The sequence below is a fragment of the Dasypus novemcinctus genome, chromosome 27 (genome assembly GCF_030445035.2).
Source record: "Dasypus novemcinctus isolate mDasNov1 chromosome 27, mDasNov1.1.hap2, whole genome shotgun sequence".
NCBI lineage: Eukaryota > Metazoa > Chordata > Mammalia > Cingulata > Dasypodidae > Dasypus > Dasypus novemcinctus.
This window is the reverse complement of record NC_080699.1, coordinates 28312867-28377877: the sequence shown is the minus strand read 5'-3', so window position 1 is coordinate 28377877 and position 65011 is coordinate 28312867. Positions and strand designations below refer to the sequence as shown.

The following is a 65011-nucleotide window of genomic DNA, read 5'->3' as shown; positions in this document are numbered from 1 at the left end:
TTGGGACACAGGAAAATATTGGCATATAGACTGTAAGTTTTATATCACTGTTAAATTTCTTTTTTTTTTTTTCCTGTACCCCTCCCCACCCTGCTGTTTTTGCTGTATCCATTCACTGTGTGATCTTCTGTATCTATTTCTTCTATTTCTCTTTTTTTTATCTTCTCATCTTTCTCCTCTAGGATTCACCAGGATTCGATCCTGGGGACCTCTCATGTGGAGAGAGGTTTCCTGTCAATTGTGCCACCTCATTTCCTGGTCTGCTGAGCTTCACCTTGACTCTCCTTTGCCTCTCTTTTGCTGCATCATCATCTTGCTATGAGACTCCCTTGGGCAGGCACTGGCTCTCCGTGCAGGCACTGGCTCATCACGCAGGCACTCACACAGGCACTCGGCTCTGCACACAGTCACTGGTTCACCACACAGGCACGCTTTCTCTTCTCTTTCACCAAGAGGCCCCAGGGATGGAACCTGGGTCCTCCCAAATGGTAGGGGGAGACCCTATCACCTGAGCCACATCCACTTCCCTGTTAAATTTCTTGAACTTGATAACTGCATTTAAGGCAATAACTTAAGTGAATATTGTTGTTCTTAGGAAATGTACAGTATTAAGTGTTCAAGGAGCATGATATATACAGTCTACACTCATATATTCAGAAAATGGATTGATAAATAGGCAATTGGATAGATGGATAGAATGGTACGGCAAATGTGGCAAGATTTAAAAATTGGCGGAGCTGGCTAACTGCGGAGGGGTAGGGATATGTTGGAGTTCTCTGTATGGGGTTTGTATGTCTTGTGCAATGTCTTGTAATTTTGAAAGTATTTCAAAATAAAAATTTAAAAAACATTCTATAGAGAGGGTACAGACAATGGAAACAAAAATAATTAACATATTTCCAGATGGGATTTAGGTAGTGAATAAAGTGAAACAGTCATAGAATAGAAAATGGCCAGTATGGTAAGGGTTAGGGACAGAGGAGAGTAGCCTACTTAGGTCGGGCGTTCAGGGCAGGCTAGGTTTGGGAGGCTCTGTGGGCTTTTCCTGTCTCGCTTCTTCTCACCAGCACGGTGGTGTCATGCCAGATTTTTCTCCCTGATGTTGCTGTTTTCTCTTTGCTCCAGTGATAACTCTCTCCTTTGGATTTTCTTCCAACTTTCTGATGATTCAACCTATTCCCTTCCATGAACTTTTCTTCATTCACCCCAAATCCTAAATATCATGGTTCCCCACAGTCCATTTTTCTTTCTCCTTTCACTTTTCCTCTAATAGTTTCAGCCACAGCCCAGGGTGCTGATTCCCAAATTTTATCTATTGTGGACCTCTTCCCTGAATTCTTGGTCTTGATGTCCAACTATTTACTGTACATTTCTTCTTAGATTTTCCACAGGTACCCTAAATTCAAAACATCCAAAGCCTAGCTTATAATCTTTTCTCCCTCCAAAGTGATCTCCATCTTAAATTTCTTAGGTCAGGGGATGGCATCATCCACATCCATTTAGTTAGCAGCATTTGTTCCCTCCTTCCTAACTTCTGTCCCCTTGTCTTCATTTTCATGGCTGACCAATCTTCAGGACATCATCAGAAGTCCTTACCCAAACTACTACAACAGGCTCTAAACAAGTTCCTGGCTCTGTTCTCCTCGAATCCATCATCTACATGGTAGCCCAAATAATAGCTCTAAAGTTCAAATTTGCTTATGTTACTACTATGCTTAAAATTATTCACAGACTCCCACTAACATTAAATAAGGTTCAAAGTCCTTAACATCACATTCAGGATGTTGCGAGATCTTGCTCTTGCTTCCCTCTCCAGCCTCATCTGCAGCAGCTTTTCTCTCATGCTGCCCCTTACCATACTTTGAGGCTTGGCTTATTCCTGAACTTTCTGTAAGATTCAATGCAAACATCAGCACTTTTAGTAAGGATTTCTTGGTTATTTGAAACAGGAGGCGATTTTCCCCTTTTCCCCAGCCCTCCCCTTTCTCTGTCTAGTATCATCTAGTTATCTATGTATCTATAGTACGTAGTCATTGCTCTTTGACTTTGCTCATTGTGTTTGTACTTTGCCTTTTCTGTCACTAATTTCTGAGCTCCTTAAAAGCAGGTGATGGGTTATTTAGGTCTGTAGCAGTACCCAATCCATGTATACATGCAGTCAACCTTTATTGAGTGAATTAATAGTGCGGCTTACTCCTTGCATATATCTGGGATAGCATATGACCCAGCCCTGAATATTTTCCCTAACTCACAATATGAAAAATTCTATTTGACAAAGAGATGCAAATTGTTTATAAAGATCATCCACCCCTATTCCTTAAGTCACCTAGACCTTTGCCTGTTTCCTGTGAAAGAGTGCTTCAAGAACAAAATTGCCTTTGCATTAACCAACTCATGCCCTGCTTTTGCTGTACTTTATCATAGAGGGAACTGTCATTCAGTCTTTGAATTCCTGTTACTTTGGTTTCATTTAAGTGCATATAATCTTTTTTTTTTTTTAAAAGATGTATTTATTTCTCTTCCCCCCCCCACGCCCCAGTTGTCTGTTCTCTGTGTCTATTTGTTGCGTCTTCTTTGTCTGCTTCTGTTGTTGTCAGCGGTATGGAAATCTGTGTTTCTTTTTGTTGTGTCATCTTGTTGTGTCACTTCTCTGTGTGGGTGGTGCCATTCCTGGGCAGGCTGCACTTTCTTTCGCACTAGGCGGCTCTCCTAACGGGGTGTACTCCTTGCGCGTGGGGCTCCCCTATGTAGGGGACACCCCTGCATGGCACGGCACTTCTTGCACGCATCTGCACTGCACACGGGCCAGCTCCACACGGGTCAAGGAGGCCCGGGGTTTGAACCGCCGACCTCCCATGTGGTAGACGGACATCCTAACCGCTCGGCCAAGTCCGCCGCCCTCATATAATTTTAGGTAGCAGTTGTAGAGGATGAGCTATTCAGTAATCCTTAGCTATATTGTTTTAGAAATATGCTTTCATTATGCCTATCTCTGATCCTCAAACCAATCTTAGGGAGCAACTCATGGAAAAAAAAAAACAGATTTGAAAACGAAGGAAGGAGATTTGAGAAATTTCCATTAATTTATTTTAGATCCATGATGGTGCAGTCTCTCACATATTGTTCACTGTAATACAAAGCACTGGTCTTTCTCTGCAGATCAGAAGAAGCCTTTTATGGCAATGATGATTATATTTATCCTTTATTGAGCACTTATTATGTTCAAAGTACAAAAATAAGCACTTTGCATCTTTATCTTTTTTAATCCATACAATGACCCTATGAAAGATTAGGATGTTGAAATATTCTGGAGCACGAGAAGGCATGGAAAATTTAGGAAACTGGTAGTAGTCTATCTTTCTTCAGTATTGAGATTGCAGAAGTGGGAGATGAGAATGGGAAGAGATGGGTGAATTTGTATAGCTATGCAGAGGGTACATCTTTATGGGCCTTGCACAGCATGTCCAGGAGTCTTGCCTTTATCCCAAGAGTAATGGATTTTCACTGGAGGGTGACCTTGTTGTAAGTGTGGTTATAAAAAGATAACTCTGGCTGTGGAATGGAGAATGGATTGAAGAAAAATAAAACCAGAGGGAGAAAGACCAGATAGTATAGTTCTATAAAATCTAGGCAAATTTACTGGTGACCTGAATAAGGGTAGTGGGACCATAGAGTCAAGAGGGATGCAGCATCCTGTAGTAAGTCAAACAGACCTCAGTAAGATTCTCTCTCCACCACACTTTAAACTAAGGTTTAAAGTGTAACCTTAGGGAACTCAGAATATCTAAGTCTGTTTTCTTATCTACAAAATGGAGATAACCCTAGCCATCTCAGAGTTCTTGAGAAAGTGCATGTTGTAGCAGGCAGAACAATGGTGCCCAGATGTCCACATCTTAGTCCCAGAACCTGTGACTATATTACCTTACATGGCAAAAGGGACTTTGCAGGTATGATTAAGGTAAAGGATCCTGAGATGCAGAGACTATCCTGGATTACCCAAGTGGACCAAATCTAATCATTTGGGGCCTTGAAATTAGACACCTTTTCCTGGCTGTGGTCAGAGGGAGAAATGACAATGGAAGACAGGCCATAGATGTTACATTGTTAGCTTAAAGGTAGAGAAAGGGGATCTTGAGTCAATGAATGTGGGAACCCTCTAGAAACAGAAAATGAAAGGACGTGGATTCTCCTGTAGAGCCTTCAAAAAGAAACACTGCCCTGCTAACATCTATATTTTACTCCAGTGAGACTTAGTGGACTTGTATCTTACAGATCTGTAAGGGAGTTAATTTGTGTTATTTTAAACCTACAATTTTGTGCTAATTTTTTACTGTAGGAATAGAAAATGAATATTCCCGTCGAGGGCTCAACCCAGTGCTAAATAGAGCAGGCATTCAATATGGTGAAGTAGCCATTATCATCTAGATTGGATTGTATGTAGTAACTGATTGGAGGGAAAAGAAAGGTGAAGAATCTAGAAGAATGTTCAGGATCCTGAATAAATGACTGGGTAGATGCTGTTGCTGTATTTTAGTTTGGGCAAAGTTGAGTCTTAGGCATCCAAGAGACATTTAAGTGGACATGTTTGGTAGGTGGATGGAGGTACGGTCTGGATCTTAGAGGAGATCTGGGTTTTAGAGTCACACTTGAGAGTTACCATCATAAAGTGGATGGGATTGCTTTATAACCCCCAAGAGATATTCAGGAGAAAAATGATCCCTTCCACTGGTACCTGGTTCCCCAAAATGACTCCTAAGGCCTTAGACTCTGGGTTGCCTAAATCCATATACTTTTACATCTGCCAGCCATTTATGGTTGAAATCGATGTCTTCATGTCTTCAATGTGGCCATTTGAGCCAGGAGGATTCTGAAATTGGAGGCCACTCCCCTTTCTTGAGACAACAAAATCCAACTGAGTAGAATACCGTTTCACATCTGTGGTATGGATTCTGACACTGCTAATGGAAGGTGTCTGATACTAAGTGGTTGTTCTGACAGGTTTTTAAGGTACTGAACCTCTCTCTACTACCTGCAACCCCAGCCAAGAGATGGTGTCATTCTCTTTCTGAAGTTTTGCTTCTCTCTATACCACTATAATCTTGGGAGCTAGATCTGCTGTACTATTGTTTTATCCCGGATGTCAAAATACTTGTTTGACCCCATCTCTAATTCTGTGTCCTTGGAATTTTAGGGCTTCCTATCCCTATCTCTAGCAATAACTGACATATGAACAAAGTCACAGCTCTATACTAATGTTATTTCACACTCAGAAAGTCCCCTATTACTGCCAGGTCAGAGTGTAAGTACTCATCCATACTTCACTACCACAGAATCATGGGCGGAAGCACTCCAGTTGTGCCAATACCTTCCTGCCTCCTGCAGCTGAACTGCTTGTTGGATAAAATTATCCATTAGGGCTTTGGGATATGTGGTGGATCAAAGTAAGTCCTTCACAAGAAGGTACACTGTATTATAATCATAATAGCTACCATTCATTGGAAGTCTACTCTTTGCTGCACTGTGTGCTAGGGAATGCTACATGCATAATTTCTTACTCTCGCCACAATTAAGTAAGAAGGGTATTATTATTATTATTATTATTATTGTATTTTGGTTGAGGAAACTGAGCCTTAGATAATTTGAGTAAATTGCCCAAGCAAATGAGATTGCCAGGATTCAAAATCATTTTCATTTGTTTCTAAAAATAACATTCTTGCTAATAAACATGTAAGCAGTGCCTGTAAAAAGATGAAGGACAGACTCGAGCAGATATAGGACCTTCTGATGCTAACTCCTAACCCATAGGTAACTGTGGGAACTTCATCTCATCTCATTTCTCTCATTCTATGTGTGGTGGTTTGGAACTATGTATCCCCCAAAAACATGTCCTTAAGCTTAATTCATTCCTGTGTGTGTGAATTCTTGTATCATAAATAGGACTTTTTGAGGAGGTTACTTTAGGTATGGTATGTCCCAGCTCAATCAGGATGGGTCTTAATCCTATTCTGAACCCCTTATAAGAAGGTCACAGACAGAAAAAAAAGCTAGAGGGAGGAGCCCAAACCTGAGAGTCAACAGAACCTGGAAAACAAGAGAGAAGCCGGGAGAGGCTGACATGTGAATTGCCATGTGACAGAAAAGCCAAGGATCAAGGATCTTTCACAGCCAACCCCAGAATGCCACATTCTTCTGGGAGAAAGCATTGCCTGCTGATGCCTTGATTTTGGACTTTCTTTTAGCTAAAAACTGTGAGCCAATTAATTATCATTATTTAAGCCTAGCTTTTGCATGGGATTTGCTTTGGCAGCCAGGAAATTAAAACACCAGTGTCAGGGAAGTGGATTTGACTCAATGGATAGAGTGTCTGCCTACCACATGGGAGGGTCAGGGTTCAAACCCAGGGCCTCCTGACCCATGTGATGAGCTGGCCCATATGCAGTGCTGATGTGCCCAAGGAGTGCCGTGCCACGCAGGGGTGTCCCCCGTGTAGGGGAACCCCACGTGCAAGGAGTGAGTCCCTTAAGCAGAGCCACCCAGCACGAAAAAAAAAAGTGCAGCCTGCCCAGGAGTAGCACTGCACACACAGAGAGGTGATGCAGCAAGATGATACAACAAAGTGACACAGATTCCTGGTGCCGCTGACAAGAATATGGGAGGACACAGAAGAACACACAGTAAATGGATGCAGAGAGCAGACAACTGGGGGTGGGGTGGGTGGTGGGTGGGCAGGGATAAACAAACACCAGTGTTGTTTATTCTTTACTTCAGCCAATGTTTATTGAGTATTGAGTATTGACTGTTCTAGTCACTGTGATAGTTGAGGAAGATGGTCTACTGCCCTCAAGGAGCTTATTTTCTAATGGGACAAATAGATGCAGTCTTCTGTGTCATAAGAGATAGAGGTCGTTTGCTATGGGGACCTGCGTGAAGACCTGTAGCATCCTCTTCATCATGTTGGATGCCTTCCCCAAGAGAAGCTGTGGTCCTTCATCTGTGTGCAAGAGGTCTCTGGGATGTATACAAAGTCATAGATGCACATCTGGTTGATACTGTCTCCCATGTTAGCCACCAGTTAGTTCCCGGTCCTGTATGTCAACGTATGGCTATCTTGGCCCGCTCATGATAAAATGACCATGAGGGAAATGTGCCAGACTTTGCAAGAGGACATCCAGCCTATATTTATTACCCAGAGGCCAAGGTGCAGGCCTACAACTCTATTCATCTCCAGGACGCCCAGGACACATACTGGAAACAAGAGCGGAGCCCATTGGACCCCCAGGGGCAGCCCCCACCCCCAGTCCTGAAACCAAGATTCTTAGGGCAATTTCATCAGACCCTCCACCTTGTCTTCAGCTACCCCCGCCCGCCCTGAGTTTTAAAAGCAACCGCCATCCAGCAGGATGCTGCTCTCTAGCATCGTGTCTGCTTCCATCTGGGTTTCTCTTTTGCTCTGTCTCTTTGACACTTGTAATGATTCCCAGCCCCCCTTCCCCTGACTGCCCTTCTTATGTCTTGGAACCTTCCATCTTGACCTTTACCTGACCTGTCTGTCAACCTGCTCGCTGGCTTTGCCTGAGCCTGTAAGCCTAACCTTGGCTGATACCCACAGTGTCTGTGAGTCCCACTACCAGCAGAAACTTGACTTAGGTTTCTGGTTACTTGTCCTAGGTGCTATGGATATTTTACATGTCAGTTTATTTTCCCTAAATATTGTTTCATTCAGGAACATTCTATGAATTCTTGTTCCCATAACAAACATTTTGAACACTTGATCGCATTTTCCAATCCAAGGCTACCTTCTAGCCCTATATCCCTCTACTGTACAATGCAAACTCCAGGCGCAGTCAATATGGACTGCTCGTTGACCCCCAAATATTCCAGCTTCTGTGTAAGCTACTTCATGTTCCAGCCCATCCTGTCCTTTTAAAATTCTCCCATCTGCCTGGTTGACTTCTGTTCATCTTTCAAAACCCAAAGCCTCTCCTGATTGGAGCAGGGTCTCTGATTGCCCTGCTCATAGGCTGGAGTAGTGACCCCATTCTTAAGCCCGTCATGTAACTTGCACATAGCCGCTTACCATACTCTAAGGCCATTGTTTTCCTGTATGTTCCCCACCAGTCTGCAAGTGTTCCGAGGCCAGAATTTCTACCTCTTTCATCTGCTTATCCCCCAAATCCAGAGCAATGATTGGCATTATAGTCAGCATGCTATTATTGTTTCTTGACTAAGTAAGCTAATCAGAACATGCTCTACTTGCTGTATGAATGAATGTTTTGAAAGCATAATTAATTCTGCATTTGTTAGGAGAGAGAACACTGAGGGCTTTGCCAAGAAGGCAATTTTTTATATGAAATCCTTGAGAAGGAAAAAGCTTTTTCCAGGCAGAGGAGGGAAGAAGAAACAGCACAAGCCACTCAGGGACTGGGAGGAAGTCTGGTGTGTTTCAAGGCACAAGGATGTAGCAGGAAATGACAGATGGCCATGTTCAGATCATGGAGAAATCCTGGTGCTGTACGAAGGAAATCGGACCTGGTCCTGGGGGCAATGGAGGGGCCGTTATTGGCCACTTACGGCTTGGAACCAGAGAAGTGACATGGTTAAATTGACCAGGCCATAAATCTGGGGTTGCTTCTTTGCCTTACCCTTTAAAAAATTGCTGCGTGTGGAATTTCTGTAAAGTGGTTCCAAAAAGAAGTTGTCATCCTGTATGCTAGCCTCCAAGGCGGATGGGGTTGCCCCAAGAGAGAGGCTGCGGGTGGCTTTTTCCTCCTAGTGCGACCCGAGGCATGCCTGCCGCTGGAGGTCACTGTTGCACTGTCAATGTTTCTGCAAAGCCCCGGGGGGGCCCTGCCCAAGTCCACTTCTGCGGAGGGTGAATCCAGCGACCCCTGAGCAGGTTGGAAGTTCCCTTGCACAGACATCTTTCTGACCCCTCAAGGACTGGCCTGGTGACCTGAAAAATGTGGCTGAGAAAGAGCTGCTTCTGAGCACCAGGGAGAGATGAGGCGGGCGAGAGGCTGGAAGACCTGGTGCATGAGGGCTGAGGTAGGCGTGTAATCAAAGACAGGGAATGTTGTGTGGTCTGGATCTCATTATCTCGTGTCTGGTCTGGGAGAGGCTGGATGCCTTTGCGGGTCAAGGAGACTTTTCTCCTGCTGCTTTCTGGTTTGAATCTGGTTTTGAGGTTAGGGAAGGTTTTTCTTGTCCTGTGCCAATGGTAGGGTCCAAGGGATACAGGATGAGTTGGGCATCTCAGACTCTATCCTAGGGGGAGGCCTGGGGAGTGGAGGGGGCTCCCCTCTTCCTGCTGGGTCCTGACGACAGAGCTGCCACATAGTAAGGGAAGTGGAAACCGAGGCGTGTTCCTTAAACTGGGTGGCCAGTGCCTAGGGCCAGGCTTCACGTGAGGCATCCAAGAGATGCACAGAGAAGGGACGGGAAGGGACAGTTCAGGGCTATGTATTTGTCTTCTCACTCAGTTCTCACGACAAACACATGCTGTACAAACTTTTTTGCCCATTTATTATTTGAAATTGAGGTTTGGAGCTGACGTTGGAACCCTGTTTTCTTGAAATACAAACCACTATTGTGGGCACCTTCTGGAAACTTCTTTGGGATTAAAATCTTGACTTGAGTCATATGGAGAAACAGAGTCTCTGACTATGGAGCTTTGATAAAAACTTGCTTCAAAGGAGTTGAGAGAGTAACTTCTTGTAAGAGCTGAGTAACTTTCTAATAAGGCATAATTTGTAGGTAACTTTCCATAGACCCAAAGCACTTATATATACATTAATTTGATCCTTATGACAAACATATGAAACAAGTATGCTATTATCCCTTTTATGGATGAAGAAGCTGAGGGTTTGAGAATTTGATTAATTAATGGCAGGGGTGGGATTCAAGTTTAGGTCTTCTCCCTCCGAGCGCAACACTCTTTCCATGATTTGGGTAAGTCTTGGCTGATGGAAAGATATTGTACCATGGTCTAGTTAACAATGGAAGGCACTTCTCAGGTCATGAGGCACCACATTTTATTTGTTTTTATAGGTGTTTTTTAAAAAATTTCTCTCCCTTTCCCCCTCATCCCCCCGCCCCCTGTTGTCTGCTCTCTGTGTCCACTTGTATTCTTGTCAGTAGCATGGGCAATCTGTCTCTTTTTGTTGCATCATCTTGTTGCATCAGCTCTTCATGTGTGCGGCGCCACTCCTGGGCAGGCTTTGCTTTTTTCGTGCTGAGCGGCTCTCCTTACAGGGCGCACTCCTTGCACGTGGGGTTCCTCTACGCGAGGGACACCCCTGCGTGGCACGGCACTTCTTGCGCACATCAGCACTGGGCGTGGACCAGCTCATCACATGGTTCAGGAGGCCCTGGGTTTGAACCTTGGACTTCCCATGTGGTAGGCAGACGCTCTATCCGTTGAGTCAAATCCGCTTCCTCACATTTTATTTTTAGAGTTAAGGAAATCTCAACCCAGAAAGATTAAGTTCCTTGCCCAAATTCATACATCTCTGGGTGAATAATATTGACCTCCTAAGATAGGTTCTGGATTTAGCAAATAAAAACACAGAACTCCCAGTATTGCATGGGACAAATTTATACTAAAATGTTCTTGATTGTTTATCTGAAATTCAGATTAATTGAGTGTCCCATATTTTATGTGGCAAATCTATTTTAAGTCGAAAGAGAGATAGCTAAGCTTACTGCTCTTTTGGACATCTTCAATTTTTAGAAACACCACCCTGAACACCCTGAAAGAATTGAAAGAACTTTCCACATTTTTGTCCTGTGGTGAGTTCACCCCACCACATCATCTACAGGATTCATTTTTCAAGATGTCCTAAGAGAAAACAATTGCAGAAACATTTGAAAATACAAAGTGTTTCAAGACAATTATGAAATTTAACTAGCCCAGTTAATCATATCAACTACTCATGGGAAACCAAATCATGGAAGGAAATCCCCAAGAGCGCTGGGTCACATACCCTTCCAATGCACACCTTTAATCAAGATTCAAAAGGAAGACCGTCAGTTAACTCCCTTTGGAAACTATTATGTAATGAAATCAACCCTGCTATGTGCTCCCAGGCTAATTACTGGATTTATTCTTTTTACTCAATTTATTCCTAGATATATGGGCATTTCTCTCTCATATTCTTTATTATTTTACAAAAACAAGCCACAACCAATGATAATAATGAGAATTCCACCTCACTAGTGATGGTTTTAGAACTAGCATTAAGGATTTAAACATATAGGGAGTTTAATGCTTATGGATCTATTCTATGTATGAGTGTAGGTCCAGGGCTTGTAATGATAATAAAGTCTGCATCTATTTGGAGGCCCACAATCTACCTTGAAAAAAAAAATCTTTGGTTCTGAAAGTCACATGCACAGTAGAAGGGACAATGATGATTGTATGTTTCTCCTAACACTGCAAAAACAATGGCAATTTGAATCTTTTTGTTTCCATGTTGGAGTGGTATTTTCCACCTTTTATAGCCTTGCCCATTCACTGACCATTTGTGTTCCCCTCTCCTTCAATCTCATCACTCATTATTTCAAAATAATTACTTGAACACCGATTGTGACACGAGTACTGTGCTGGAGATGAGGAAACAGAGAAGAAAAGCTCTAGCCCTGCCCTCAACGTGCTCATGGGCCCGTGGTGGAACAAGGACCATTAAATAAGATAAATGACTTATAAGAAGTTGAGCAGAGTAAATGTGAGATTGTAGAGGAAAAGGCAATTACTTCTTCCCGGGGGAGACAGGAAAGGAAGGGAAACATCAGTTCAAGCATATGTACAATATTTATAAGACAGGGCTTGTTGTAGGACCTAATGTATTTGGTGAATGACAAGAAGTTTACGATGGAGATGGAGGAAAATGAGACTGGATAGGTAGTTGGAGTTCAGCTCAATAAGGTCTTTGAACACCAGTGAAGGGATTTGGATTTAATGGGAAGTTGTTGGAAATCTCAAGCAGGAGACTGACATGAGTCAGTTGATTTTAGAGGAAATGAACTGTGAGAAAGCAGTCTAGTATAATAAGATGTGGGAAAAACTGGAGGCAGAAGTACTAGTTAGGATGCTGCAGTAATATATCAGGAAAGCGGTGATTTGGAACTGGTAAAAGCTTAGGCCAGGGGGATGGAAACAAGAAGAACAAGTTCCCTTTGATTATGTTCCATTTTTATTCTTTTAGTCCTCCTCATCCACAAGACCAGCAAAACTCAAAGTAGTAGTTGAGCAGAATGAGGTAAGTTTGCTCAAATTTGGGGAGGCATTATCAGGACTGAGAATGGTCCATAGAGAGCTCACAAGGAGTGGAACTAGGGTGATATTTCCAGAGTTGTTATTCCAGATCCAGCTTTTTTACTATTTTTATTAATGACTCCAAATGATATCCAAAAAATTCAGAGATTAGCTAAACCTAGTAAGATGAAATTTAATAGTAATTAAAGTGAAGTTCTATAATTGGATCCTGAAAGTTAATGCATAATTACAGAATGGGAGAAATAATAGTTTGTACATATGAAGGGTTTTACTTGAAAGTCTATATATATATATTTTTTTTCCAACATTTTTTAAGTAGGTGAATGATATGAGGGTAATACTGGCTTCTGTAAAATATAGACCCCACAAACTCAGTGGCTTAATATAATTGAAATGTAATTCTCATTCATTTAACTGTCCAAGTCTGATGTTCCTTATCTTTTGCATACTGTTTTCCTCCATATGGGGCTTCTAGGTTCCTTCCATCTGGTGGCTCAGTGATCCCCTAAGCTACTTTTTTTTGCCTCTCTGTCATTTGTCTATGGTTTGAAGAAGAGGAAAGAGAGAGTGGAGAAAGGACCTGTGCTTCATAAAACCCTTAGATCAGAAGTGTTACATTTCCCTCACATTTCCTTACCTGGGTGGGTAGCTGCTTTTTAGTAGCAAATCTGTATTATGGAAGCAGAAGAACATGTGGGAAATGCTACCATCTCTGTTCCTTATGGTATCCAGAATGGAGATGATAGTTTTATTTCCAGCTCCGGCCAGGCTCCAGCTCATGTATTAGTATCAGTTGAGAGCACCCCATTTTTGGAGGGAAGTTGGCAAAGTGAAAGATATTTGGAAGTCATTGAGTAGAAGATACAATAGAAAGTTCTGTGAATGTTGAGTCCAGAAAAGAAGACCCAGGAGGAATGCAATGGCTGGCTTCAGCTACTGGAAATAACCTTAAATGTTGTTATTCCCCAGGGTTTTTAAAAAATTTTTTATATATTTTAAAAAGATATTTAAATTACATAAATGTTACATAAGAAATATAGGGGATTCCCATATGCCCCACTCTCCACACTACCCACATTTACCCATATTAACAACATCCTTCATTAGTGTGGCACATTCATTGCAATTGATGAACACATTTTGGAGAATGCCACTAAGCATCAATTAGTTTACAGTGTATTTTATACTCTCTTCCGCATAATTCTGTAGGTTATGGCAAGATATATAATGGCTTGTATCTGTCATTGCAATGTTATTCAAGACAATTCCCAAGTCCCAAAAATACCCCCCCATGTGTACATCTCTTTTCCCTTTCTCTGATCTCAGAACTCCAGTGGCCATTGCCTCCACATCAATTATATAAGTTCTTCCATTGCTAGAATCACAATAAATCTCTAGTAAAATACCAGTAAGTCCACTCTAGTCCATAGTTCATTCCCCAATTCTGAGAATTCTGGGATGGTGATGCCTACTCTACTCTAATTGAGAGGGAGCTTCAGTCCCATAAAGCTGATGGATGGAACTCTTTTGCTTGCCATTGTAGACTCTCTCAGTTCCTTGGTATAGTGGTTGTCCATCATCACCTCCTTGCTAGTTGTCCTGGGTGAATTCAATGAACTGGAGAGTAGGTTTTGCAATTCCATTGAGGCTAAGGGACCAGCTGGCACATGGGTAACTCAAAGATTCAAGGCTCTTGGACACCCATCTACCAACTCCAGCACCAATTATAGGTTCAAATAGAAAGGACGGAAGAGCCATGTGTAGGGAAACCACAATTGAGTCCACTTCTGTCACTGGGGCGGGGTTTGGTTTTTAAGCTTTTCTTGTTTTAGGATGTGTTCTATGCTTGGATGATCTTATGTACTTTTAAACCCATAATTATTCACTTAGATGTTGGGCTTGTTTCTCTAATCCCAATCTTCCTCTGAGCTCTGGACTCATATCCATCTAGTAACCATCCATCTTAACTGTTTTTTTTTTAAGTTACACCAAACTCAACAAAGCTTGCCTTAACCCATACCAACAGCCTCAACTTGGCAGTGCTATTGGCTGCCCGATTGTTCATACTGAAAGCCAGGGAATCATCTTTGAGCTGCCATCTCTCCTTTGTCCTCTTGTTTAGTCACCCAGTCCTGCCTACATCGTAAGTAAATGCAGCCCCAACTTCAATTTAAATGTTTTGAGTTGTACAGATTTAATTCAAATCTTTATCAGCTTTTCACCTAGATTTCTGGTCTGTCTTGCTTCTTCTACCCTTGTTCCTCTACTCTGCCACTGGAAAGATCTAACAAAAAAGGTAAATCTGGTCTTTATTTTATCTTGTTTAAACCACTTTAGAGGTTTTAAATATGATGCACAAGGTTCTTTGATTCTTGCCTAAGACTCTAACCCCATGGCCTCCCTCTTCCTCTTCTTATCATTCCCTTTGTAGTTCTTTAAATATACCATGCTCTTTCTCATATCTGTAAGTTCACTTAAAGCTTTCTCTTTAGGCAATTACAGCTTTGGCTAACTTCTGTTTGTCCTTAAGAGCCTACTTAAGACTTCTGCTAACTCCCCAAATTTGGGTTAAATATCCTTTTTCTTTGCATCCAAACATATTGAGTATACTAGTACACATCTGTCTCCCCATTACCTGTGACTCTAAAGCAGGAGCCGTGTCTAATTAATTAATATTGAATTAATTAATTCAATAACCAGTACCCAGCATCAGGCCTGGCACACATTCAGTAAATGTCTGTGGACTTGAGTTGACATGCTATCTCAAAATGCAAAACCATGAAGCTGCAGGAAAGTAGATTTTGGCTTTCATTAGGTTGTAACGCTTAGAAATGAATAGCAAACATTAGAAAGTAGTAGGCTGCCTCCCAATGGTGGTATCCTAGTGGAGGTCAGAGTACTCACTTGATAGATTACCATCAGAGAGATTTAAGCAGTCAATGGAGGGCTGGACATGACATTGTAAATCATCCTGTTAAACTCCAACATTCCATAATTCTACGATTTGTATTTGATGTGCTTATAAAAGAAGCATATCTTAATCATCCAAAGTGTGTTATGAGGCATAATCAATAGTCCTGGGAGGCCTTTAAAGAGGAAATGGACATAAAGATCTGTAGATAGAATACTTGGTCCGAGTAAAATAATACATATTCTAATGAAATTTGGAAAAATATAAATCTTTTCAAGTCAAACTCCTCTACCTCATATGTCCATGCATACTATAATTGCTGGGCCAAATATAGGGATTAAAATCCATGGTTAAGAATGTTTAATGAACAATTGTCATTCTGTCCTGTTGTCTTCTGCAGCTCAGATATCTATGTATTGTGTTTCCCAGAGAGGACTTAACAGACGAGAAAATTACTAATTGTTTGAGATTCCACAAATATGATCCTTTGAGGGCTCTCAACTACTGTGTTGATTCTTGCAGCTGTTTAAAATAATTGAACTATTAATATTGTAACCTTAAATTGCACATCTTTTGGTTTAGCTTTTCTGGTGGCAAGATTCAGAAAGGAAATCGAACATTAGGCACATAAAGTGGAAGCTTTATCTCCATAGAAGAGAGATCTCTTTGCTTTATCTTGCAAGGCAGCCATGGCCTTGAGGAGCTAGGGCTCAAGGAGAAACATGGATTTTCATTTTTTGACCTTTACCCTGCCAGAAAACTTTATTCTCTTAGTAGAAGGAAGCTTGCTTTTTTATCAGTCTTTAAGAAAGATTATGCCATTCTTCTCACAATGGGATGAGTACGAGCTTTTTTATGTCCTTTGCAAGACAAACAATGTTTGGGGTTTTCCATGTGTAAGTTCTTTGAGGAATGGCATAATGTCTATTATTTAAGAAGAGTGTGGTATCATGACAAGAACATTGGATTTGGAATTAGGTACCAGCATTTTAACTCCAAGCTTTACCTATTGTTGTTAAGGGCTCTGACCATGTCCACAAGATGAGGTCATTGAACCCAAGACCCTCTAAGCTCCCTACTATTCTAATGTTCTCTGTGTTCTGAGATTCCAGATGTTATCTCCTAATGCTCAATACCAGTGCTTGTGCATTGGATTTGACCAACTTAAATAAAGAAAATTGCCTAGAGCTGGTGTTTTAAGTTCAAATCCAGGATCTTCAGCCAAATTTTGCACAGGGCCACCCCTCAGGAATAATAATGCTGTTTGCCCTGGTTTCCCTTTCATATACACAACCCCCACCCCAATACAAGGTCTGCTTGTTAATAATTGTTAAATGTAAGCAAAGGATTCTGTTCTCCTCTTCTGCCATTACCTTCCTACTCCAGTTTGTCCTACAAATGAGTACCAATTTAAACTTCCTACTGATTTCCTTTCATTCACCTGTTCAAAAACCCATATGAGCTCTACATTGTTCATGGAATGAAATCCACATTCCTGTGTGTGCCATTCAAGGCTCTATACTATGGCACCTATCTGCCTTTCCAAATTTGTCATTGAACATACCTTCTGCATGAAAGCTCTGTTTCAAGAAGGCTAATGGCTTTGCTGTGGCTCTGGGGAGGGAGATGGGGTACTTTCCTACCTGTGTGCCTTTGTTCATGCTGGTCTTCTGCTCATATACCCCCTTTCTCATTTTTTTCTGCAATAGGAATTGTTCCCATGTTTTACAGTAAGTTCAAACCCATTCATTCTTCTGCCCTTCCCTGATGTCTATAGCCTGCCACAATAGCTCTCAATTACTATATACTCCCTGTAACTAATTGCCATCAACATTTTTGTTCTGGCTGTGTTTTGGCTAATTATACATTGCACTTAGCACGAACTGCCTACGAGTGTTAGGGTGTGTGTTTCTTGTTTCCCCACCTAGATGAAACCCTCCTTGAAAGCAAAGACAGTCTTATATTTAGATCCTCATTGCTCTCAGATCTGCATTTCCATATCAACTTCTTCAAACCACCAGTAAGGTATTGATTGCATACTTTAATAGTTATTCATGTTTCTGTCTTCACAGGTAAGCTATGAGTTTCTTGACTAAAAACAAAAAACTGTCACTGTTTCCCTTGGCCAGCTCCAGTGCCTGGCACATGGTAGAGCCGCAATAAATGTTGTTGAGAGAATGAATGCAGGCAGATTCAGCTTTGCCAGAAACAGCTGACTTTGTAAGAAGTGGATAAATTGAACCGCTTTATGATCAGTTTAAAACACGGAAGCTGATTGCCTCTGAAAATGGGATGCATCTTTCCTTTGTTTCTTGGCATTTTTCCTGTTAGAAATGGGACTTGAGCAGATTAAATAGGACTCAATCTTGAATACATAAATGACACCAAGCCTGAAATGATGCTGAGGTTGGAAACGATTTAGTTCACTTGAATTTTATTTGGGAGATAATGTTTTCCTTCTGGGAAGAGAAATGCTAATGAAAAAATCGTCTCCCAACTACAAGTCAGAAGTAATAGGAATCTGGCCAGAAATATGATCTTATGGAAACTCTCCAAGCAAAGCATCTTATACCCATGTCCACGCCTTTGGATTGACATTCTGAGGTTTGCCTTTCTCTGGTTTCCAGAGATCAGGGTGGAGAGAGGCGCCAGGGTAACAAGCCAAATAGGTCTATTATGGGATGTCATGCTCACTGGGCATGAGTGCTGTCTCTTAGGACATTTATAGCTTTTATTACTCAGCCCAACTTTAATAACACATGGACAAGCCTGCGGCAATTTGTAAAGGATCTGAGAGTTTTTTGTTATGAATATCTGTAGTATAAAATTAGTGAGGTTCAGGATTGGATTCGATTGGAACGATGATCTCATCAAAGGGGCCCTGCTCTCTGCTGAAGAACGGCTGCTTTCAATATCTCTGACATTCCAAATGGTCATGTTTATTGGGGACCATTTGTTAAGGGTAAGTTGGCATATAGTGACTGTTAAATTGTAAGTTAGGATATGGTCATGAACGGCAAATTCTGGTTCTACCTTCTCCCTTGGAGTTATTGAGAGGTGGGACAGGAAAAGAGTGATCAGTCATCTTAAACCATGAAGAGGGGAATGTAATGGTGGCCAGTGGTGTAACTTAATCAAGGAAGATTCCAATGTCTTCTACATCAGTGCTTCTCAAACTTGAATGTTCACCAGATCACTTGGAGATCTTGACAAGATGCAAATTGTGATTCAGAAGTCTATGGGAGTCCAGATAATGGATTTCTAACAAGCTTCCAGGTAATGTCGATGGTGCCCATCCATGCACCACACTTTGAGTAGCAAGTTTCTAGAGTATGCCATATTGATCGGTCTGTTGGGAATTGAGTCCCATGTTAACCACCCCAAATAGAGAATAAACAGACTCTTAGCTGATAATGATGAAAAGATTACCGAGTGATAGGTGATCAGAAGTGACAAAGGTTTTTAAAGATTATCCAATTAATTGGTCTCCAAATTCTTTGTTTTTATTGTTTTTTTCCAATTCCCCCTTTTCACTAAAATTATATGGAGCACCTTAATACATAAAACAGACAAAAGCTTTACTGCCTTGATTAAATCTGAAACAGGGAATTTGGAGCCCACTCACCTTCCCACTACTCCCCTCAAAGACTCAAAGATTCTTAAGCCCCCTCTTTAGAACTAGCCTTATTCAATGCCTAAGCCAAGAATAAGATGAAACTCAAATCCAAGCATCTTGATTGGATTTGACTACTAGCCTGGTGTTCTTTCCAGTATGCCAAGTTGTTATAATTTACTTATTATTGTCATGTATGTCACAATACCCAGTCCTTGCCATGCCCCTTGCACCCACAGTTAGCTATGTGGAGTTGGAAAAGTCACTTAACCTTGGGCGTCAATAAATATTTGTTGTATAAATGAAGAATGATAATAATATAGGCAGAAAACCATTTTCAAACTTTTAGTTGTTATTAAAATTTAAAGGAATCTGAAGATTATCATCCTGATCAAATAAGCTCTAAATTATTTGTGGTGCTCTGTTGGGTTCGATGAAAGAGAGCCTTGCTGTTTCTGTCTTTGGCATTTGGTTATTTACACCAACTATGGGAATGTATAGGATTTACCAAAGGCTGCACAAAAAGCTAATCCTTTATAATGGGATTAGAAAGGAAGATTTTTACATAGTGCATGACTATGGGAAGCGTATTTTAGATTAAGGAACAAGAGTACATATATTCTGAGTAGAAAATGAAGAAAAAATTTAATTTTCAAACTAGGCAAGGCAAAGAGATTTTGTTAGCTTCCTTCTGAGGAAATGGTGAAGGCATTATGAAAGAAAAGAATTCTGATAATTTGGCTGTTCCTAAGTCATTTGGTAACAGGTTAATGAATCTATCAGTGTGGAAGTCAAACTAGCATCTAACTCGCTTGTGGTCAAAGGCCAAGAATGGAAAACGACTGTATTTTATGTAAAGAAACACACAGCAGACAAGTGCAAACTCTGGTCTATTTCATTTTAGTGGAGAGAAAGACATCTGGGGCATAATGTTTAGCTGAATTGGCTCGGGATGGACTATGAAACAAGATGATGCAGCGAACAATTACGTTTTAAACAACTGCGCTGAGATTACTTTATCTTCCTTTCTTATTTGCAGAGCCTTGAGTGAGAATGTCTGCTGGATCTGTGGGAGAAAAGAGACTTCCTCTGGCATGATATAATTTTTGCAAAGGGGAAACACACGGTGAGTCCTGCATATAAGACAATATTGAGGTGCTAATAGCCAGAGCTGTCAGTCACATGGCAGGTAGACTCAGGGAACGTTGAGGCAGTGCTACCCAGGAGCCTTTGGAGCATGGAGCATGGGAAGGCAAGAAAAAGTTTCCGAAGCTTTTTAACTATAGCGACCTCATTAAGTTTATGATAGCCCAGAAGGAGTGCTTTTCTGCTTTTAGTTATAACCATCTTTCTCCTCAGAATACAACATATCACACATGCACTCCTTTTTTACCCCAGAGACTGAAGGTACTTCTGGTATTTGTGTAAAGAAAAAAAGTCCCTGAAAATCCACATTTTAAAATTCAGCAAACTAAGCAACAGTTTTCTTCAGTAGTATCATTCTTGAGAATTTCTAATAACATTTTGTAGCTATCACAGGGTATGGATTATACATTGATATAAGGGCTTGAAGGAGAGTCTAGGGTTTACCTTCCCTGAACACTTAAAAAAAATTAGATATTGATCCCTGCGTGTCAGGGAATGGGAAATCAGGGTTTGACTAGGAAGAAGGAGATTGGCTAAGGTAATTAATCTATCTATCTATCACATATCTTACCTATCTATCAAATCTATCATCTATCATTTATGTATAGCATAACTAGACACAATGGTAAGTACAAAGGGGAAAATAATCTCTTCTTTAAATAACTACCATTCTAGTAGGTGAGATGACAAAAATACAATTTTTGTAAAAGCATAATACTTCGTTATGCAAGTGTGGGGTCCTCTCTGAGCAGCATTACAGCACCTGGGAACTTGTAAAATGTGCCTCTCAGGCCCCACTCTAGGCGATTCATAGGCACATTAAGAAACACTGGTATAAGTAATATATTATGGGAACATAAAAGAGAGAAAAATACCTTTTGGAATTATGACCGTGGAAGATTTCAAAAGAAGATGATACTGAGATGGACCTTGGAAAACAGGTACCTAGGGATATGTGTAAAGACTTGGAGGTGAGAAAACACTTGGTGGGTTGGAAAGCAAGGAGTAATTCACTAGACCAATGCAGTATGGGGTAAAGTAGATTAAGTAGAAAGATACTTTAGGGCTAGATTACCATACTAGGAATTTGGGTAATTGCAGTATTATAGTGTAGCTATAAAGATGTGATTGCGTCATGTTTAAATACAAACAATACTCTTATAGTGTAATATACTTTATGTTCAGAGCTTTTTACTAGACCTATTGTTTGGTTAAGTCCTTACAGGAACTGTGTGTGTTAGGGGGCATTGCTGTATCTGTTGGGAGGCAGAATAGGGACAAGGTTAAGAAAGGCTTTTATTGTAACACTTTGAAGGTATAGTTCCATTGCCGTCTGACTTGGATTATTTCTGGCAAGAATTTTGTGGAATTAGTTTTTTTTCCCTTTTAGGTAATGTATGTGTCCTTTTTTCTCCACTTATAAAATTTTCTTTTTGTCACTCACTGATTTGTAGCAATTTGATTGTGATATGGCTTGATGTTTGGGAAAATTTCAACCCTATTCTGAAATTTAGGCAATCATGCATAAAATACAGGATTCCCACATACCACCCTATTATTAACACCTTGTATTGGTGTGAAAAATGTTACAATTGATGATAGCACATTTTTATAATTGAACTATTAACTATCGTCCATGGTTTAACTTAGGGTTCACTGTTTGTTTAGTGTGCATCCATGAATTTTTAAAAATTCAGCTATAAGAAGAAAAGAAATTGGTATGCATATAACAACATGGATAAACCTTGAGGACGTTACATTGAGTGAAATAAGCCAGATACCAAGAGACAAATAGTGTATGTTCTCACAAATATGAACTAAATATGATGAATAAACTGATGGAGGTAAACCTCTAGAGTATAGGTTACTAGGAGATAGAATGTGGGATGAGAATGGGAGCTGATGCTTAATGTATGTTGAATTTTCAATAAAGTTTATTGTAAAAGTGTGGGAATGAATAGAATTGATGGTAACACATTAGAGTAAGTATAACTAACACTGGTGATTTATAAATGTGATTGTGGCTGAAAGGATAGTCTGGGGGTGTGAGAGTCAATTGAAAGGAAGCTAGAGAATAATTGTAGGGACTGCATAACAATGATTTTGGTGGTGGGTGAAGATTATGGTTAATAGTATAAATATAAGAATGTTCTTTTACAAAATGTTAAGAATATGGTGATATACAGAAAATTATAACTAATGTAACTTATAAATGATGGCTAACAGTAATATTGTAATATTTTTGCAGCAATAGCAAAGAAGATATTTGATCAATTCTAAGGGACAACAAAAGGGCGATATCAGGCAATATGGGATTTTTCCTTTTGGAATAATGAAAACATTCTAAAATTGACTGAGGTGATGACAGCAAAACTCTATGACGAAAATGAGAGCTACTGAGCATAAACTTGGAATGGATTGTACAAAACATGGGGCTGTATAACATAGTGAATCCTGTGGTGGAAGATGAACTATGGAACATATATGAGGATATTTTCCCATGAACTATAATAAGTGTGTAATACTAATGCAGGGTGTTAATAATCGGGTAGGTTGGGGAAAAATACACCAAAAGTAAGGTATTGGCTATAGTTAGTAGTAATATTTTGACAACGCTCTTTCATAGTTGGTAACAAATGTTTTACAACAATACAAGGTGTTGGTGGAGTGATGTATGGGAGCCCTGTATGATGGTATGCATGTTTGTTTAATAACATCACAACTTTTACTATACCCTTATTTATGGATGTTCATGTATGAACAATATACTTCAATAAATTTTTACCATATATACAATAAGACATTTACCATATATACAATAGAACATTTCCCTCTTTAATCACATTCAGATATATATTTCAATGCTGTTAATTACATTCACAATGCTGTGCTACTTTCATGCCCATCAATTACCAAAACACTCCATCATATAGAATATGAACCCTGTGCTTTTGTTTATTTATTTATTTATCTCTCTCCCCTTCCCCCCCCCGCCGCCCCAGTTGTCTGTTCTCTGTGTCTATTTGCTGCGTGTTCTTCTTTGTCCGCTTCTGTTGTTGTCAGTGGCACGCAAATCTGTTTGTTGCGTCATCTTGTGTCAGCTCTCCATGTGTGCGGCGCCATTCCTTGGCAGGTTGAACTTTCTTTCCCGCTAGGCAGCTCTCCTTACAGGGCGCACTCCCTGTTCGTGGGGCTCCCCCAAGCGGGGACATCCCTGCATGGCACGGAACTTCTTGCGCGCATCAGCGCTGCGCGTGGGCCAGCTCCACACTGGTCAAGGAGGCCCAGGGTTTGAACCGCGGACCTCCCATGTGGTAGATGGACGCCCTAACCACTGGGCCGAGCCCGCTTCCTAGAACCCTGTACTTTTAAACCTTAACTTCCCATTCCCTATCTCCTATCCCCACCCCATCCCTAAAAACCTTTATCCTAGATTCTGACTCTATGAGTTTGCTTATTCTATTATTTCAGATTGGTGAGATTATATAATATTTGTCCTTTTGTGTCTGGCTTATTTCATTCAACATGACATCTTCAAGATTCATCCTTGTTCACACATCTATCAGGACTTTATGCTCTTTTAAGGTAGAATAAATTTCATTTATGGATATACCACATTTTATTTATCCATTGATCAGTTGATGAACACTTGGGCTACTCCCATATTTTGGCAATTATGATAATGCATGAAATCAGTGTGCAAATATCTGTTCAAGTCCCTGCCTTCAATTCTTTTGGGTATATTCTTAGAAGTGGGATTGCTGGATCATTTGATAATTATATACTTTATTTTCTGAGGAGTCATCAAACTGTCTTCCACAGTGGTTACACCATTTTACATTTCCACCAACAATATAATGAGTGTTCTTGTTTCTCCACATCCTCTCCAACACTTTCAATTTTCTGTTTTTAAAATATTAGCCATTCTAGCAAGTGTGAAATGGTATCCCATTGTGGTTTTGATTTACCTTTTCCTAATAGCTAATGACGTCAAGCATCTTTTAATGTGCTTTCTGGCCATTTGTATATCTTCTTTGGATAAATATATATTCAAGCCTTTGCCCATTTTTTTAATTGAGTTGTTTACCTTTTTGTTGTTAAATTGAAGGATTTCTTTATATATTCTGATATTAAATATCAGATATGTGGTTTCCAAATATTTTCTCCCATTGTGTATGTTGTTGTTTTACTTTCATGAAAAAGTCCTTTGAGACAGATACATTTAAAATTTTTTAAAAATTAAAAAATTTACCCATTTTCTCTTTTTTTTTAATGGAACTTTTTTTGGTCTTTATTTATTTTTTTAATATTACATTAAAAAATATGAGGTTCCCATATACCCCCCACCCCTCTCACCCCACTCCTCCCCCCATAGCAACAATCTCCTTCATCATCATGAGACATTCATTGCATTTGGTGAATACACCTCTGAGCACCACTGCACATCATGGTCAACAGTCCATATCATAGCTCACACTCTCCCACGTTCCACCAGTGGGCCATGGGAGGACATACAATGTCTGGTAGCTGTCCCTGCAGCATCACCCAGGACAACTCCAAGTCCCGAAAACGCCTCCACATCTCATCTCTTCCTCCCATTCCCCACACCCAGCAGCCACCATGGCCACTTTCTCCACACCATTGCCACATTTTCTTCGATTACTAATCATAATAGCTCATGAATAGAATATCAGTGAGTCTACTCTAATCCATATTCGATTCCTCCATCCTGTGGAGACCTTGCAATGGTTGTGCCACTCCACATTTATATCAAGAGGGGGCTTAGATTCCACATGGATGCTGGATGCAATCCTCCTGCTTTCAGTTGTAGGCACTCTTGGCTCCATGGTGTGGTGGTTGACCCTCTTCAACTCCATGTCAGCTGAGTGGGGTAAGTCCAATAAACCAGAGTGTAGGAGCTGAAGTCTGTTGAGGCTCAGGGCCTGGCTATCATATGGTCAGTCCAGAGATTCAGGTCCTCTGGGTATATATTAAACCCCACCACCAAATACAGTTCTGGTAAAAGTTACAGGAGAGGCTTGTGAAAAAAGATCACACCTGAGTCCAGCCCCATACACAGAAACACAAACTCCAAAGAAGGGCCAACTGACATGGCACTGAACTTCATCTGCCATGTCCATAGAACCTGTGGGTCTCTGTAGCTCTCAGAAGAACCAATACCCAGGGTTGTATCTACTTTATCTGTCTCTGGGACTCTGCTGAGGTGTGCATAAGGGCAACCCCTCTGATAACTTCCTGGGTCTTTTTGGAGACTCATAGCCATATAAACTCATTTGTCCTTTCCATTTCCCCCTTGATCCAGGTCAAAAAGCATTTTTAACTCCTGGTATTATATGTAGACTGAGATATTCTGCTGGTCAGAGTTGACCCTTTTATTCAAGGTCATTTTCTAGTTACATCATCAGTTGGTACTTGGTAGTAATCCCTCGGTGCCAGGGAGGCTCATCCCCAGGAATCATGTCCCACGCTGGGGGGAAGGCAATGCATTTACATGCCATTTTCTCTTTTGTTGCTTATGCTTTGAATGTAAAATCTAAGAAACCATTGTCTATCACAAGGTTGTCTTCTTGAAGATTGATAGTTCTTGTTCTTTTATTTAGATCTTTGATTCATTTTGAATTGATTTTTGTGTAAGGTTTTGGGTAGGGGTTCTCTCTTTTTTTTTTTTTTTCTTCCAAATGGAGATTCAGTTTTTCCAGCACCATTTGTTGCAGAGGCTATTCTTTCCCAATTGAGTGGTCTTTGCCCCCTTGTCTGCAATAAGTTGGTCATAAATGTTGATTTCTGAGCTCTCAGTTCAACTCATTGGTCTGAGTCATCCTTGTGCCAGTACCATGCTGTTTTGATTACTGTGGTTTTGTAATAAGTTTTAGATGAGGAAGTGTGATTCCTCCAACTTTATTCTTCTTTTTCAGATTAACTTTAGTTATTTTGGGCCCTTCAATCTTCCATATACATTTTTTAAAAAAATTCCCCTACTGCCTAAGATGGCTCCCTTGTTTGTCTGCTCCCTGTGTCTGCTCGTTGCAGCATTTGCTGGTTGTGGCATCTGCTTGTCTTCTTAGGGGGCACCAGGAACTGAACTCAGATCCTCCCATGTGGGAGTAGGGTGCCCAACTGCTTGAGCCACATCTGCTCCCTTTTCATGTACATTTAATAATTGGCTTTTCTATTTCTGCAAAGAAGGTTGTTGGAATTTTTATTGGGATTGCATTGAATCTGTAAATTGCTTTAGGTAGGATTGACATCTTAATGATATTTAATATTCCAATCCATGAGCATGGACTATCTATCCATTTATTTAGGTCTTCTTTGATTTCTTTTAGCAGTGTTTTGTAGTTTTCTGTGTACAAGTCTACTATGTCCTTGGTTATATTTATTCCTAGGTGTTTGATTCTTTTAGTTGCTATTGTGAATGGATTTTTTTTCCCTGGATTTCTTCATCTGATTACTCATTACACATGTATATAAACACTACTAGTTTTTGGGTGTTGCTCTTGTACTTCTCTACTTTGTGAAATTCATGTATTAGTTCTAGGAGCCTTTTTGTGTATTTTTCAGTTTTTTCTTTGTATAGGACTTGCCATTTGCAAATAAGGGAAAGTTTTAATTCTTCTTTTCTAATTTGGATGACTTTTATTTCTTTTTCTTGCCTAATTGCTCTGGCAAGACTGCCAGTATTATGCTGAATAACAATGGTGACAGTGGGCATCCTTGTCTTGTTCATGATCTTTTCCTGAAAGGGAAAACTTCTAGTCTTTTAACATTAAATAGTATGTTAGCCTCGGATTTATCATATATATGCTTTATCATGTTGAGGAAGTTTCCTTCTCTACCTAGTATTCTAAGTGTTTTTTATCAAGAAGGGGTGCTGAATTTTGCCTAATGCCTTTTCAGCATCAATTTAGATGACTGTGCCATTTTTTTCCTTCATTGTGCTAACATAGTGTATTACGCTAATTGAGTTTCTTATATTGAACCAACCTTACATATCAGGGATAAAGTCTGCTGGATCATGGTGTTTAATTCTTTTAACAAGCAGTTGGATTTGGTTCGGTAGTATTTTGTTGAGGATTTGTGCATCTATATTCATAAGATATATTGGTCTATAGTTTTCTTTCCTTGTGGTATCTCTTTCTAAGCTTTGGTATGAGAGTGAGGTTGGCCTAGTAGAATGAAGTAGGGAGCATTCCTTCCTCTTCAATTATTGGAAAGTTTGAGCAGAACCGAAGCTAAGTCTGCTTGGAATGTTTGGTAGGATTTTCCTGTGAAGCCATCTGTTTCTGGCTTTTCTTCATTGAAAGGCTTTTGATTACTGAGTCAACCTCCTTACCAGTAGTTCGTGTGTTTCTAGAATTTTTTCCGTTTCATCTAGATTATCTAATTTGTTGGTGTACAGGTGTTCATAGTATTCTCTTATAGTCCTTTTTATTTCTGTGGGATTGGTAGTTATATCCCCTTTTCATTTCTTGTTCATTTCATTTCATTATTTGTGTCCTCTTTCTTTCTTTGTCGGTCTGTCGATCTTAATGTTTTTTTCAAAGAACTAACATTTCATTTTGTTGATTCTCTCTATTGTTTTTCTTTGTTTCCTATTTCATTTATAATATTTGTTCTTTTCTTTCTTCTGCTCACTTTGGGTTTAGTTTGCTCTTCTTTTTCTAGTTCTTCCAGTTTTGAGATTAGATCTCTGATTTGAAGTCTTTCTTCTTTTTTTTTAATGTAAGCATTTAGAGCTAAAAATTTCCTTCACAGCACTACCTTTTTTTTGCATCTCATAAGTTTTAGTATGTTGTGTTTTCATTTTCATTCACCTCAATATATTTCCTAATTTTGCTTGTGATTTCCTTTTTAATCCATTGGTTGTTTGAAAATATGTTGTTTAATTTCTACATATTTGTGAATTTTCCATTTCTCCCTCTGTTTTTGATTTCTAGCTACATTCCATTGTGGTCAAAGAATACAACATAATATGGTTTCAATATTATTGAATTTATTGAGACTTGTTTTGTGACCTAACATATGGTCTATCCTGGAGAATGATCCATGAACCCGAGAAGAATATGTATTTTATTTTTGCTGGGTCAAGTGTTCTATACACGTCTGTAAGATTTAGTCGGTTTAGAGTATTGTTCAAGTCTTGTCTTTCCTTACTGATCTTCTGACCAGATGTTCTATCCATTATTGAAAGCAGTATATTAAAGTCTCCTATTATTAATGAACCAGTCAATTTCTCTCTTCAAAACTGTCAGTTTTTGCTTCATATATTTTGGAGCTCTGCTCTTAGGTGAGTATGTATTTATAATTGCACATTTTCTTGTTGACCTGTCCACTTTATCAGTAAATAATGACCATCTTTCTCCAATGTACCTGTTTTCAACCTAAAGTTCATTTTATCTGATATTTGTATAGCCTCCCCAGCTCTCTTTTGGTTACTGCTTGCATGGTATATATATTTTTCCATTCTTTCACTTTTAACCTACTTTTTTCTTTGAATTTAAGTTGACTGTCTTGAAGTTGGGTCATGCTTTTCTTTTTCTTTTTTTCCCATTTCACCAATCTCTGCCTTTTGACTGGAGAGTTTAATCCATTTGCATTTGAAATCACCACTGATAATTCAGGACTTTCTTCTGCCATTTTGTTATTTAGCCTTTGTATATCTTACACAATTTTTTCCCACCCAATTTTTCCATTAATGCCTACTTTTATACTTATTTGATTTTTTGTGTTGTTTTATGTTGAGTTCCTTCTCTTTTCTATCCAGATATATTTTCATCTATTTTCCTTGTGGTTACCATGGAGTTAATATTTAACATACTAAATATATAATAATTATATTTGGTTTGATAACTATTTAACTTCAGTAGCATAAACACATTTTTTCCTATACCCCACCATCACCCCACCTTTGTTTTACTTACCAGCTATGTCTTTGTGTATTATAAGTCCAAAATCATAGATTTATCATTAATTTTATGCATTTGCATTTTAGTACCTGTAGAAAACAAATAGAATTATATACCAAACAATATATGACAATTCTACTGGCATTTATACCACAAGTCTTTGTTTGTTTATGCCACTTTGAATCACTGTCTAGGTGCTTTCTTTTTGTCAGAAGAACTCTCTCTAGCATTGCTTGTAGGGCAGGTCTAGTAGTGATGAACTCCCTCAGGTTTGCTTATCTGAGAATGTCTTAATCTGTTCTTCATTTTTGACAGAAAATCTCACTAGATATAAAATTCTTGGTTGTAAGTTGTTTTTTTTTCCCAGCACTTTAACAATTTCAACTCACTGGTTTCTTGCCTCCATAGTTTCTGATAAGAGAGAGGCATTCGATCTAAATGGGACTCCCTTGTATATAACATGTTGCTTTTCTCTTGAAGCTTTCAGTACCTTCTCTTTGTCCTTTGCATTTGATCATGTGATGAAAATATGACAGGGTGTATTTTTCTTCATGTTTATTCTGTTTGGTGTTCTCTGGGCTTCTTGGATGTGCATATTCATGTCTTTTGCTAGGTTTGGGAGGTTCTTTGTCATTAGCACTTTGAATATTCCTTCTGCCTTCTTCTCTCTTTCTTCTCCTTCTGGGACTTCCATAATGTGTACATTGGTATACCTGATGGTGTCCCAGAGGTGCCTTAGGCTATTTTCACTTTCTGAATTTTTATCCTCTTCCTGTGGATGGATAATCATTATATTTTTCTTTTTTTTTTTTGTCTTGTACTCTTTTGTTGGACACTGTACCCTTTAGTATTTAAAAATGTTAAATCTGGAATTTATTGTCTAAGATGTCCGTTTCTTATTTTGCAACCTGCTGGTGCTGAGACAGAGGCTTTCGTGAGCTTCAGCCCTCCTGTCAGGAAGGTCTGCCCAAGGTGAATGGAGGGTGTAGGGTTCTCCCCATCTTCTTTTTGTCCTGGGGTTTTGCCTGTTATGTCTTTTGCAGTTCCCCTGTTTACAGGAGTTTGGTTGTCCCCTCTGTTTCCCAGGAGACAGCCCTCCCTCTCTTGGGTGTTCAAGTTGGCAAGGCTTTTCCCAGGCCTTCTGCCTCTGTAGTTTCCTTTACTCCTTTCATTGTTTCAAGCTGCTTTTGCCTGATGGGCAAATTCTGGGAGGAGGGGCACTCCAGAAAGGATTCTCTCACATCAGTCGTTCTCAGCTGAAACAGGGCCAGGGACCCACAAGGGGGCGCAGACGTCTCCACAGTGCCCTGAGGTGGGAGTCAAGAACGACTTCAAGTGCTTCTATTAATTCCCCAAAGCTGAACTTTATTGGCCTGCTCGGTAAAGGCATCTCTTTTACCAACTGTCCCCCGCAGCCCTGATGAAGTGTCCTTAAGTCTCCACTGATACCACCTATCTGGGGTGGTTTGTAACAATGGCAGCCACCGCCTTTGTCTGGGTGGGTTGAAACCATGCCTGCCCTCAGAACCAGGTCCCAAGCAATCCAAAATTGCTAATTAAAAGCTGTGGTCAGTGATTGGCTGTACTCACCCCTGGTGTTGGGGAAGAGAGTTTTTATGTCCTTTTCTGTCACCAGTGAGCAAGCCAGGCACTGTACCCCATGGCTGCCTGCCACAAGAGGAATGGGTACTGGTAGCTGCTGCATGGAAAGAGCAATTTACAGTTCTTTACTGTAATTTATTAGCCTCTTCTTCTCTGGGTACTGCACAGTGTTTCTTTTGACCTCCAGGGTTTCAAATTAATTGTTTCAGACAGTTCTTGCATGTTTAATAGTTGTTCTGGTGGAAGGACTGAGTCTTGAAACTCCCCACTCTGCCATCTTCCTACAATTCTCTCGTTTTATGTTTTCTTTTAAATCAAAGACAATCCTTATTGGTAAACTGTGATCTGAGGACCCAATACAACCCAAGTATTTTTCTGTATGGCCTGCAAGCTGAGAATGATTTTTCCGTTACTAAAGGGCTTGTAAAACAAAACAAAAAATAAAGAAAAATATGTGATAGAGACCATATGTGGACTGCAAAGCCCAAAATATTTGCTCTGGTCTTTTCCAGAACAAGTTTGCCAATTCCTGCTCTAAATTATTGAGTTTCTATATTATAGCTATTTTAAAACCCTTGTCTGCTAATTCTGTTATGTCTGTTATTTCTGGATCTTTTTCTATTGACTGATATTTTTCTCCTGTTCACTGTTTCTTCACAAGCCTATTAATTTTTTACTAGATACTAGATACCATGAATGTCATGCTGAGTGTTTGCATTGTGTTGTTTTCTGTTAAAATGTTTTGGTGTATTTTGGTATACTGCTAAGTTATTTATGGATCAACTTGATACTTCTGAGGGTTTACTTTGGTACTAGTTCAGTCCTTCTAATAAGGTGTGACTTTGTTGGTGCTCTTGAGCAGTACCCTGCATATTTAACAAGGTCTCTCCTTTCTGGTTAGTGGATACTCAAACATCTCCTAGGCCTGTGTCTCTCACATAGGGCCTCTTGGCTGTTATCTCCCTGGAAGTTAGGTGATTTTCATCTTGCCTCGTGGAGTTTCACCTTACACATGTGCAGGTTAGTGTTCAGCCAAAGACTTGAGGCAATTCCTATGCAGATTTTTTTTTTTTTTTTTGGGGTACTGGGCATGGAACCCAGGATCTTGTACATGGGAAGCAGGCACTTAACCATTGAGCTACACCTGCTCCCCCTATGTAGATTTTTGGAGCTCTTTCTTTGCAGAGGTCCTTCCTTTCCTATACTCTGCCCTACAAGTTCCATCTTCCTTAGTGCCTCTGAACTCTCGTTTTGACTTTGTAACTCAGGAAAAACCTGGGGCTCTGCTTGGGTTCCCTGTGTAGCAGCCTGGATGTTGTTTCTAGGGAGAAAGATGGGCCAACACTGGGCTCACTGGCTCTTACCTTCTCTCATGGGTACAGTCCTATGCTGGCTATAGTTCAATGTCTGAAAATAGTTGTTCATGTATTTTGTCTAGTTTCTAGTTGTTTACAGTTGAAAGGGCAGTTACTCTTTCATGCCAAGAACATGTGACGGACAAATACATTTTCTTAGTTCTGATTCTGCACTTACTAGCTATGAACTTTATGCTGGCCAGCAGACTCCCTGAGCATTGGTTTCTTCATTTTTATAACAGGAATAATAATAGGACTATTTGTGATGATTTGATTGAGACAGTACAGGTCAAATATTAGTATGGTGTCTGGAAAATTATACGTGTTAAAACACAGGATAGCTTTTTTTTTTCCTTTTTAGGAGGTCCTTGGGATTAAACCTGGGACCTCATACATAGGTAGAGGGTGCTCAACCACTGAGCTACACCCACTCCCTGACAGCGATTTTTAACATCTCTCTTTTTTTTTTGAAGGGGGAGGCTCAGGGAGATGAAGCAACTTTTCCAATACCACACAGCTAGTAAGTAGTAAGGTCAGTCTCTCTCCCAGGAATTCTGATTCCTGTTTTGTGTCAGCACTGACCATGGCTGGGTCCTCCTAAAAATGACTGAACCACAGGAACCAGAGAGTCGAAGTGTCTAAGAAAGTGCTGCATTTGTTTACAAAATGAAAGGGTCTTAACCGCCATTTGATCTGAATGACGCTCAGAAAGACACAAGCTCACACTGCTTGTTGGAGGCAGATACTGCACAATGGTGAGGAATGTGCTAACATTTAGAACAAGTGGCTTTCTTCCTATTGAGTATTCAGTTATGCTGAATTCTTCTACTAATTGGTTCAACCTGTATGGTTCTAATTGTTCCTTCTTCCCACTCTGACTCCCACCCCAACTATAGCCATGTATCAGACAGACCTACTCTACCCTTTTGCAGCTGCCTAGCATTCCCAGTTGCTGTTGTGAAGTATCATTTAGTGCCCTGAATGGATAGTCAGGTTTTGACAGGGCATCTTAGTCAGAGGGCTCAGCTGTCTCAGGCATGGGTGCCAAAAGGGGTATCAGAATTGGGCTTTGGTTGTCCTATGGCTGAAACTCTGGAGATAGGTCTGACAGATTCCAGATGCAGAAAGAGTGAATAAGATTGATTTTGATTTCGATCCTAATAACTGTCACTTATTAGATGGATGGCAGTGGGCAGGTTTCATAATCTCTTTCATCCTCAGTCTCTAATCAGTGAAATGATGAAAACATGGACTTTGTGAGATGAGACGAGATAACGTATGTAGAGCACTTATCACGTGGAAAAGGTGAGTTAAATCTTAGAAGTCCTTCCCCTCAAATAAGAGGGAACCTACCTACGTCTGAAGTCCAGCATCTCCTCCCCAATGTCCATTCTCTATCTTCCCAAGATTCCTGCCTAGTTAGGAGCCTGGCACTTGTGCTGTTGGCCTCCTTCACTCGTAAACACAATCCTGGACAGAGTTCAGTCTAGAAAACAGAAAATACCTCAGTTTTTAAGCCCAGTGAATTAAACGCTAGGAATTTGCTAAGTAGAAATTGGATGAATGAAAAGACAACGAAAGAATAGCAAGATAATACTGAGATTGGAAATCAGCAACCACCCCTAGGATTGCTCCCCTAGGAGAGGAACAAGCTTAGGGGAACGGTCACGTGGAGTTGGGGCTGAGACAGTAGAGGAAGGTGTTCTTCTCTTGTCGGTGACTTAAGAGTTCACGGTAGGGGCTCTGTAGAACTGGGACTCAGACAGCTGATGGGGTACTGCTCAGCTGGTACTGATATCTCTGAAGGGTCCATGTTAATGTTGATGTTGGTTCTGTGAGGTTGGAAAAACCAGGAAACTGGATCAATTGTTACCCAAATTAACTGCCACTGCTGAGATGAAGAACTTTTGCTTGGGTAACACTTCCAGAAACAGCCAGTAAACAGGAATGAAAAAGCCCCTTCTCCCTCCTCCAGCCTCACAGTCTACTGGTAGAGCCCAAAAAGAATTCCCCTGGCAAGTGAGAAATGAGGTTTTTTGAGTTCAAGCCCCAGCATCACACATTAGAGTCTGGAAGAGTAGGTTTGAAGCTGAGAGACAATAGCTTAAAAACTAGCACAAATGACCTGCACAATAATCCCTGACCTTTTTCTTATCTCCTTGGCTTCTGACTCCCAGATTCGTTTCCTGATTACAAGCTTGCCTTAATGTTAGGACTTGATATTTAGTCCCATTTATTCAGCCCTAGTATTTGGGATTCCTGTCTTGATTATGATTTGTATTAGTCAAGACTCTCTTAGGTCATGTAACAAAACCCCAACCTGACCTATCGTAAACCAAAAGAGGCCTATATTGGATGACGTCACCAAGAAGTACAGGGTGCAACTGGGGACAACTAAAGCAAGACTACAACACTTCTGGGCTTCCTCCTCTGCCCCTGAGCTGGTTTTCTTGACATTTTGGTTAATGCTGTCCTGGTGTAGGCAGACTTCATCACATGGATGGGGCTTGGCAGTCTGCAGCTCTGGGCTCACAGCCTCACCCCTGAGTAGGAAGGTACGGAAAATTCTAAGGAATGCTGTTTGTCTAGGCTTGGTCCTGGATCCTCTTCTTTTTTTTTTTTTTTTTTGTTTGTTTGTTTTTTTACTTTATTTATTTATTTTTTAATTTTTTATTGACTTTGTAATAATATTACATTAAAAATATATATGTGAGGTCCCATTCAACCCCACCCCCCCACCCCCCCTCTCCCCCCCCCAACAACACTTGTTCCCATCATCATGACACATCCATTGGATTTGGTAAGTACATCTTTGGGCACCTCTGCACCTCATATACATTGGTTCACATCATGGCCCATACTCTCCTCTATTCCATCAAGTGGGCCCTGTGAGGATTTACAATGTCCGGTGATTACCTCTGAAGCACCACTGGATCCTCTTCTTGGATCAGGGAATGAACTATTGTGTGTGTGGCTTAGTTTAAGTATTCTATCCACCCCTGTGAATTAGTGGGACCGCTAAAAATGATTGAGGGTATTGGGGAAACAAAGTCCGTAGTTGTCAATTATAATATTCAGTTGTCTATTCAAGTATAGACAAGAATTCTCTCATTATCCATGTAGAAAAATGACATAATTTTGTGCACAGATAGGTCTGTTCTGGGCAGTGCCTTGGTTTTAGTGTTATATCTGTGGACACCATGTAGTTAAGTGTCAAGATGGCATTGATACAGGGTTCCTGTGATTTCTGCCATTGGGTTGTTAGGGTACTCTATAAATAATATCCCCATTTACCTTTTACTTTTTTATTTTGTTTTACTTATTTATTTTTAATTAGAAAAGTTGTGAGTTTACAAACAGGCATGATGTACAGGACTCCCATCCATCACCCCACCACCCACACTTTGAATTGTTGTGGAACATTTGTTACAAATGATGAAAGAACATCATCAAAATATTACTGCTGCCTATAGTCTATGGCTTACATTTGGTGTATTTTTTCCCAAAACCACCCTATAGTTAACATCATGTATTAGTATTGTACATTTGTTATATGGTTCTTGAGAGGCTGTTCTCAGATTTGTTCTGTTAACCACAGTCCATCCTCCTCCACAGGGTTCTCTGTGTCATATAGTCCCATGCTCTGTACAATCCATCCAAAGCATACACTGAGTTGTCAGGTAGATAGAAGTAGAAACATCAGCTTTATTACTCATGGAACTGCTGGAGAACATGGCTTAGGAGAGTGACAACTAACACTGAACTTGAGAACTAGGCAGACTGAACACCCAGGCTCGGGCAGTGCTGGATACTTGTAGACCCCAGCCCTGCAGGGCAGACCCTCTACTGCTGGACTTAGCTCAGGCCTGGAGAACACATGTTCTCTGCTGGTGACTGACCCCCAAAAGAGAGACAGACTGAGCTACATAGGCTGTGCCCCTATCCCCAGACCTACCAATGAGAAAGAATTCCTGTGCCCATCTAGACAATGGAAGACATGACAATGGTCTCTTTTTTATTTTTTATTTTATTTTTTGACTGTGGTCTCTTTAAATCTCAGATTTACTGACATACTTAAAAGGTGGGCCATCAGGAGACTTGAATCTCTGGACCGTCCATGTGACACCCAGGCCCTGAGCTTCAGCAGACTTGCAACTCCTACCTTCTGGATTATTGGACTTACCCCGGCCAGCTAACAGGGAGGTGAAAAAGTTCGACCACCACACCAAGGAGCCAAGAATACCTACAACTGCAAGCAGGAGAATTGTATCCATCACCCATGTGGAATCTAAGCCCCCTCTCGATATAGAGGTGGAGTGGACATCACCATCCCAGGGTCCACAGGCTGGAGGAATAGAGTATGGATTAGAGTGGACTTACTGGTATTCTACTATGGAACTATTGTGATTAGTAATGGAAGAAATTGTAGCATTGATGTGGAGAAAGTGGCCATGGTAGCTACTGAGGGTAGGGAGAGGGAAGAAGAGTTATGATGTGGTAGCATTTTCAGGACTTGGAGTTGTCCTGGGTAGTACTGCAGGGACAGATGCTGGGCATTGTATGTTCTGCCGTGGCCCACTCTATTGACTGGGGAGAGTGTAGACTACAGTATAAACCATTATCCATGTGGTGCAGCAGTGCTCCAAAATGTATTCACCAAATGCAATGAATGTTCCATGATGTTGAAAAAGATTGTTGATGTGGGAGGAGTGGGGTGAGGGGGTGGGGGTTCTATGGGGACCTCGTATATTTTTTGAATGTAACATTTAAAAAGAATAAAGGGAGAGAGAGAAAAAAAAGGTGGGCCAGGGCCACAGAGGTAAAGAAATACATCCTCAGGCTTACGAGGAAAGAGTCAGTATAATAACAAATACATATGAAACCAGTGACAATGTGTAAGGTGTAGTGGGATATTTCAAAAGAAGTGTGGAATATGCAGGCTTAACTGCTACCTCTCTTAATTTGCCCCAGGGCTGCTAATATAAAGTACCAGAAATGTGTTGGCTTTTATAAAGGGGATTTATTGGGGTAAAAGCATACATTTCTGAGGCCATGAAATGGTCAAATCTGGGGATCAGCAGAGATGCTTTCTCAGGGTCATGCCACATGGTGAAATAAGATAATTTCTGCTAAGGTCCCTGCCTTCCCCTCGAGAATCGACCATCACCCCAAGCCCAGCTATAGGCATCCAGACATGAGGCTTGTCTCTTTCTGGGCCTTTTCTCTCAGTCTCTCAGGGTTTCTCTGCCTTTCTGCAGCTGTAGGTGAACTTGGACTCTCCTCTCACATGGTCAGCTCAAATATGGCAGAGCTCCCTTTTCCTGTCGCTCGTTTTCTCTGTCTCCACTTATATCAGACCCAGCAAGGGGGCGGAGACCCAAGCTGGTTCATGCCTCAATGAGGCAGTACAATCAAAAGGCCCCACACCCACAGAAATGGATCAGTTCAAAAACATAATCTCTTTCTTTTGGGATTCATAAAAGATTTTCAAACTGCCCCATGGGCTAATCATATAAAGGAGGAGATAAGAGTAACACACAAATTTATTTTATCAAGAAGTTTCTTGATAAATCAGTTTCCCATTAGAGATTAGAAGAGTGAGCTGTTCCACATGATCCAGCTCCACTCAATCCTCAGTTCTCACCCTCCCACTCTCCCTCTCTTCCTTCCTCCTTTCTCTCTCCCGCGTCTTATTTGTCTGAATAAATGGGCACCACCCATCTCTCTCATCTTTCCCCAGACATTAGACTCTCTCTGATACTACCCCACCTCTTCAACTGGTGTAATCACCACATTGTCTTGCTGCAATTGTTGTTTCCTCTGCTTGGGAGACTATTTGCCCAGATACTGGTCAGTTTACTTTTACTCACTTCAGGTGAAGCCTTATGAACAAAAACTTTTCCTGAGTCATTTATTTTCAAGGGCATTCACTTCGCCTATGCTTCTTATCCCCATTCCCTGCCTTTCTCCCTAGACTTATTTCCATCTCATGTGCTCTTCATTTTGTGTGTGTTTGGGCATGTGTTTATTCTCTGTCGGCCTCCCTCCACTGAATTTAGTCCCAATACAGGTGATTTCATTGGCTGATTTATTAACTGCTGAATCCCCATTGCCCAGTAGTTTCCCAGTGAATATTTGCTAAATTTTAGTTCCTCTTTTATTTCTGCCTCTAACTTAAAGGCCTCCCTCCTCCTTTCCAAGGCTAATCTGCCTGTTTGTATTTCTTCCTGCTTTCTCTAGACCAACCTTCATTTAAAAAAAAAATCTCTATGTCCCCTACACTCCTCTTCAACTTGAATTTCCTCTGCCAACATTCTCAAATCTGTATTTGGGTGGGCGGGGGGGGAGGAGGAAGGGAAATGGTGCTTAACCCCTATACCATATATTCTCTCAGCTACCTCATTTATCTTTTTCCTTTCACTCCTAATTTCTAGAAAGTGATATTTTCCCTTACTGTCATCATGTCTTTCTCTTAAACCCCATCATTATATAGTATGTAGTTCTATCATTGCACTAAACACTCTGGTCAAAATTGCCGAGGACTACCTGTTAGTAATTACAAAATTCAATTTTGATGGTTTTCTTTCTCCTTGGTCCTTCTGCAACAATGAATACCTTTGGAACTCCTGGAATTATCTTCTTTAGCTTCCATAATACTGTTCATTCCAAATTCTCCATTTAGCTTATCTAGGCCCTTGTTCTCCTCCCACTTTCACTACTACCTCCATTTTCAAGCACCTGCCTCCCCCTTACCCCCTGGTGCTGCTGTACCCCATAGTTCTGTGTTTGCTCCTCTCCCTGTCTCAGTTGACATTAAACACACTCCTCTTGGAGATGCTTCGAACACCACTCTGTACTCAAGTTATTTCTAGCCCCGTTCCTAACCCTGCATGTCTGAGGGAGGGGAGAGGGCAACATGTATAAAACTAAACTAACTTTTATTTCCTTAATTGACTGACGTTCATAAACACTTCCTCTTGTGAATTATTGTAGGGTTCCAGGCTTAACCTCTGAAATTACCCTTGTCTCTTCCTACTTCCTTGTCTCCCATTTCCAGGTGGTTACTAAGGTCAATGGCCCTTTCTTCCTGATAATTCCTACATTGGTTCATCCCTTTCTATTTTCACTGCTGACTCTTTCATTTGCACCCTTGGTTTTTTGCTCCTGGACTGTTTTATTAGCCTTCTATTATGAGATTTTGGACCATTTTGCTCTCTAATTCTTCCTATAAGATACTACCCGACTATTAGTCTCAAAATGCTATTTTGAAAATGGCACTATCCTAACAAAATTATTCCTATGATATATATATATATATAGATATTGACCCAAAGGGATGTCCCTAGTAAGTTTTTAGGTTAAAAGAATTAGTTGCAGACTACTGTTCATAGTAATATGCTATTTTCTAATTAATGAAAACTCTGTTTGAATATACTTGTTTTTGAATGCTTGTATGAGCACAGAAAGAAAGACGGAAGAGTAGATACTCTGAACTATTAACATTAATTCATTGATTTCTTGGGTAGTGGTGCTCAAATCTTGATTTCACATTGGACTCATCTAGAAAACTGTAAAAAGAATATGAAGATTTAATTAGCCTGGGTTGTGGCCTGGGCTTCAGAATTTTAAAAAGCTGTTCATGTCAGTCTAAGGCATTAAGAACCAATGATAAAGAGGATTACCCTGGCTGAAGGTGGGCGAAGGTGGTGCTAAAGTGATTTGAAAGTGTGTTCCCACACATATAAATCCATGTCATACAAAGTCGGTCAAGATTTCCCATAGCTAAAAATGTACTACTGGCCCTGATTTATCACATGAGCAGAGAAAAAGGAGTTTGGCTTAAAAATATATTATGGGTGATCTACAACAGCAATTGGATAATATTATCTTTATATAGTACATATAATCTCACTGTATAACACAGCTACACACATATATGCATATATACATATATGCTTGTTAGTTGATTCTTATAAAGAATTCACTTGACTATTTTGGAAATGAATAACTTTGAATTACCAGTGTTTTTTTGTTTATCTTTTATGTTTTTAGAATAAAACCACCAGTAAGAAACCAATGGCTGGAGCCTGGGGAAAATTTTCCAGTGCTATCCTGGTAGCAGACACCAGAGGGAGGACAGTTGAGTATTGCTATCTGATTCAGAGGAAAGATTGATGGAATTTTGCTGAAGAGTATATGGGGGAATGTTACCTGATATTCACTAATTAGGACTCCATGTTCCCCTGTGATTTCTTTTTCTTAAAGGCAAAGACTAAAATATAGGCATGAAACTCTAAAGAGACAACTTGAATCATATTTCACAAGGGGCAGGTCAACCAATGAATTGAGGTAAATCAGCCAAGAGTTCATTGGTCTTATTATGGAGACCCTGGAAACAAAGGCTTAGGACTAAGTTTACTCAAACCCATAGAGCACAGATTAGGCTGAGAAGCCAATGGCACATTTTCCTCCATTTCAAGTTTAGAAACTTTGCCTCTATTCATCTGATTTGACTTGGACTCTTCAGTTTCTGATTAAACATTCTCAACAATGTGTAAAACATTGAAACTGGAAGCTCCACTATCTATGTAAGATATACACACACACAAATGAGTGACAGGAGGTATTTGGTGGGGACATATGGTCTCTGTGAAAAGGAGAGGCTATCTGTTTCAATTTCCAGGACATCTTACTACTTCATTTTTAGAGCCCTTGAAGATCTGCGATGTTATTAAGAAGTATAGGAGAGGGAAGAAGAGAGTGGGGGCATTTTCAGGACTTGGAGTTGTCCTGTGTGGTACTGCAGGGACAGATGCTGGACATTGTATGTCCTGCCATGGCCCACTGGGTGGGCTGGGGGAGAGTGTAAACTGCAATGTAAACCATTATCCATGAGGTGCAGCAGTGCTCCAAAATGTATCCACCAAATGCAATTCAAGTCCCACGATGATGAAAGAGGTTGTTGATGTGGGAGAAGTGGGGTGAGGGGAGTGGGGGGTATATGGGGACCTCATATTTTTTAATGTAACATTAAAAAAAAAAAAAGAGAGAGAGAAAAAAAAAAGATGCACACAGACACTATGGCCACCAGGATGGATCTATTCAGTGTTATACTGTGACTGGTTTGTCTGGACTTGCAAACAATGATGGTTAAATTTTCAGGAATTTTGCTTGCTGGTGGTTAAACATGGTCATTCTTAAAATTAATTACATGAACTTACAATTAAATGAACTACATTAAAAACAAATAATAAATACTAATTACTCATAGCTTCCTACTTATTCATTTTTCATTTTATCTAAATTTATTGCATTTGTGTGATGGAAATACTATATAATGATATTCTACTGCTCATCTCTTCCTAACTGCATTATCTGCATTCAGTGATATAATGTTGGTAGATTGAATTTGGGCATGCCGGACTCCAGGGCAAGACAGTAGGCTCACATGATGGCTTTGCATGCCGTGAGTTAAGGTGTAGCCGAAGAACCCTGGGTTTAGGGTACAGCACCGTTTGTAGCAAGCAGTAGGCAAGCCGTTCTTCCCTTAGTCCCACTGTCACTGCCTATGTGACTAGCTACCAAAATGACCATGTCGGAAGAGGGTTAGGCCACGCAATATGGTATACATCCTTTATATCGGTACTATACATCATTTATATCAGTAAAATTTTAATAAATACATGGATATATGATATGTGTATATATCTATATGTGCTGCCCAGCACACCATGGGATGTGTTCTATTGCAGTTTCTTGTTAACAAGATAACCTGGACCCAGAAGTCGGAAGATAGGAAGAGAAGAGAAGAAAGAATTTCTCAGTGGGCTCTGGATCATAAATCCTGAAGAAATGGAGGGAAAAGGGTCTTGATACATGAGGACTCAATACTAGACAATATACGCACGTGGGGAAGCAATCTGAGCTGAATACATTTCCTTCCTTTGACCCGTAAACAGATGTGGGCATCTCTCTGAGATGTGAACACATATAACCATTCTGAAGGTCTGAGTTGCCTGCAGCAGCAGCAACAGTGGAGGATGGGGAGGGGGGTGCTGGAAGAAAGTAGAGGATCCCTTGATTTTTTCCCCCTTTCTCTGCAAAATATCTAATTTACTTGTTAAATCCAACCTCACATTGTTTATCCAGACTGCCTATTTTTTGGTCCTAATTGATACTAATTAAAATCAAAATAAAATTACGGCTGCAGAACTTGGCTGGGGTTTTGATTCATTGCCAGCATGCCCACCACCAAGGAGGGTTACTATATAAGCACTCTCATTTCCAAACTCCAGGTATTTTAATAGGCTATGCATGTGAATGAAAAGATTAAAAAACACTACAACCCAGTTTCTAAAATTTCTTTCTAGCTGTTATTCTGGAACATAACAAAAATAGAGCCTAATTAATTCCATCATGAGACAGAATCTTCCATTCAGAATCAAAAAATAAACTTGGTACATGTGAATAAAAGCTTACGTGAACCTGGACTGGTTAAATCAATTGCTTAGCATTTGGTGCTAATGAGGCTGGACTCCTGGGTTCTGTCCCCCTACAGACTGGTTATCTTTACCTGGAGAAAAACTCTGATCCACAATTAGGAAGACAATCCAATTGGCTGAGTCATTTTGCAGGTGCAATAATTGGTCACTTGGGGACTGGGCAAGAGTTTATGAATGTTTCAAGGCAAATCAATCAGCACCACTCTTGGAAAATACCCCAAAAGTACACCTTTTATTGAGGGTAGGCCATTAATATCCCTTTGGTTTGCTATAATACACTCTACTGTAGCACTGAGTGGAGGATACAGTTCTGTCTTATATCTTATCCAAAGGAGATTGTTGGAAGTATCAAAAGGTCATGAGGTATAGTAGGAAAAAATATGAGACTTCGGTTTAGTTGTGGGGATACTATATTTACTGGTTTCTACTATATGCTAGAAGTACTAAATGCTTTACCTTTTCTCATTTAATCTTCATAAAAATCCTGTGAGGCAGGTACTTCTACAACCCTGTTTCCTAGAGAATATATTAAGTAATTCACCTGATGTTACATAGATAATAAGTGAATGAACTGGTATTTGAGTTTTTAGATCTGTAGAGCTTCAAGACTTGTAATATTAACTACTCTACCATGCTATCTTTATACTAGCTAACTTGTGTTTAAATGAAAGTTGCTTAACTTCCTCAGGCCTGGTTTCTTCTTGTAGGTAAAGGTGGTAATAATGCTTACCATTCACAATTGAAGTGTGCAGAGATAATGAGACAATGTAGATGGATAATAAAAGTTTGTGCAAATGTCAAGTACTATAATTCTAATATTGGCATGAATCTTAGAGCATTATACAGAGAGATCTACTATTAAAATGCAATGTAAATGTATGTCAAAATTTATTTTTTATTAATGTTTCTTATTTATTCATTGTATTAGTTCATTTAAGTAGTAGAAAAGGACTCGGCTTTAGAATTAATCAATTTGGAAATTCTGAGGTTCAAATCTTGACTGTCTTACTTGATAGCTGTTGGAATTTTTCTTTTTTAAAGATTTATTTATTTATTTATTTCTCTCCCGCCCCGGTTGTCTGTCCTCTGTGTCTATTTGCTGCGTCGTCTTCTTTTGTCTGCTTCTGTTGTTGTCAGCGGCATGGGAATCTGTGCTTCTTTTTGTTGTGTCATCTTGTTGTGTCAGCTCTCTGTGTGTGCGGCACAATTCCTGGGCAGGCTGCACTTTCTTTTGCGCTGGGCGGCTCCCCTTATGGGGCACACTACTTGTGCGTGGGGCTCCCCTACGCGGGGGACACCCCTGCGTGGCATGGCACTCCTTGCGCACATCAGCACTGCGCATGGGCCCATGCACACGGGTCAAGGAGGCGGGGGGTTTGAACTGTGGACCTCCCTTGTGGTAGACAGACGCCCTAACCACTGGGCCAGGTCCGCTTCCAAGCTGTGGGAATTTGAACAAATTTCTCAAACCCTCAGAGCCTGTAAAATGAGTATAAAAATAGACACTTCAGGGGACTGTGGCAAGGATTAATCAAGATGATTAGGTGCTCAATAACTAAAAATTCCTTCCCTTTCTTGTTGTGATGATTACCTAGGCTAGGTTATATTGTTCGGTTGTTTGGTCAAACACTGGCCTACTTACTACTGTGAAGTAATTTTGTAGATTGGATTTGCATCTACAATCATCAGATTGTATCTATAACCAACAAAGGTGATTGCCCTCAGCAATGTGGATAATTGCTCATCCAGCCAATTGGAGGTCTCAAAAGCCATAACTGAGGGTTTCAGAGATCAGAAGAATTTTTGCATTGATTTCAGCATTGGCTCTTGCTAGAATTTCCAGTCGACTAGCTTCCTTTGGGGAATTTAGACTAAGGATTTCGTATCACCTTTATTGGAGTTTCCAACCGGCAGTCTGTCCAATGGAATTTGGACTTCCCAGCCCCATGATCATATGAGCCAATTATTTATTATTAACAATAAAACACTTAATGTATATATGTGTGTGTATATATATATATGCATGTACATCCATTTATCTATCTCTCTATCTCTCTCTCTATCTAATCTACACATTTATCCTTGCTACACATATCCTACACATATATCCTTGCTGACTCTGTTTCACTGGAAAACCCTGATTGATACACTTGTCTAATAGTAGCTGTTACTGGGGTAAAGGTAATATGTTTACAAAAATAAATAGAAGACAAATACCAATATAATTTTAGAATTGGAAGAGACTTGGAGCTCATCTAATCAAAATTTCTTGTTTTGAGATGTAGAAGATGAAGTTGAGAGAGGACAAATGACTGATCCAAGATTAAACAGCCAGCTGATGACAGAAATAGAGCTGGAACCCAGGTGTCCTAACTCCTAACTTCCAGTGGAGTCAAGATCTTCTGACTCCTAAGCGTCTGGAACAGTGATAGCACAATGACAGCATGCAGTCTTCATTTCCTAACATTAGATTTTGGGCACATAAAAATTTAGAAATGCTGCTTTGAGATGTACTATGAATTAAGATGCTCTGACTCTGAACATGTTACTTCAAACTCTTTTTCCATTTCTTAACTGAAGTATTTAGGGCTGCATGTGAACTAATCTTGCACAATATTGTCAAATTTATCTCGTAAGCATTCAAATCTCAGGGTGGCTCTTGTTTTCAAAGGGCTTTCATTAGATTTAGGGACTCAAAACTTGGACACTAAAAAAGTTGAAGAACATACTGCCAGGTAAATGATACATAGAATGACATAAACATTTCAAGAGGAAGTTGGGTTTTTGTAGAAATATTTTAGGGAGATGGTGAACATTCATCTTTGCCTTTAAGGATATGTGAGATTTAGACAATAATAAAAAAAGACAGCTTTCTAGACAAGAGTCAAAATCTGAGCAAAGTCCTAGAGAAAGAACTATGCAGGGTGCATTTAACTAATAATTTAATTAATAATTAATAATTAATAATTGCTGTCATTGTGCGATCACTGTTCCAGACGCTTAGGAGCCAGAAGATCTTGACTCCATTGGAAGTTAGGAATTAGGACACCTGGGTTCCAGCTCTATTTCTGTCATCAGCTGGCTGTTTAATCTTGGATCAGTCATTTGTCCTCTCTCAACCTCATCTTCTACATCTCAAAACAAGAAATTTTGATTAGATGAGCTTCAAGTCTCTTCCAATTCTAAAATAGATTGCTTGGGACATGTTGGGAATCCTGGGAGATTAGTTTGGAAAGGAAGATGGGGACAGCAAAGAAGGTCTTGAATGTTAGAATAAGAAGTTTGAATTTCATCCTACTGAATCAATAGCAGCAGGAGAGTGCCATGTAAATGGAGGGAAGATTTTTCTGATGGTTCTGTGACAGCAAGGGAGAGAGACTGGAGCTAGGACACAAGTTAGGAGGTTATTCCAATAATCTGGTAGGGGACGGTCAAAGGGGCACGTCAGACAGGTTAAAATGGAGGGATTAAAAAACATAAGTGAGTTAGGGACAATGGAAACTCAAGATGACTATTCAAGTGGGTAATAAGAAAACTGGTGGTAATTTGACAAAAATAGAGCAATAAGGCAAGGGAATTTGGGGAGGGAAGAAGGAGAATACTTTCAGATGATGAACTTGCTTCTAGTCCTTAAGAACTTTGAAGTGCTGGAGAATCTTTCAGGTGGAGATGTCCAAGAATGAGATAAATATAAAGGTACTAGGTATAGAAATTTGAATTCTGATGGTGCTGAAATCTTTATGTGACAGCCTAAAACTGTGACACCAAGAGATTCTGAATAATTCAGACCTGAAACACTCCAAAATATAATTTTTCCAAGCATTCACTGAATTATTCAGATTCTGTTTTATTTTCAAAATGAACTGGGCAAATATCTACTCTCCCACAATTTTTTATAATACAAGTAGGGACACATAATGGGTTTGTTAAAACTATTAGTGTCCTCTAAATTTTCCTGTTAGAATTTTTTAAATATGAGGAATAATTCATACACTGTAAAGTTTAAAAATCTAATGATGAATTTTTGCATATGTATACACCCAGGTTAAGCTCTAATAATGAATTTTTAAATATATTTGTCAGACAGATCTAGATAAAGAACATTTCCAGCTCTCCAGCAAGCTATCACCCCCAAAGATGACAACAATTATGACCAACATTTCATAGATTTTGAACCTAATATAAATTGAAACATATAATATGTACTTTTCCCCCTTTGAGTTGAAATACATTTTTTCTAACATTTCATATTAATTGTAAACATACAGCCAAGTGAAAATAATCTTAGAGTGAACATTCATGTATCTACACCCATATTTGATCATTAACATATTAGTGTAGCATGTACTCTTTGGTATTTAAATTTGGCATCTTGCATTTTATGTTTATCCTAACCCTTCTTTGTTCCTTTTTCTCTCTTACCCTATTATCTGTTTTGACTAAATGAACATTTTAAAAAATTATTATTTTTTTTTATCCCCCCCCCTTGTGGCTTTTTGCATGCTATCTGCTCTCTCTGTCCATTTTGCTATACCTTCTTCTATGTCTGTATTTATTTATTTTTCCCTCTCCCCTTGGAACTTTTTGGTGTCTTCTCTCTGTGTTCATTTGCTGCAGGTTCTTCTGTGTTCTCGCTTGTCTCCCTTCTTTTTGTTGTGTCACCTTGCTGCGTCAGCTCTCCAAGGCGTCTCTGGGCTGGACAGCGCTCCCAGGTGTCTGTGGGCCGGCCAGGTGGCACTTGCGGCCCGGCGGCTCTCCGCGGCCTGCGGGTGAGCCTGCCTTCATGAGGAGGCCACGGGACGTGAACCCAGGGCCTCCCGTATGGTAGACGGGAGCTCATCTGATTGAGCCACAGCCGCTTCCCTTAAATGAACATTTTTAAGGTTTCATTTTATTTCCAGTATTGACTTATTAGCTATACTTTTTTTTTTGTAGGCATTCTAAGGTTTATTTTAATTTAATCTTCACTTATTAAATCTAACTTTAAATATTCTACCACTTTATGTATAAGAAACTCACAATAGTATATTTCAATTCCTCTTCCTGTTCTTTGTGTTATTGATGGCATACATTTTATTTTTACACATCAAATAAACACGTTATTATCTTAACTTTATTAAAAATTTTTTTTAAAAGATTTATTTTATTTATTTATTTCTCCCCATCTCCTTGTTGTTTGCAGTTGCTGTGTCTGTTCATCTTCCTTGTTTTTCTAGGAGGCACTGGGGACTAAACCCAGGACCTCTGATATGGGAGAGAGGTGCCTAATCGCTTGAGCCACCTCTGCTCCCTGTTTTGCTGTATCTCTCATTATGTTTTCCTCTTTGTGTCTTTTTTTGCATCAGCTTGTTGTGCCAGCTTGCTGTGCCTGCCCATTGCATTAGCTCACTGTCTTGGCCATCTTCTTTAGTAGATACTGGGAACTGAACTCATGACATCCCATGTAGTAGGAGGGGGTTCAATCGCTTGAGTCACATCTACTTTCCTGCTTTAACTTTAAAGGATCAGTTATTATTATTATTAATATTTTTAAAAGAGGTGCTGGGGATTGAACCCAGGACCTCATAAATGGGAAGCAGGCACTTAACCACTGAGCTACTTCTGCTTTCCAATGACAGTTGTTTTTTTCACTTGTTTATTTGTTTTTAGGAGGTACTGGGGATTGAACCCAGGACCTCATACATGGGAAACAGGCACTCAACCACTTTAGCTACATCTGCTCCCCCCAATTATCTTTTAAAGAAATTTTTTAAAAGATAAAATGTACCTTTTCAGTATCCTCCATTCCTTTATATAGATCCAGATTTTAATCTAGTATAATTTTCCTTCTTCCTGAAAAACTTCCTTTAGTATTTCTTGTGAAGTTCTGCTGGTGATGAATTAATTCAGGTTTTGTTTGTCTGAAAAAAATCTTTATTTTGCCTTCATTTGTCAAATACGTTTTTGTTGGGTATAGAATTTTAGGTTGGACTTTTTAAATTTTTCTTTTTTTTCCCAGTATTTTGAAGATGTCTCTCTATTGTCTTTTCACCTGCATGGTTTCTTATGAAAAGTTTGTTATTAAATTTATCTTTGTTCCTCTGTATGTAGCCTTTTTACTCTGGTTAGCTTTAAAGTTTTATCACTTATTTTCAGCAATTTGATTATGATATACCTTGGTATGGTTTTCCTCATGTTTCTTCTACCTAGAGTTTATTGAGCTTCTTGGATCTATGAGTGTATAGTTTTCATCAAATTTGAAAATAATTTTTATGTCCATTGTCCTCCTCTCCCCTTTCTTTCTGGGTCATCAGTTGCATCCTACAGTGCAAGATAGACTGTTCGTTTTTTTGTCTTTGTTTTTCATTTTGGTTAGTTTCTACTGCTATGTCTTTAAATTCACTAATCTTTTCTTCTGTAGTTGTCTAATCCACTGTTAATCTCATCCAGCATATTTTTCAATATTTCTTCTATTTTCCTACTCATCATGATCATATTTTCCTCTACCTTCTTGAATATATGGAACATTTTAAAATATTGACAATAAACGTTTTATTGTCACTGTTAACTCTATCATCTGTATTACATCTGGGTCTATTTGTATTGATGGATTATTTTCCAGATTATAGTATTTCTTGCTTATTTGTATGACATTATGAATTTTATCTTGTTGGGTGCTGGCTTTTGTTGTATTCATTTTCCTCTGGGATGCATATACATTACTTGGGATCAGTCTGATTATTTATCTGACCTGCTTTTATCTTTTGGTAGGCAGGTTCTGAGCAGCATTTTGTTTAGGGCTAAACTTGAACCTAGGACTTAGGCAACATCCTTTTGAGGGCTCTACTTGATGCCAGTATATGAGGTCTTTTCATTCTAGCTACTTGGAAAATTAAATAATCCCAGCCCTGTGTGAGCTCTGAGACTTTTTCTGCCTATTGTTCTCTGGAGTTTCTTTCCTTAGCCTCAGGCAATTTCCTCCCTCACATTTGCAGACTAGTACTCAACCAGAGATTTTAGTGAACCTCTCTGCAGGTCTCTGAAACCCTCATTCTGTGTAGCAGCCTTTTTTTTTTTTCATGTTTTGTGTAAAAAATTGTCGCTTCCTTGGAACTTCCAAATTCTGAACTCTGTCTCCTCAATTCAGTGAGCTGGGGCCTGGAATCTCTCTTCAGGCTGTAAGCTGGGGACAATTATAGAGTTTACTCTGTTTATTTCTTTTCTATCAGGGACCACTACCCAGTTTTCTAATTGTTAAGGTGGGAAGATAAATTTGGTCTCAATCATTCCTTCATGGCCAACTGTTACCTGTTATATATACTTTTTTGTTGTTTTTTTATCTGTTTGCATTATTGCTTTTTGGTGTGTCGCTTTGCAGCACAGGGGGGCCCGTACCTCTCTGCAGTGTGGGGGGTCCGTGCCTCACTGTGCAGGTCTGGGACACCTTTTCTCTTTCTTTCCTTATTTTTTTTTTTTTCACCAGGAGGTCCCAGGGATCGAACCCAGCTCCTCCATATGGTAAATGGGAGCTCAATTGCTTGAGTCACAGCACCTTCCCTGTAACATATGCTCTCTAGGTCTGATCTCTTTTACTCAATGTTATGTTGGTGAGATTCATTTTTTATTGTTTCATATACAAGTGGACTTTTTATTGCTATATAGCATTCCATTGCAAAAATAATCCACAATTTTAATTTTTATCTCTCCCGTTGTTGGTGGATATTTGGGTTGCTTCCAGTTTAGGGCTACTAACAAATAAATATGTCATGAACATTTTTGTACATGTCTTCTGATGGACATCAAACCAGGATCTATTTTTGAAGGGTAATTTCCTAATTCCTTTGGAAGCCTGAAATGTATCAAGTGCTTAATCCTAATGTATTTTAACAATGATGAACCTTCTTCAGAGAGAACTCAGGATGTCTTAAATGATTGGTAGGAGAAAAGTGAGGTTGTTTATTAAATATCTTTCTGTCCAGTGTACCAGGAAGATTGACTTCTCTAATACAAGCCATTCTTAAAGCTCAGAGCTAATGTAATCAAAGATAAGAGCTCTTCCCACTTTAGTTATAAAAAACATTACATAAACACCCATACACCTATCACAACAAGATAGTGCACATATTCTGGGTACCCATGGAGACACAAAATAGTATATAGAATAGCATCAATTCAGTGTAATTAAGATTTGCTATTGAATCTGGATTTTGTGCCTTTCTAGCTGCTTGTTCTTTAGCATGTTGTCCAACTACTTGCTGTAGTTTCCATATCTAGATTACAATCATATTAATACACACACTGCAGTTGTGAGGACTGAACGAGGTTGCAGATGCCAAGCACCCAGAATAGTGACTTTTCCTGGAGTCTTGACCTTCTTTAAAGAAGGTGGAAACAGTGAGAGTTTAGATGAAAAAGGAAACATTCTCTTTTAGGGGTGTGCACGAGCTAAAGCATGGAAATGGCAATTTATTTGGCACCTTTCTAAAGTGATGTGTTGCAAAGTTTGGCTAGAGGGATGGGGCTTATGAAAAGTAATAGCCATTGGGAGATTTGAGTGGAAAGGCAGATTGGAACCAGATTTAGAGATTATTACATGTCAGGATAAGTGGTTCAACTTTATCCTGCAGGGGGCTGATTTTTGTTTAGGGAAGGAGAATGCACAAATGTTCAGGGAAAAGCAGCTTGGCCGTGTTGAAAAGTTTCAGGGGGGAAGAAACAGGAGGCACAGAAAATCTGTGCTTTTCATGGGTGAGTGGACTCTGTGGGATACTGTCATATTTTCCAAAAGAAGGTTCTATTGAACCAGTCAGGCATATCTGTTCACTGTTCTCTTGTTGGTACCCTGCTTTAGGCGATTTCTTTCCCTTTTTTCTCCGCCAACTCATGTTCCCATCTTCCTTCAGAACCTGGCTCAAGAGTCACCATCCCCCAGGAGACCAATTTGGTGTCTGGTCTATAAATGATTTTTAATCTGGGTCAATGATCCGTTAAAGAAAAATGGTTCCTCGCTCTGAACTACAGGACTGACTGCTGAGAGATATGCCAAAATTTTGTAGACAGTGGGGAGAAACTGCACCGACAGGGGTCAGATCAGCCAATCTCCAAAAGAAAGCAGACAGTAGAGCTGATGGAAATGAAATCAACCCTTCTTCGTTCTGTTTTCTTGTGTACTTTTCCTGGGGTGATGCCCAGGTCTGGGAAGATGAGAGTGGAGACAGCTCTGAAGGGGTTAACTGTGAGTAAGCACCTGCTTTGGTAGCAGGAGGAGGTCAGAGTGGATAAAAAGGGGATGAGGAGGATTTTAATTAAAGCATAGAGTATGCCCCATGTGCAGGTCTATGAAAAGGAACAAATTTGTAAAGAATGATTCATAAAAATGTGTGAGGCTGCGCTTACACTTGCTCTTATTTAACACTGTGACTGTCAAGTAATTTCATATTTTGGGGGGCCATTTAAATTGGCGTGAAAAATTTTCAATTTCTTATTGTTCGTTTCTACTTATTGACCTTGCGTATTGCAAACGTGTAAACTCACTTGGTAGATCCAGTATCTTTTTTTGGTAGATTCTTCAGAGGTTTCTACATAGATGATTGGTCAGTGTTCATTTGACAAAACACCAGAGCCACGTCCAAACTCAAATCCTTCCATGTCAAACACTGCTCTGGGGCTACCACCAGTCATGGCATTAAAGGGCTTTTTTCTTTAAATTGTTTCTGTTAGGTGCAAATTTGACTAATAAACCTTAAGTTGCCTTCTTTAAGTTCTTTCAAGCCCTTAAAAGATGTTATTCAAATCATCACACACTTTTCCAGCTCTTTAACAGACAGGGACTAGGGAGAGATGAGGCATTCACCTTGACTCAGGTGCAAAATTTAAGGAGGCACCCAAAACCTTAGTAGACAAGATAAGTAATATCTTAATGCAACACGTAAATAATGAAAAATAATGCACAAACCCACGATGAATGGAATATAAAAATTTTAAATAAAGTTAGGATCCTACTCTGCACTTGTACAAGCCTGCCTCACTTGCCTCACCCTAATCTGGACTTACTGTTTAGATCACAATGAATTATTTCCCGATTTGAACAATTACAGGCAGACCAGTTATAGATACTTTTTATGGCTTCAGGAGCCAACTTTGCTGAGTTTAATACTTGTCTATTTTCCCTTCTTATTTTCACCTGAATTAATCCTGTGTTAATTAATTCTTAGTCTTCTGTTCTTTAAAGAAGTGATCTCTGCTGTGATAGGTTTCATGCACAAACCTTGTTTAAAGTCAAGGTCATGATCACAGAGGGTCTTTTGAATATATGAGGGTATAAATCTAATCCACAAGCCATCCACTTGTCTGTTTCTACCCCTCTATCAGAGGACCTGTTTTAATTGTACTGTGTTCCTATATGCAGCCATGGTATTGTGTCTCTGGTGGACAGCTGGTTCAAAATGAGCTGATCGCATTTTCTTGCCTTTTATCTGGAGTCCCATTTCAGAAACAATCTATTAAATACTGTGTGGGGCAGGGATGCCAGCATGATCATTCCCAAGCTGTTAATGCACTCACATTCTAACATGTGAACTGAGAAGCAGAGCAAGTTGCTTAGCAAAAAGAGACTTTTGAAGCGGACAGGCAGAGACAAGAGCTAGAGGGGTAGAGTTAGGTATGGGTTCCTGACATTTGTCAGGTTCATGGTTCGAATCCCTTCCTTCAACTCTAAGCCTTTCCTTGAATTCTGTGAGACACCACATTTTATCCATATGAGAAGTACCCCTGAACCCAATTTTGTCTGACAGCAGTTTGAATTTGTATCTTCACTGGTACATTGAGGACACTTCCCCAAATTGCTTTTTTGCAGCTCATTCTTTTCGTTAATGAAATCCTTTTCCCTAGTAATGCAGTGACTCCTTTCTCCCTTTTAGCTTTCTGCCTCTGTCTTCTTTCTTTTACATGTTTCCTTGATGTTCCTCACACCCACTCCATTTACACTGTTTCCAAGTTTGCTCTTCTATTACATTCGATTTCTTCTCAGCATGTCTGTGGTCTTTCTCAGGATTAGCATTCATTAAGTCTCTACATTACATAAAACATACAGGAAACAGATTTCCTCAGCTATTTTCCACCTTATTGATTACTCAAGCTCCAGTTAAAAAATCATTCCTGCTATGAAACCTTGGTAGGTCAATCTCTTTCCTTCTCCCCTAGGAAGAATATTGGTAGCCCTTTATATATTAATCTATTATAATACTCCTTTATTGTAATATACAGTATCTCCTTAAGGCAAAGGATCATGTCTTACTCATGTCTGTTTTATGAACACTTAACACCTAGTAGGCAATCATTAAATGCTTGTTGAATGAATGAGTGAATGAATGAAAATGGTGGTCTACTTTGCTACATGTGATACTAGGGAAAAGATCTGATTATCACAGCCAACTCTTAAATGTTTCATTCTCAGGGCTCTTTTCTAAGCCCCTCTTTCTTCCCAGTTTACGCTGTTCCTGGTATGGGTGTCTGATACTATCATGACTCGAGTTACCATTTGCCTTATATCATATACACCCAAATCTATAGTTTTAGTCCAGCTCTGTCTCCTGCGAGCAAGACCCACAATTATTACTCTTACTAGGGATCTCTAATGGGTGTCCCTTTGGGCACGTCAAATTCAGTTTAGCCTGCCAAATATTAACTCATTAATTTCTACACCTATTTCTTCTCAAACCTCCTTCTCTTCCTTCTTTTTCTCTTTCTCCTCTTTCTTTAGGCCTATAGAACTTCTGTAGTGATGTCTTCTCATAGTTTCTATACCCATGCCAATAGAGGTTTTTCACAGATGAACCTTACCTTGTAGGGATTGTTGATATCTCAAGTGAAATAATATAGGGAATGAGGCACAGATACCTAATCTTTTACTCTTCTATCTCAGGCTAATATTAAGGTATCAAATGTAGTTGAAGAACATGGACTTTGGGAGTCAGACTCATGTGGTGTTTGAATTCTGGCTCCTTCATTTACTAGCTCAGTGATTTTGAACAACTTACAAAGTTCCCCGAATCTCAGTTTCCTCATCAAATAAAATGCAGGCAGTTTTATGCATGGGAAACAGTTATTTGTAAATTAGTGTGTCACAAGCTTATCATGGTCTCTGTGAAAATTAATGTGTCTCAAGCTTATCAAGACTGTGGAGCAAGGAGTCATCCACAGACGTGACCTTCCTTCCCTTCTCTAATTAGATGTGTGGTATTCTCTAAGGTACTTACCTTGATTATCAGTTTCTTCATCAGTGGATGAAACACTTATACCTATCCACAAGTCTGTTGTGAGGACTAAATGAGAAATAGTCATGTCAAATACCTGATACATAGTAATTAATTCAATAAACGTTATATTTCTTTATTTCTTCCTTCATAATCACACCTAATTGTCTTTTGCGTCTGTCAGAATTTCTGGTCAACCCTGAGACCCTTGTAGTACAATAGAAGGCCTAGGAAGATATGAGCCAGGAGGAGTATTATCGCTTTGCTCATTTGTATGATTCAATGTTGCTCAACAACAATGGTTGATGAGAGGAGAACTGCCCTCTTTCTATGCGACAGCTGCCTGTCCCTGCCTTCATTATCTCATTGGCCTTTAGGGTCTTTCATCATGGTACATCTAGCCAATGGGAAAGCCACAAAGGCCTGAGAGCTCCCATTGGTCACTTGTGGGCCCCCCGATCTCCTGATTGGTGTAATCATCGGCCAGTCCTCACTCATTAGCAGCACTTCAAGCATGGCTTGACAGTTACTGACTTTGGCTAAATCTAGTCACTTTGGCCCACCCTGTAGGTCTACTTTCTGTATTTTCTTCCTTCCATTCTGTACAACCTCCCCTCCCATTCATTCCCCAATCCAAATAAAATGATGTAGCTCATCCTCCTCAAGTCCCCAGAAGACTGCGCTTTCTGAGGCGAACAACTGGAGTATTTCCCGACCTGTGACCTCAGGAGGGAACGTCAGGGAATGGGCATGGGGAAACACGTTTTCACACCCTGCTAACAACCACCGAAAAGAGCTGTTTTCCAAGATGAGTAAGGGGTGATGACTTTCACCAAATATCCTTACTGTTTACTAAGATAGTCCCCATCAAAGTTCAGCTTACCTCTAACTGGTTGCCCAAAAGCCCCCTCACTTTGAATTTCTAGGAGTGTGATGTGCATGAGGGACTGTAGAGAGAGGGTGACTGGTAAGAGGGGGAGAAGAGGCCGTGGGGGGATTTCCATGTGAGAGACTTTTGAAATCTGGGAGTAATTTATTATGCAAACCTTCCCACTCCTTGATAGATTGCTGTTGGCATCTGTGTTACTGCAAAAAACAAAAAACAACAACAAAAAAAGTCCTTGTTTCTTACAGGCAAATTCAGGGACATTCAAATGTAGCAATGGGAAGAAAGAGGGGAAAAAAAATGCACTTGGCAAGAATCCAGAGACAGATAATCGTCTTTATTGAAACGGCATTGAATTAAAAACTCAAAGGAGGCAGTGGCATCTTCTTTAGTAGAGAGATAAAAAACAAACAAACAACAAAACAGGCCATCTTCTGCGCAGTAAATAGGGTAGAAAAAAATGAATGCAAGATTTTTTTTTTCCTGCAAATCCCAAACAAAGAAATCCGTGCTTGCTTCCGCAACAACTTAAATACACTGGTGATTCTGAACCTCTGTCCAGAAGGCGACGTCAGCATCGTCCCCGCATGAATCCCAGGCTCTAAATCTAAGTCCTGTCCCTCTCTGTCCCTCTGTCCCCTCTGCCCTCGCAGCATAAGTCTCCCACAGTCCGCCTTCCACGAGGCTTGTCCCCGGAACACCGACTTTTGCAAAGCGCAGCATTTATCTCTCTGATGAACGGTCAAACACGAGATTCCGGAGGAGAACGGTTAGAAACTTTAACTCTCCAGGGCGCCTCACAATATAAGCCACATTCTTATTTTCCTAAGGAATTCGCTACAGATTGGATAGCGCTTGTAACGCTTTCAAACATTTCCTATTTCTTTCGGGCATAATGACGTCCTCCGGAGAAAGCTGGAGCTTGCATCCGGCTCCCTCTCCCCCCACTCTCCCCCCCCCCCCCCCCCCCTTTTTTGGCTTGCCAATTCAAGCACCTTCACATACATTACCCTGTCCTTTCATCTCCAAGATGACCTGAAAAGACCTTTTGCTTGGCACGAGACGTGATTCAACTGATAATAAAAGAGTTGGGGGGGGGGGGGTTGCGGTGGGGACGGCGGTGGCAGCCTGCACTGGGCTGAAGAAGAGCGGGGCTAGGCTGGGGGGGGGGGGGGTGCAGAAAACGTGGGTATATCCATCGAAAGACCAACGCTGCCTCTTTTTTTTTTTTTTTTTGCTGTGCCATTTCCTGTAATTCATTTGTCACACAGCACCTATTACACGGAGGCAAATTTTAAGAAGGTATTTAATCCGCAGCTGTTTTTCCTTGTGGAAGGCGGAACCCTCTCTTTGTTTAACCTGGGAGCCCGCGTGGGGAGGGGGATGCGGAGGCGGGGTGGGGGAAGGCCGGACTCACGCCCCCCGCGCATCCCGGGGCGCAGAGGCGGGGGTTCTCCCCCGGCCTGCGGGGTGGGGCCGCGGCCGCTGCCCCGCTGCTGTGCTCTCTCCGCCTGGGTGATTGCGGCTGGGAGCTTCCCCCCAAAGCCGCCGCTCCCGCGAAGCTGGCCGCACCCCGCATCCCGTTCCCTTCCATTGTACATTTCGGGGGGCGTGGGCTTTTGCTGGAGGCTTCATTTCTTTGTTGTAGGAAATCTCACTCACTAACTCCCGAACTCCACGTAGATGCCGACGGCAATTCTCATTGATATTCTCTCTTGCTCTTTTGGCGCAGGGGTGGGGGAGACGCGCTATTTATTTGGATGCTCAGAGAGGTTGCAGGAGTTGCCACAGCAACAGCTCTCAACCTTGCACAGCAAAAGGCTCTTATTGTAGCGTGTCCTGCCTTCCAAAAGCCTTCCTCTTGAAAGCGACGCTGCAAGTGACCCAGCATCGGTTTGGTGTGTGTTGCACGTTGACACATCATCCACACCATTGGAAGAGACAAAGACGGGTTTACTTGCTTGGTTTGCAGCCTATTTTTAGCCAAGCTTGACTAGATGAGATGTGAGAGGAGAAAAAATAGACATGGAATCACGTGCGGACTTGAGATTAGAGAACTTCTCGCCCCAAGGCCAGGGAACTGCTAGAGCACATTATAAAGGTGCTCTGCTGAAGGGAAACAGGCAGCGCCTGTCCCCTGGGGAGGTCGTAGGCAGCTCCTGAGGGCCGGCTGGGAGACGGTGCAGCCTCCCTAACCAGGCTTAGCTTAGGAAGCCTGAGACACGAGGTGCCCTGAGCTCAGCTTCCTGAAGTGGGGAAGGGCTCTTTCTCTGCCTGTGCCTCAGGCTGAAAAATTCTGTGAGATTCTAGAGGCACCACGGTTTTGCTAACGCTGTCACCCCTCTGGCTCTCCTTGGAGACCATTACTTCATCCATCCATCCCTTATGCGTTGACTAGCATGGCTGTGCTAGGCGCTGTGGATATGAGGTTAGGCCCAGCCCTCCAGGAGCTTAGAGTCAAGAAGGGGAAGGGGACAAATCAACAGATAATTAAATACAGGAAAGAAGGACTCGGCAAAGTGTTGCCAGGTCCATTACGGCCACCAATGCAATCCCCATAACCCCTGTGGAAGGCCTGACATGAAGTTTCCCGTTTCCTCTCGCTCAACCAATATCTGTTCCCTCTCCTTCTTCCAGAGTGCCTTCTTATGCTGAAAGAAGTGCCATGCTGGAGCAGATGGCTGCCTTGAGGCCAGCCTTGGGTGTCGCTGTGGTTAAGGGCACTGCACGGTTTCCCTGCTCTAGAGGGGAAAGGAGCTAATACTACTGAGCACCGTACAGGTACTAGTTGTGCTTATGCATATTTTACGATAGTTGATTCATTAACTGACATCTCTATCTTCTTAAGTCCTCGTGCTTTCTCTCTCACCTGGTACTTGGTTCTATTTGAACCATGGAACATAGAAAATGATCTCAGTTATCCCAAAGGTGGAACGTAACTGGGGCTCTTCTAGTTGTATAGGAGAGAAACTGATTCGCTATATACAATGGCTGCTTTTAGATTTAACTCTCTCTGGGAACTCCTTTTGAGACAGTAGCAAAGTATCCTAATTTAACAGGTGAGGAAACCAGAGCTCAGGAAAGTTGCTCAAATCAGTGACAGAGGGAGGGATTGGAACCTTTCCTTTCTGATGCCACCTTTCACAGTCTTTCAGAATTTCTTGTAAAGCTTCTACTAAACTTTTACTTGGCTATTACAGAAAAAAAAGGAAATTTACAGTTAAATTTTTTTGTTAAAACCTATTGTCATAACTGACTTACAGGCTAAGTTTGATTACAAGCTCATTGAAAATAATAGTATTTTCCCTCCCCCCCCCCCCATAGTATCTCCCTTGGGATTATCACTAGAGCTAGGGAAAGAGTCTCACCAAGAGCCTCCACTCAAAGTGAGGGACACACCTTATTTTTAACTCAAACCATGACCATCCAGCCTGCTCACTGACCAGATCTGACATCTAAAATCAAATGTGTCTCCAAAGGCTGGAGACTTTTGTCATCAAAGTAAAAGGCTGAGCTCCTAGCTCTAGGGTAGGGGCACTTAACCAGGGGTCCACGGGCCCCTTGTCCATAGAAAGATTGCAGGGGTCTGTGAGCTTAAATAGAAAATTCAAAAAAACCATTGTTCTTGTGGGGACATGATGGTGTGGGTGTGATACATTTATTAAATAATACACAGTAGAGTGTGGACTTAGTAAGGGGTCCATGGTTTTTACCTGACTGGCAAAGGGGTCCATGGAACAAAAAAGGTTAAGAAGCCCTGATCTAGGGCCATCCCCAAAGAAAAGCGAGGCAACTCTTGGAAGCAATACTGACATATTTGGCAAACACGAGTGCTTTTAAATGGATAATAGTAATTTGTAAGAGTTTTTCTCTGAACCTCCCTCTTCACATAGTAGGATATCAGTTCAGTTCCCATAACCTTGGGCAAATTACTCAATTTCTCTATTCCACGTTTCTGAAAAATGGAATAACAGTAGTATTTATCACATAGGATCATGGTAAGGATTACCCAGAGATTAAGCATGTATAGCATTAAGCCCACATGAAGTGCTCTTATTATGTTAATTATATTATCACTGTCATGTCGTGAATTTTAGAATGGACTGATTAAGTCAAGCGGATAGCAGGCATTTTATTTCCCATGCTTAGGGTGGACCCTAAGCTACACTGTGAGGTTGATAAATCTTTTCTTTCTGAATTCTTGGTTTTCTCCTCACTATGACATCACTGCTCTTGGTTTTAAACACTGATTTGTCCATCCCTAGCCCTCTCAAACAAAGCAAAAGCCTCTTGCTCCTAAAATGGTTCTGTTATTAATCATTTACACCAGGAATCACAAACTTTTTCTGAAAAGAGCTAAGTAATAAATATTTTAGACTTTGCAGCCATAAGATCTCTAGCAACTAAGCTTTGTCATTCTAGTGGGAAAGCAGCCACAGACAATACGTAAATGAATGGATGTGGCTGTGTTCCAATAAAACTTTATTTATGAATTTTAATTTCATCTAAGGCTCACATGTCATAAAATGTTCTTCTTCTTCTTTTTTTTTTTAATTTCCAACCCTGTAAAAATGTAAAACCACATTCTTAGCTCCCGGGCTGTACAAAAACAGGCAACAGGCCAGATGTGGCTTACCGCCAGGAGTTAATTCTCAATTTACTTTAGCATGACTTTCAATCCTTGTGATACTCTCGGGAATATTTGCATTTTATTTTATTTTTTTCAAGTTCTTGAACAATAGACAGAGCACACTTCTTTGAGGGGCAGTGCTGTGCATGGGATACACACTTAATACCAGCCTGTCCCCTTGGTTGTCTTGGGAAGATGGCTGGCCTAGGGCATCCAGGTTGGCCAGCACAAAGTATTCATTTATAGGAAGTCATCAAAGCACTGGGAAGAGGCAGTGAAAAAGCATCTGCTATGAGGTTGGACTTGGCTTCAATCAAATTGTGACCCTACCCCTTAGAGGTGGTCTGACTTGAGCAAGTCATTTGAAGCCTCTGAGCTTCAATTTTCTTATCCAAAAAGTGGGAATAAGAATGCCTTCTTCAAAATGACATTATGAGACTAAACTCTGTAGGTGCTCTATGGGACAATTTATATTAAGTGGATGATGACTGGAGCATGGTTGGTATTCCATAAGTATTTGAGGAGTATTGGTAGCCACTCAGCTCATTCATCTGTGGAATACATAGGGATCAATTTAGCCTGTTGTGAATGAGTTGGAGGGTTGGACAAGTGGTACTTCTGGTATATAAAAAAGAAAGTCTCTGACTGCTTCAGTGGTAGATATGGGGGCTGGTGAGAATACGGAGTTAAGAAATGGTGCCCATGGTGGGAAGCGGGCGTGGCTCAACTGGTAGAGCATCTGCCTACCTTATGGGAGGGTTCAGGGTTCAAGACCTGGGGCCTCCTGACCCATGTCGTGAGCTGGTCCCTGCGCAGAACTATAATGCGTTAGGAGTGCAGTGCCATGCAGGGGCGCCCCTGTGTAGGGGCACAAGGAGTGTGCCCTGCAAGAGAGCTACCCTGAGCAAAAAAAGCACAGCCTGCCCAGGAGTGGCAACACATGGAGATCTGATGCAGCAAGATGATGCAACAAAAAAGAGACGCAGTTTCCCAGTGCCACTAAGGGTGCAAGCGGGCACAGAACACACAGTGAATGGACAAAGAGAGCAGGCAATGAGGGGAAGAGGAGAGAAATAAATAAAAATAAATCTTTAAAAAAAAGCAAAGAAAAAAAAGAACATCTATAAAGAAAAAAGAAATGGTGGCCAATAGAAAAACAAAAACAACAAAACATTATTTGACGCAAGTGAACTCTAAGCCATGTTGAAGCAGTGGCTTTGTCATCAAATTAGGGCTTGACTCAAGAAGGCATGGGTTTCTGAAGAGAGGAATCAAGGTGCCCTGCATTTCTGGGATGGTTTTCAGACAGTGTGATCCATCATTACTTGGTTCTTACATCAATCAGGGCTATTTAAAAGTAGAATTAGGGCTGCTTAAAGGCATCTGTTTGCCCAGCCAGAGCTGAATCACTGCTTAGGTATGTGTGTATGTGTATGTGTGTGTGAGCATATGTAGAGGTGTGTGTGTGGAGGGGGGAGAAAAGGGGGAGAGAGGTGTTTACTTTTTTTTTGGAGGTACTGGGGTCAGGGATTGAACTCTGGACCTTGTATTTGGGAATCCGCTGCTCAACCACTGAGCTACGCTGGCTTCCCCAGTGTTTATTTTTATACTCACTAGGAAGTCTTGTTGGTGGAGAAAAACAGGAGAAGTGGCTTGGGAGTCCAGAAACAAAGTGCGTACACTCTGTTCTGTGGATGACACACCCTCTTAGTTCAGGGTTACTAGGCTGAGGGAAGAAGACACCTGTCCCAAGGGAGCTCACGGGCACACAGAGGAGGGAAGCCGATGACTTACCTAGGAAGGTCTAACAACTGAAACCAAAGTTTGCAAACAAGTCCAGAGAATAATGGCATTGGGTCAGCTGCCTCGGCAGAGGTGGTTCTGGGAGAGGGTTTTGCACTGGGCTTGGGTAAAATACTGTTGTTCAGGTGCCTGTTGGCAGAGGAGGGGCTTCAGTGAGAGCTCACCAAAGATGATGTACGTTACTGATCAGTCTTATGAAGAAAGACTCAAGAAAGGCCAGAGAAATAAAAATAAATGAAAACTTAAGGGAAATTCAAGGAGACTTCCAGATACCTAAAGCAGAGCAGCGAGGAGCTATTTCCTTTCTCTGTTCTGGTACCCAAGTGAAGTAAATACGATTCCCAAGGTGTCCTGGCTGGTGTCCACTGCTGTTCTTTCTTGAGGATTGCTTCTCGGAGATGGCGTGAGAGCCATTGTGGTGGAGGTGACCAAGACCGAGTGTTGGAAGAAGGTCCACCTGGGTTGGAATCAGCTTTGTTCTGTCACGTCATTCTGACTATGGGGCCATGGGAAAGTTATCCATCCTCTCTGAACTGCCCACATTCAGTGGTAAAATCAACCCCAGTTATTTTCATCTGAAAATACTGTTTGGGCCTAGATGATTGAACATGAAAACCAACCTGATTTCCTGACCCTTGCTAAACAATTCTGAAACAACACATACTTTCCTGTCCCCAGGCTAAACAATTCTTGGACCAGGAAAAGATAATTTAGCCACTTGCTCCAATTAAAATAGCTTATTTATAAACATGATCAGCTTGCTCAAGGCTGGTTCTGCCCCTCTGCTGTGCCCACTACTCTAAAGCTCTCATTTTGTAAACTCTCCCAACCAGTCCAGACCTTTAAAACCGCATAAATATCTTCTCCTAATTTTTCCAATTTTGAGACACTTCAAAGATTCTCTCAAGATGATGTTCTTCCTTACTGCAGTAGATCTAGAAAGCTTAGCTTTGGTTGATCAACAGGTTTTTCAGGTGGCCTTTAGGGGGCACACAGTCCTAGAGGCACCATTGGGACCCAGTTGAGATCCACTCACTGCCATGACTCCAGATTCTTGGCTAGTAATAGTGAACCTCTTGCTAAAGGATTTCTCTAATCATGAGTGTGAAGTAGGTTCTATGCAAAGTCTGAGATCCAATTTCTTTCACTGGATTCTCAAATATTAGTTTATTTTGGTTCCTAGAAATGAGTAACCATTTCAGGAAACTTTTGGTTATCTTATTGGATTTTACAACTATCATTCTTGGTGTAAAATTATTCATTTGTCTTTCTCTCTGTCTCCATCACTTTCTGCTGTGGGTCTAGCAAGTTAGTAGGAATCCATAAGAAGAAATTGGGGTAGAGGTTTGAGGAGTCTGATCCCAACCCAGCCCAAGGACTGAAACATTCAGAAAGTCTCATTAGACCAGTATCCTTTAGACAAACTTTGCCTTGGGTCACCATTTTGAAATCTTAAAAAGATTTTCCCCAGTCTTGTCATTGTGTCCTTGAGAATAGCTTTATTTGTCATGTCTGCCTGAAGCTTGAGGGTTGTTGGGTCCACAGCTAGTAACAACTGAACTTTGACCAGTTCTGGAGACAGGAGGTTTGCATAAGTACTGTCCTTATTGACTGTTCTCTTACAGTCTCTGCTGTCTGGTTGTTCCTCCAGATCAAAGACCAGCTTGCTCCACGTTTTACCTCATATCCATACCTAACTAAAATTCCACCAAGGACAACATGAAATAGTAGATGAAATTTGTTGCCTTTTCTTTCTAAGAGAGATTCCTTTGTTTATGTAGGAGACCCGCTCTTTAATAAGTATCATTTTTGGAGATTTTTAAGTATAGGCTTTTAAATTATACAGCATTATTAATCAATCCAAATGGTTGTTTAAACCACCTGTAATTAACTCTCTCTCTCCCCCTTCCTCCCTCCCTAACCTCCCTCTCTCTTTCTCATGTGTGCATGAAAATTATTTTTCCTGCATCTAAGAGTTCTCCAGTAATTTTCCTTTTATGGTGATAATTTCATATCTGTCTGAAGCTAGCTCCTTCTTGCTTTTTTCCCCCTTCACTTGAGAAATTTTGGAGATCAACTTGTTGATATAGGAATACAAAGGTTAATTTATAGTAAAGATATATCATTTGTGATATTCCTGATAAATAGATGCCTCTTGTTCAAACTAGAGAGATTTAACTTTAGCTTTAAAATCTGATTTTATAACATGAAAGGTAATATTAGCACAATATTTTAGTTAAGACAAAATTTGGATTTAATTTTTCATGATTTAAAATTTCCTGAAAATTAAAAAAATCCCTGTATAAGTTCTATGAGCTCAGTAAGTTATCACTGTTGCCATAAATTAAGATTACAGAAATATGAAATTGTGTTTATTTGAAATTGAAACAACACGTCTTTTAAAACGGGTTGATCTTGTGAATTCTCATACTGCTACAAAACATGTGAACATAATGTGTTAGCTTAAACTGTAATTTCCAGATCTTTATTTAACCTTAGACTAATTAAATTGAGTTAACCAATACATAGACTTTGCATATGTGGACAATTTCTAAGTAAGAAAGGATGGGAATATTGGTTACTAAACATAGTTTTAAATTAGTTTTGTTCCTAATTTTATACATAAATGACTATAGATTAACAGATGTTCAGATGCCTTTCAATGATATTATTTGTTTTTTCACCTTAAAATTTGCTAGAGAGATATAAAATGCGTGTAGAAAAATTAGCAAGACTGTTCTTCCTGTTTTCTAGCTTTCACTTGTCTGGAAAAACTAAAACTGCTTACTTGTAAGGGTAGTAATTAGTAGACATTTTTGAGACCATAATAGGAACAATAATTTTGGAGAAATACCTGTATGTATACAAGATAAGAAATACCAGTTGTTTGCTTGGAAAGTGTTACAGTTTACTAGGATGGTAAAATCCATTATATACGTACTGTTTCATTTTATGTGCTAATGAAGGTAAAAGTTTAACTAAAATAATCTATTTTCATAGTTATATATATTTGTAATATCGAAATATACACATGTAAAGCCATGTTAAGATTAGATCAAAAGGGGCTTAAAATATTTAAAAATATAATAAGAACAATTTTAGGGCAAACTCTAAATGTAAAAGGTCTGA

General features: G+C 40.3%; 1 long non-coding RNA gene across 3 annotated transcripts; it reads left to right on the top strand.

The window, feature by feature from the left end:
- The first annotated feature begins 8890 nt into the window (after positions 1 to 8890).
- LOC131276349 (uncharacterized) lies at positions 8891 to 41977 on the top strand. Of its 3 annotated transcripts, XR_009183860.1 has the most exons (4): positions 19835 to 19924; positions 35889 to 36186; positions 39881 to 39967; positions 41581 to 41977. It is a non-coding gene; the product is annotated as an uncharacterized lncRNA (long non-coding RNA). The 3 variants fall into 3 exon arrangements; XR_009183861.1 differs by lacking the exon at positions 41581 to 41977 and adding an exon at positions 8891 to 9045 and having other exon boundaries at positions 19838 to 19924; positions 35889 to 41089; XR_009183862.1 differs by lacking the exon at positions 41581 to 41977 and adding an exon at positions 17258 to 18461 and having other exon boundaries at positions 19838 to 19924; positions 35889 to 41089.
- Positions 41978 to 65011: the final 23034 nt, after the last annotated feature.